Consider the following 68,605-nt stretch of genomic DNA (forward strand, 5'->3'; position numbering starts at 1 on the left):
GGAGAGCTGAGCTGACCGTGGTGGGTGTGCTGACCTGCCAGAGCTGGGCAGCCTGAGGGGTGAGTAGGAGGGAAGGAGGATGAAGAAGAGAGACCACCAGTGTGAGCAGCAGCGAGACCTTGGGTCAGCTCAGCCTGAAATTCCCCTCCCAACTTACATTTGCAGTGCTATTTAATTGGAATTTTAAATCCAATCAAGGGGCCTTCACCCAGACACAGAGCTGTCCCCAAGGACACAGAGCTGTCCCCAGGTCACAGAGCTGTGCCTGGGTCACAGAGCTGTCCCAAGGACACAGAGCTGTCCCCGGGTCACAGAGCTGTCCCCAGGACACGGAGCTGTGCCCAGGACACAGAGCTGTCCCCAGGTCACAGAGCTGTCCCCGGGTCACAGAGCTGTGCCCAGGTCACAAAGCTGTGCCTAGGTCACAAAGCTGTCCCCAAGGACACAGAGCTGTCCCCGGGTCACAGAGCTGTCCAAGGACACAGAGCTGTCCCCAGGACACGGAGCTGTGCCCAGGACACAGAGCTGTCCCCAGGTCACAGAGCTGTCCCCAGGACACAGAGCTGTGCCCAGGTCACAGAGTTGTGCCCAGGTCACAAAGCTGTCCCCAGGACACAGAGCTGTCCCCGGGTCACAGAGCTATCCCCGGGTCACAGAGCTGTCCCCGGGTCACAGAGCTGTCCCAAGGACACAGAGCTGTCCCCGGGTCACAGAGCTGTCCCCGTGTCACAGAGCTGTCCCCGGGTCACAGAGCTGTCCCTGGGTCACAGAGCTGTCCCAAGGACACAGAGCTGTCCCCGGGTCACAGAGCTGTCCCTGGGTCACAGAGCTATCCCCGGGTCACAGAGCTGTCTAATGACACAGAGCTGTGCCCAGGTCACAGAGCTGTCCCCGGGTCACAGAGCTGTCCCTGGGTCACAGAGCTGTGCCCAGGACACAGAGCTGTCCCCGTGTCACAGAGCTGTCCCCAGGACACAGAGCTGTGCCCAGGTCACAGAGCTGTCCCCAGGTCACAGAGCTGTCCCAAGGACACAGAGCTGTCCCCGGGTCACAGAGCTGTCCCCGTGTCACAGAGCTGTCCCCGGCAGGCAGGAGGTGGCAGCATTGCCTAGCCCAGCAGATCCTGCTCCTCTCCACACCCAGGCATGGGGCTCTTTCCAGGGCCAGGAGGTCCAGACCTGTTTTTCCAGCTCCTCCAAGCATACGTGACTCGAGCCAAACGCCTCCCAGGTGCTCAGATCCCATCCAGAGCAAGCATTAAACACAGCCCCAAAGGGCTACAGGGGCACATCAGCCCTGAGCCATCTGCAAATCACAGGGGGCACCTGAGGACACGGGGCTCTGCTTTCGGGAATGGGTGTGATGTTCAAAGGTACCTCATTTGCCCTTGAAGCTCCAGCCCCCTGAAGGAGTGTGTGATGCATCCCAGATCCCCCACACGAGATCCACAATCCCTGTGAGTGACAGGAGTGCGGATATTCTTGCCTGCACAAATGCTCCCTGACAGAGCCGAGGTGGGAATGAGTTGGAGGCCAGCTCGTTCTCGGAGCATCGTTTTCCTTCTGGTGCATCTGGCTGATTTTGAGTCACTTGCATTTCAATTTTTTTTTTTCATCAGAGACGCAGAGAGAGCTGTAGTAAAACCTTGGATTTAAGCTCCCCGAACCACAAGGGGAACTCTGAGATGATATTTGCCATGCAGGGCGTTGCTGAGTGCCAATCTTCCCTCTCCAATAATCCTCCCGGTCTCTCACTGTGGAGTCATCTGGAGCTCACTGAGTCCACCACAGGAAGGAAAACTCAGGAAAATCACAGATTTCCCTTCCTGCCTCACAGCCAGATGGACACAAGCCAGGGCTCTTTTGCACTTGTGAAGGCAGAAAGAGTTTTTACCAAGCTAGAAAGCAACGTGGTGAGCTCAAGAAGAGCTTCTTCCACTGTGTGGATACTGCTCTTTGAGAGAACCCTGCCACCTTCATATCCTGCTAATATGTCCTAACCTGGACCTCTCAATCTTACTTTTCTCCAAAGCAGTCAGCTATTTAAAAAAAAAAAAAAAAATTGCATCCATGCATAGACAGGTCTTAAAATCCATTTTTATAATTTCCATGGCTTTGGGTGTACCAGGCAAGCTGGGAAGCAGATTCTGCCTGCCTGCCTTCAAAGCAGACACCCGGAGTAAGCTTTCCTTCTACTTCCATGAGCTACATTACTGGAGGAGCTTTCTCTCTCCTGCAGACTGATTCATTTCCCAAATGCAGCCTCGCACGGCAGAAGATGCCACTGTGACAGCGAGTGCTGATGAGTCACCGGGATTTCACAGTTTGGTGTTCCTGCGAAGGGAAAACTCACAGCGAGCGAGCGAGAGAGAGCCGGGGGGCAACGCAGGAGATTTCGCCTCAGACAGACAGCGAGGAGCAGCCCCTGGAGCACGAGCTGCTGGGGCAGCGTGACCCTGGCCAGGGGACAGCCGGCTGTAGGGCCCACGGGAAGTGGAGGCTGCAGGGACGAGGGATGTGGCCGTGATCAGTGGTTCTGCAGGCGATGTCCTTGTCAGGGGGTCACGGGCTGCTCCTGGCTCCTCACCTGGAGCTCACACAGCACCTGCATTGCAGCAGGTGAGGGGCTGAGGGCGGACTGTGGAGCTGGGAAGGGTGATGGAGCACGGCGTGTGCGCTCAGGAGCGTGAGCAGCTCTGCCTCATGATACGGGCTGGGGAAGGGAAAGGAAAGGAGGTTGTGGATTGCAGAGAATCACAGATTTGTTAGGGTTGGAAAGGACCTCTGGAGCTGGTCCTGGAACAGGGGTCATGGGAATGCGTCCAGGTGGGTTTGGGATGTCTCCAGAGTGAGACTCCACAGCACTCCCAGGCAGCTGTTGCAGGGCTTTGCCACAGCTGTGGAAAGAATCACAACGTGCCAGGAAATGGGGCATGGTTGGGGTTGGAAAAGATCTCCCAGATCATTGATCTCGACCTGTGAGCGATCCCCACCTTGTGACGCAGACCAAAGCACTGAGTGCCCCATCCAGCCTTTCCTTACACACCTCCAAGGAACGAAGCTGTGCATTTATTTATCCACAAACCAGCCTGTTAACACACACACAAGTTTGGGCCCGGGACTCTGAGAACAGCCTGGGAACAGCACCATATATGCGGTGGCATCTCAGTGGTGGCTGACCCAGCTCCTGTCCCTGTCGCGGACCTCCGGTGCCTCAGAGCCCAGGGCTGTGTGGGCAGCGCGGACACCGCGAAGAAACCCCCACCCAACCCCCGGCCTTCTGCCTCCTCCTGCCCCTTTAAGAGCGCGTGAGGGCACGTCCGCTTCCTCCGCCCTCTTCCGCCCGGACTGGCGGAACGGCGCTGCACGCACGCACACGCCCGCAGAGCACCCAATCACCGCCCCCGGCCGGAGGGCGGGGCGCCGAGCGGGGACGGTGATTGGCGCCACGCCGCGAGAGGCGTGGCCTGCGCGGCGGCGCCCCTCCCAGCTCCCAGCGCCCCCCGCGCGGTGAAGAAGCGGCGGCCGCGCGCCGGGGGCATTTTGTGTCGGCGGCGGCGGCTCAGCCACAAGATGGCGGCGGCGGCCGAGTGAGCGGCCGGCGGCCGCCGCGACCCCGCGAGTTCCCCCCCTCCCCCGCCCCCTTTCCCCTCCCTGCTCTCACAAGCACCTCGGGGGTCGCTTCTCCTGTTTCTGGAGCGCGCCGAGAGCCGGGGAGCGGCGCAGAGCCGCGCAGGGGGGGGCGCCCGCCCGAGGGCCCCGGCTGGAGCTGAGCGCGGGGACCGTCCTTGGCTGCGCCGCTCTTCCCCCTCCAGCCCTTTTCCCCTCCTCGGGGGCGGCCGTAGAGCTCTCGTTGTCCCGCCGAGCCGGTCGGGAGGGCCCGAGAGCCGCCCCTCGCCATGGCGAGCAGCAGCGGCTCCAAGGCCGAGTTCATTGTCGGAGGCAAATACAAGCTGGTGCGGAAGATCGGGTCGGGCTCCTTCGGGGACATCTATTTGGCGATCAACATCACCAACGGGGAGGTAAGGGCCGCTCGCACTCTCCCCTCAGCTCCCCGGGGTGAGCCGGGCACCAGCCATCGCCACTCCGAGCCCCACCTGCCCCGGGCTGTGCCCTCCGTGTCCCCAGGGAGGGGTGTTCCTTCCCCCCGAGGGTCTTCCTTTCCTTCTCTTTCCCCTCCACGAAGGGGCTTCATTCTTCCCCTTTCCCCCGAGGGTCTTCATCCCTCCCTCCCCACCGTGGGTCTTCCTCGCTGCCCCTTCCACAGCAGAGCCCTGCTGTCGTGGGCTCCCCCACCCAGCACTTGGGAGAAGAGAGGAGAAAAGAGGCGAAAACCATTGTGGGGAAACGTATTTAAACATATTTGTGTTTTGTGAGCGGCCAAAGTCGTCGTCCCTCGCCCGCCATTCATCTCCTCCTCTGCCTCAGCTGGGGAACACTTTGTATCTCGTTTCATCAACACTAATAGAAACAAAGAAGATCCCCCTGTTTTTCCAGCTTTTCCTTTGGGTTTTGGTTGTTTTTTTTTTCTTCTTCTTTTCTTCCTCCCCCTCACGGCTCTGAGCTGTAAAGAAGAAACACCCACGTATGTTCTTCCTCACTTAAGTGGTTCTGAAGACTCCACATCTCTAGCTCAAAATGCGTGACCCGGGATGGATATTTACGTACAAATCACCGCGGTGTGGATTTTATTGGGAGATGCGACAAAAATGCAGCACGTCGAGCTGGGAAATAAATAAATATATACCCGAAAGCGTTTGCATCGGGGGTGTGTGTGGGGGATGTGGAAGTGCTGTGCCCCTTAAAGCTCGGTGGACGCTCTGCCCTGACTCCTTGTTCCCTCTCACTGCAGGAAGTTGCTGTGAAGTTGGAGTCTCAGAAGGCTCGGCACCCCCAGCTGCTCTATGAAAGCAAACTCTACAAGATCCTGCAGGGAGGAGTTGGCATCCCACATATACGGTAGGAATCAGCCGTGTGTGTGCCAGTGGCATTTCTCTGCGCTTGGCATGACTTTCTAGTCATGCTTATTGCTACGTATTGGTAGTTGTTTTATACTTTTTTTGTAGCGTGAGGCAGGGCACCACTGTGAAAAGGAGTTTATCCGTGCAGGATTGGGGCTGATCAGCGGCGGAGATGCTCCATTCCAGGCTCTCCAACTCGCTGGGTTCCTCTGGCAGGCCTGCTGTCTTTATAGAGAGCGAGACACCCAGCGAGAAATTCTTGTGGCCATTAGAACAAAGTGCGAGGAGGCTGTTTCTCCGAGAGGCAGAGAGTTGGGAGCTGGCCCTAGAAATGGCTGCTTTCTTTTGTTGCCTCTCTCTCTCTTTTTTTTTTTTTTTTTTTTTTTCCCCAACATGTCTTCCTGCTCCGCTCAGAAAATGGCGGCTGGACGTGATTAACCCTCCCCCTTCTCCTGGTGGGACAAGGGACGTGCTCGGGCTTGTGCCTTTTTCCTTTCATAGTTATGAGCCGGCAGCCTTGAGACTGCGGAGAACCTGGAGCAGGAATGAAATGGCAGCAGCTCCCTTCTGCTGCCCGCAACAGATGCGTCACCAGGCTTTCTGTACGGGATTAATCCCTCCCAGTTTCCTCATTATGTGGCTCCTTGCTTCTTATTCCAGCTGAAACTTTCGGAAGCTTTCAGGATTTCTTGGTCCGGAAGGAAAACGCTGGTGCAGGGCTCCTGGAGGGGTTATTCCTCATGGGATTATCGAGGTGTTGCCCTGGGGTAGTGCCCAACTCCGGAATCTGGGCATCAAAGAGTTACATAAAACTTCATTTTTCTCCTTGGAGACTTTTTACAAGTTGTTCCTTTTTTTGAAACTTTGTTAATAATTGTTTTTAAAGTTAGGGTTTTTTGTTTTTTTTTTTTTTCCTTGACACAGTGGCATAAAGGATTTTTGTTCTTTGAGCTGCGCAGACTATTTCAGTTTAGGTTCTGTGTGAAACTGTGGATTCCATTTAATTTAACCCTTTGTGACTTTGTACAGGATCGATAGTGACATTTAGGGTCTGTTTTAAAGTTCTCACGATGACGTAGCCGAGATTCTGGCTTAATTTAGACAAAACCGAGTACAAATCTGCATTTCTGAGTTTAATAGCTCCCTCCTCCTTCCCCCCAAACACAACTGGCTCTGATCCTGAATGTGAGCTGGAGGAGACAGCGTTGTCCTGGCCATCTGTCCTCATTCACTCCAGCCTTTTGCAGGGATACAATCAGCATACCTGAATTAAAGAGTTGCAGCTTCAGCAGAGTTGCTGGTGTGAAAACAGATGCAGTCTTTCTTTGAGAATGCAGTTTCCTTCTTTTCCCAAATGTGCCTGCCTTTATTTCACAACTGAAAGAATAGGAATTGCATTTTGGAAAGCTTTCACGGTATAGTTGCATGCTAAAACAGGGATAACTGGGAAAACAGCCAGAGCAAGCAGATATCAGGTGTTTCATCACAGAACTGGAAAAGCAGGCATTCTTCAACTACTTTTTTAAAAGTAAATGAGTGAGTGGTGCTATAATGAGGCCCAAGTTGCAAATTTTTGGCTTTTCCACTGAGACACTGTTTAATTTCTTGTATTTGGTTAAAATGCCCTGGGAAATACTGATGATAACCTTGTATGTTGAGAAACTTGCTTTTAGCTTCAACTGCAACTTTCCTCTGTATTTGATGTTCTTATACCCCCTAAAAATAATACAAAGTTGCAAAAAAAGCTGAGAAGAGATAAATGAGGCAACACTAAACACATTGATTCATAGACTCATTGAGTAAAGGGGTGTGATTATTGGAGAATGTCAGTCAGACCTTTCAGGTTCTCACAATGTTAATCTTTGTAGCATTTTTGTAGAAAAGTGTCTTTTTGCAAATGCTCCTTTCCTTTCAGAAGGAGCATTTATTGTAAAACTGTTTTTATGTGCCAGACGCTCCTTGAGAGCTCTGGGATGTTGGTATTGGTTTGGTGATGCTTGAGAAAATCTAAACCAGCATTCTTAGATTTATTTTTTCTTTTAAGAGGAAGCTGAGTAGAGGACCAGCACAGTTCTTGTAACAGATATTAAAATGTTCTGTGTTTAGTAGAAGCAGAATCCATGGTGCTCTGAATCCAAGTCAATACTTAGGTCACTTTGCATGTGTCATTGACAATCCATGTGCCACCATTGTGTTATAATAATATGCTGTCACATTGGAATAAGCTGTTCCTGGCTCAGTGTATTCACAAGGATGAATCAAGCTGAAGGAAAGTCAATACATTTGGTAAAATTTCTGTAATGTGACACCTTGAAACGACAGCAGCACAAGAGTTTGATAGGAAGTGAAGGAATCATTCCAAGATTTCCCCATTGCTGTGCTTTATGAAACTCAGTCCACATCTTGGACAAATCAACACAAAAATTTGTGTTCCTCATACGAGAGTCAGGGACTTTTCCTCCATTTTTCACCTACTTAAGTGATGCAGTGGCCAAGATCAACTTCCTGGAAGTTGCATGATGTGACTTTGCCTCACTCAAGTGGTCTCTGCTGTGGTTCTGTGACTCACAGAGCTGAGATAATAAGTGAGGGCTGGATTGCTCATTCACTGGGCTCTCCTTTCTGAAGCTGAGTTTTGCCTTCAGATGTGATTGCGACTTCAAATTACAAGAACATGTGTCTAGAGTGTCACTGAAGTTCTCTAGAACCCAGCAATTCTTTTTACAGCCTTTAAAGTTGATTTGGAGGATTTTTCTTGTTCATTGCAAGAAACTAATGAGCAAAAATCTCGGTTTTGGGGTTAAGAGTTTAGTGTTTCTGTGGGGTGAACAGTGAGCCTTTACCTGTTGTGGAGGTTGAACCAGGGGCCTTGGTGATTAATTCCACTGTAACAGAACATGTTTGCACAGAAAACAGCAAAAAATGAGATTGGTGTGAATGAGCTGGAAATTCTATACTCTGAATATTCTAAACTTTTTTAGATCTTTAAATTCACTGCTTATTGTTTCCTGGAAGAGCAGCAAAGTTTCTGAAATTACCCCAAAGTTTCAAAAATCCTTCAGTAATACTCCAAAAAAAAATTTAAGCTGTGTTTTCTTCTTAATGTCCAAATTTTGCTTAATTATTACCTAAATTTTTCCCAAAAGGCACTTGAACCAAGCTTAACATTGTGACAGTCTGCTGTGCCTTTAGGACACAATGGCCAAGCCCCAGCATTCTGCTGGGCTTATTCTCATTGTTCTCCCTCATCAGCTGCCCTTTGCTTTTTTTCTCCTTTCTTTTTCAGTGACAAAGCATTTTGAGCTGTAATCTTGTTAACTGGGCACTGATCCTATTAGTTGGGGACTATCCACCTTTATTCCCCAATTGCTGGTGCTGCCTTGGAGCAGTGCAGCAGGGTGTGTTTGATTTTCGGGTGTTTGTCCACAGTGTAACTCTGGTAAAGCTTTAGTCACAAAAGTAATTATTCAAATTATCTGGGACAGCCCCTCTTGATTTTTTTTTTCCCCATTTTTGGTGTTAATCATCTATTGGTTGTACCCTTGATGAAGATCAGCTATTTCAAAGTTTAAAACCAAATAGTTACTTAGTGTTTTTTGAGGTTGTTTTAATTGCAAACTGAATAAGTCAACCTCTACATTTCTGTAATGTTCAATGCAGTACTTGCAAATATTTTGATGCTGAGAAATTGGGAGAGAAATTCTCAACTGAGTTGAGTTTTCTGGAAAAAAAATAAAGTTGTCTACAATATTTGTGCTTCTGGTTGATTACTGCCATGTTGCTGGATAATTATTAACAACAGAGTCTGCCCTTATAAATCTTCATTAAATCACCTGTAATGGAAAAATGTGGTCAGGGTTGGTAATCTAAGAGCTGGCACAACCGAATTTGCCTTAAGCACTTAAAATGTTGATTAGTTCTTTAGCAGTGCTTAAAAAGTTGTCAACACACACCTCTCAAACCCCTTATTTTTAACTGTTTTCTGAGAAACTTCCTGCAGCATCAACCCCCCCAACCAACTACAAAAGAAACCCAAACCACCATGAGAAAAACAGAAACCACTCACTAAACCCACAAGAAGGCCCAGTCCTCCCTCAAAAAAAAAAAAAAAAATCTATCAATAAATCCAACTATTAATTAACTTTGTTATTAGTTAGTCTGCATATTGAAGGGTAGAACCATCTGATAGGTACACCAGAAGCCTCTTCTTGTGCCTCTAAATAAAATGGAAGATAATCTTTTAAATGAACACCTATGCTTCCTTCATTAAGAAAGTAAATATATTGAAATAACATTTATTTCCTGTTTTTCACCAATCTAAACTCTTGTTTTAATCGGTCTTTGTGGACTCTGTCAAAACATCCAAGAGAGACCACAGTTTGAATTTTTTTTCTCCCTGCCTTAACTCAGTTTTTGGAGTTTGAGGTCAGTGTTACTCTGTTTGAAACCAATGAGCAGAGATAATATTAAAATACTCTTTTCCTCGGTGATGTTTGCCATCCCCACTGTGGACTGATGTCTGGACTGATGGTTCACCTTCTCGCTGACTTTTGCAGGGGAAACTCAACTCCTGACTTCCTCCCAGGTGTTAATGAAGTTTATTAAAGAGCTCAGCAGAACAGGGAGTCAGCTGCGTGTTTGCAACATCACACTGGACAGCTGAAACCACCTCCTTGCCGAGGGGATGAGTTGTGCTGGCATCCTTCGTGTATTGCTCTCAGAACTGTACAAAAAGTGATCCAGAATTTTATTTATAGAGTGGAGCCAGCTCCATAGCGTAGGGTGTTCATGGCTGTTTCTTTATTTAGTGCTTGGGTGGCCTAATTCATGCTCTCCATGGCAACTAACGTTAGGTGACATCTGCTAAATATTGCACTTCAGGATTTCAGTCATGCCACATTATGTGAAGTTCATTTATATTACTCCTAGCTGGCTAACAGTTAAGTGCTTTTCCACATTCAGGGGAGATAAAGCAGAAATATATAATGTGTGTCAATTTAGAAATGAATCTGTGATGGGTTTACCTTTCTCTTATGTGTTACTTCAGTGTCTGTAAGACTCGGTGCATTTTTTACAGGCATAATTCACTTTGCAATTTGTTTGCACTGTCATTATTTGTCAGGAGATGTCTGTGCTGAGAACATGGGAGCAGGAGGCTCTGAATCAGTCAGGTGCAACGTCACAACTTTCTCGGCCAGCAGGGCAGTGCTTGTGATTGTGTTGTTGGACAGAGAGAGCCAGAGAGCTTCTGTGCCTAAATATGATGCTTGTACCCACAGGCATTCAACTGCCAGTTATTTTTTCTCTGATTTTTGTTAATAACCTTTTCCCCTTTTCACTTCCTCCTGTACGTATTACAAATACTTCCGTAACTCCATAACTGCCTTGCGTAGCTGTTTGAGTAAGTGATTGCAGAGGTCACCATCCTCCCATCTCTCTTGAGGTCTCTTTTCTGCCCTTGGTGGGATTTGGGTTCCCTTTCCTCAGTCGGTGACAGGGCTTGCAGCAGTGATCCCAGTTCACAGGTTCTGTGTGGAACAGCTGCACTTCTCCTGGTTAGGATATCTCGGTATTTTTCAGGGATATCAGAGCTGTGTCATTACAGGGAGGTAGGTCAGTGTTTTCTCTTTATTCCCGTCATCTGACTCATGCCCAGTTCAGAGACTTTTGTGTAAATGACTTAGGGCTGGCAGGATTGGAGTACAGTTCCAGAGTGTCACCAGGTCAGTGCCATTTGGATTTCTGTGTGCTGTCTGAATCCTTTGTGTCCATGAAGCCTTCCACACTTGCATATTCCCCCTCATGTGCCTGCTGACTTGTCAAATGTATTATTAGGTGGTCTCAGGTAATTCTGTTAGCAGGTTCTTTCCAGCTTGCTTTTTCACCTCATGTTTTTGTTCTAACAGCTTTTTTATCCACCTTAGTTCTTCTGAAAATCTCCGTTTCTGTCAGGAGAACTCTTTTCACTTGTTGCCTGAAAACCCAAGTGCTGGAAACTTAATTACACGGGATTACACAAAGTAATCATAGGCTCACACACCATAATTTATGCAAGTGGCAAAAGTTTATGTAATGTCAAAGAAGTCAGAATCACCCTTTTTGTAATGGGTGTATGTATAAATGTTTCTGGAAATGTTAAGATTTGAGTTTAAATATTCCAGTGTTGGAAGAACCGTCCTTCCCTGCAGTGAGGCACCAGGAGATGTTTTATGTCTGACAAAAGCACAGCCTCCTGTAGCTCTCTTTGTAATTCCAGGTTGCCAGAGCCGCTGGGGAATAGTCAGTGATGGAGCTGACAGAAGCCTTTAGTGGAGGATGGGTTACCTGGCAAAGCAGGTGGTGATTGAGGAGAGCTTTTATTGAGTTGGAACAAAATGGTCTTGTCATGGTTTGTCTGTGGTGGGAACAGTTCCTTGTGACATTGAGCTCACGTTCTGGTTTTTTGTATAAGCTGTAGGCAAAGCGAGGTGCCTTTATTGCCTCCATGTCTTCAGAATTTTGGGATTTGGGGTTTCTTTACCAGTGGTTTACCGCTCTCATTTACTAATTCACTAATTTCCTTCATCTTGATGTGATTTTTTTTTTTTTTTTTTTTTTTTTAATGTGAATATTCTGAATTCTTTTATTTATTTCTCACACATTTTGGATATTTGTGCTGGGTTTGTTACCTCGTTGTAATTATTATAAATGCCAGTGTAGTGAATGAAACTGCTGGTTATTGACTGGAATTGTGGGAGTGATACAGTAGTGTGAAACTGGGCTGGAATTTCATGGCCTGTGTGTGATTCTGTTCGCCCTTCACCCCCTTTCTCTGCTAGTTAGCCTAATTCTGTTTGACCCTTTCAAAGGAAGATGTGAAAAAATACTATTAAATAACCAAATGAAATGTTTTCTTAGGTAAAACAAAAAATGCAAACAAAACAAACCAAGCTATTAACAAACACTTCCTCAAACATTTCTTTTGTCCTTGACATTATTTATAAAACATGCAGTTGCTGGGATAGAAATGATTGATTTTTTTGAAAGACGCAGCTCTGAGAAGGCAAAAGGATTTTAAGTTTGGGTAGAGCTGACTACAGTGTTTGCCTCCAAGTACTAGATATGCATCAAGATTTCACTTCCTTGTCTCAAGGTTGGTCAAGAGAATTTAAAAACACATCCCATGTCAGTTCCAGTAAACACCCACTTGTCATGTGACCTGACATCATACCTGCTTCGTTGTGTATTATTTAGAAACCAAACACTTTCAAACCCCTCTGTGGTGTGACTTAGATGTTCTCACAGAGCTCAGATACTGAAATCCAAGAGGGCAGAAAATTTCAGCTTTGTGTTTATGCTGGAGTTATAGACGAGGCTCTCAAACCACATGATTTGGAAACTTTGTGACGTGGCCGGTCTTGGTCTTTCACAGACAAGTCCCTGAAGTCAAATTAAGGTCACTGTGCTCAGCCTTTAACCATGCTCTGATAGAAAGCTTCATAAAAGAGCTTTACTGTATCCTGACTAATTGGAATAGTTTGATGATGTAGCTTAAAACAGATGAGGGAGGGGAGAATGATGAAGCATTTTCCTGCCTGGGAGCTTGAAGTTTAAGTAGGTTCGTGACATCTGTATCAGATGTTTGTGTGACACTGCCTGTTCAAGGGTAAACTCAACTATTCCTCATGATTCTGTCCTGTTAATGTTTTGTGTAAGGAGGCAAAGCACACTAAGAATCAATTAGAGAAACACTAGGAGAATTTTCTCTGGTAAATTAGTTTCTCTTCTTGAAATAATACACTGTATGTAACTAAAACTGAAATAATACATTGTATGAAACTCATCACCCAAAATGGCTCTCAAATAGAACAATCTCTTGCTCCCCCTTCTCACTCCCCTCCAAAACCCTCCCTTACTTAAACCGTGTTGCTTCCTCAATTTTATTGTGAGGGAAAGGAGTTCAGGTGTGCTGAAGTCCATGGATTTCTCAGACTTGTGGACACACTTATATTCTGAGATGCCAGTGTCACCTAATAGTTGCCCAGGGCTTTGTGTGGATCATTCCCTCATATTAGTAGATAATTCCAAGTTTCTCTGCTGATGCAGTGTTAGAACTTGTGAAGACCTTTTTTTGGGACACCAGCTTTTATATGTCCTAATATCCCAGTTTTCCTAAGAAAAACCAAGACTTCTAATGTTCTTTCATTCAGAGCTGCCAGTAGTAGCTGCTCCTACACCTTGAATGGACATGATGTTGCTTTACTTCTTAATCCCATTTTCCCTTGGAAATGTTCCAAGGGAAATGAAAACTTACTTGGAGTGTTAGCAAAGTAAATAAAACACTCTGATACCTTGGAAGAAGTTCCAGTTGCCAGTAGTGAAATGAATAGGTGTCACAATCTTCAGTGAGAAATTACAGGCAGGTAAACGTGAGAATGAAATATTAAGAGGTTCTGCCTTTTTTTTCTTTGTCTTGGAGAATTGAATGTGCATTCCACCAGTGCACAATGGTCAGGAGATGAGAATTTTCCTGTTCATACATAGAAATAGGCCGAACAGGGGTTGTGCAATCACCCTGAATTGCTGCACTTACTCAGCAGACAGATCCCTGGGGAGGAACAAAAAGGTTTTTTAAATGTACCTTCCAGGGTGGGCTTCCTTTGCATCAGCTTCACCTTGCCTGCGAGGCTGTGACTAAATTTTCTTAGCTCCAGTGAAGGCTGATCTTTGATCCTTTTCCCTTCCCCTGCATCTCTTGGGCACTGAACCATTGCTGTGCTGAACAATTGCACTCAGCATCTCAATTAGAATTCTATCCCTTGAAGAAAATAGTACTTTATCTAGATCTTGATTTACTCCTTAGTATTCTTCATTTCAGCCCATCACTCTAAAGTTTTGGGTTTTTTTTCCACAACAAACCTAAATTTCATAGGACAGGCTACCTGGGCAGGTTATTTGCTCCAATTTTCATTACTTAAGGTAACCATGATGTTTCATTTTCACCTGTGACTGCTGGGGTTGTTTACAGAGCTGTTCTGTTGACATTTCCTCTGAATGATTGCTTTCAAAATACATATTTTCTGCATCCCATTTTGATGCAGGGAGTGAATAAAGGTCTTAGACTGATCTGTAAATCGAGGAGTATGAACCACAGCTCATAAATAACTTCTGTCAGATTTATAACGATGCAGGAATGAAGGGCATGATTTCTCCTAGAATCCACACAGTGGGAAGGTACAGGCCAGTAGTTCCTGAAACAAATCCAAATATAGAATCTTTTCTCTCTGGCTTTGTAAACATTTTATTTTACTATCCCAGCTAAGCTAAGCTTGGAATCCTGCGAGTACCTAGGAATTTGTTGACTTTATCAGTGGTAACTGTTTTCCAGACAGCCATGCATTGGTGTGCTGGAGTCATTGCCTAAAGTGGAAATACAGTGTCTGCACAGATAGAGATATTTAAGCCCCAGCTGCTACTTTAGCTGAATCTTGAGGGTTTTTTGTTTTGTTTTGTTTTTTTAATCTACATGCTCTTCTTACGAGGCACATCCTTGGGGTACCTTGTCTATGCTGCTGTTGTTGGGAAATTGAGGGAAATTCTCCCTGGACTACTGACAGCAGGTCCTTGATGTAAGGACCGGGAGCTTAGGAAAGGCAAAATTGCAGCCTTCTGATCAAACAGGTGTCATGTCAGCTTCAAAACAGCTTTTCACACACAGCTGTCACTTGACTCTAGTTATCTGGAACGTGCAGAAGGACTGGAGTGGAGAATATTCCAGCCCTGCCTTTCAAGTGTGGAGATTGACAGCTGAGATGTGCAGGAGTCCAGGCTGTGACTCCAGGTCTGCTCAGGAGCTCTGGGTGGGAGATACCACCCCAGTTACAGTTGCAGGAAAGCAGGGCTATGATGGAAATATCCATGGAAGGATTTCTGCTTGTCCTCACAGCAATTGTTAGCCTTTATTTTTGCCCAGAATCGATGTATTAGGTGCTTAAAGGTTACTATCACAGTATAGCTGCAATTAATATTTTGTTATGTTTCTACTTTTACTTTTCTGACACTTAAGTGCTTCTTTCTCTAGGACATTAAAAACCCCATAAAGAGCCTTTATATTTGACTTAATTGGAGAATAGGACTTGATTGGCATTTTTTAAATTGAGAAATAAATTGAAATGTATATGAGTGAACTGCTTTAGTCTGGTGCAGAGAAGTCAGAGCTGAAAACAAAACCTGAAGCATGTCAAGATGGTTTTGTGAAGTGAAATAATGCAGGAACCATGAGAGTAAAGTGTCCTGCAGAGGAATTTCTGTCCAGGTGTGGTACACACCCCCCAGTATAAGGACACTGCTGCTTTGGTTGCATTTTCATTCTGGTGTTCGTATTTTGGTTGTTGAAGTGGAGTAGTATTTTCTCTTCAGGGAAAATTGCCAACTTGTGTGTTCTGGTTTGTGCTCAAACTTTTGTTTCCAGGAAAAAGAAGATATTACGAACATTAATTAGCTTTCAGATGGAACATTAGTCGACAGCGTGCCCTTGCAGCTGAGAGCACTGAGGGTATCCTGAGCTGCATCAGGATTGCTGCTAATGCTGGATCATTTCCTTTCTTGCAGGTGGTATGGTCAAGAAAAGGACTACAATGTTCTAGTCATGGATCTTCTCGGGCCCAGCCTGGAAGACCTCTTCAACTTCTGTTCTCGCAGGTTTACGATGAAAACAGTACTTATGCTAGCAGACCAGGTACGTGCACACCTCGGTGGGAGCAGCCTTAGAGCCCTGAGGGATTCTCTGCAGAGTGGGTTAAATAATTGATGCAGTGTTTTATACACTAAGTGAACACTTGACCTAAATAAGGACAAAGTAATGGTGGTTTCTGTGTGCTCTGCCCTGCAAAATGCACCGAGTGGGAGGGCACTGCAGCTGCCAGCTCCTTTGTGCTGCTGCTTTAAGGGCAACTTCATTAAAATATTGGGACTAATTTGGCTGGATTCACTGCCAGTATCACTGTGAGGTTGTGGCAGAGGGGCTGGAACAGTCTGCAGTTGTGGGTGATCTGATTTAATGGGACCTGTGGTGACAACGTGCGAGTCTGTCCCTGTGCTCTCACACCCTGCTGTAGCCTCTAGGACCAGACAGTGAGCTAATAATGAATAACTGCCTTGCTTGTTTGGTCCTCACAGACACTTCTTAAAGCTGTTAGTGGAGATGCCACTTTATCTCCAACATAATCGAGGCCTCTAAAACTCTCTGAAGTCTTTTTTTTATAGCAGTTGATATTTTTCCAACTTGGTCATGAGAATCCAGCGTTTGAAATGAGCAGCCATATTTATTTCTTGCTGCTTAATAAATGGCTTGATTGTGCTGCCTTCAGCTCCTTGAAAAGCAGCGAGGGTTTTTCAAGTTGAATTTTTCAATGGTAGCTGAAATTTCATCTAATATTACGTAATTGATATCAGTACCAAGTTGTCACTTAGCCAGATGCTCGTAGAATCCCAGGCTCTTGGCCAAGGAAGCTCAAGGCATTTGTCTGGAGACAAGGTCAGCTGTCCCTGTTCTCAGCTGCCCTAAGAGGGTGATGTGCTTGCTTTACAGAGCCATTTGTCTGCTCACTTAGCCGGAGTCTGGGTGTGACAGCGTCTCCAGGGAGTCCACAAGGGGTTTGTGCAGTATTCCTTTGGATGATAAACATTAATTAGCTGTCAGCTGAGCAACAGGCAGAAATTAGGGGATATCAGTGCTCAAAAGTGGCTTTTAGGGCACAGTCCAGCAAACAACTGTCAGGGATGTGATGTACCAATCTCGACTCAAGCCTGCAAGAGGAGCGAGTGTTGGGGGAGCTGCAGAGCTGTGCCACATTACCACAGGCTGTGATCTCACCCACAGGAAATGGGTTGGCCCTGTATGATGACACAGATGTGCCAGAGTTCCTCCATGTCTGCAGATATTCTGGGACCAGGGTAGCCCTGATATGACAGGATGGGCCACCATGAACTTGTGACTTGCCCCATGAAAACTGTTACCTGGAAAAGTGATGTTTGATGAATGAATAACCAGATGAATGAGTAACTGGGACAGGGAGAGGGAGTGAGCTTTAAAATTGGTAGCTATAAAACCTTGGAAGTAATGAAAAGAAATTACTTTTTAATAGGATGCCATAGTTAGAAACATGAACTTCAATGGCTGGAAAATATTCAGGTATTTAATCTGCCAGTTTCTGACCAAGATTATGGAGTTTTAACATGGAAAAGATATATTCAGACAGCATTTTAAAAATTTTGTGTTCGTTAAGCAAATGCATAAACTGAAGTTGCAGAGGATGGTAACACTAAAAAAAACATGCCTTCACTGACGGTTTAATGAAATGTCTTGCTCTCTTTGAAATCTTACATGTTGCTGGTTTTTTTTACAGATGATCAGTAGAATTGAATATGTGCACACAAAGAATTTTATACACAGAGACATTAAACCAGATAACTTCCTAATGGGTATTGGGCGTCACTGTAATAAGGTTAGTCCAAAGCTTTTTGTTTCCAAGCTGCAGAGGGAGTGCCTGTGTGATTTGATTCCAGCTGCACAACTTTTGTAAAAGCCATCGCTAAAGCTGCTATTTTGGATGCTAAACCACAGTTCTTGGGTGTGAGAACTTGGTTTTCTTGGTGTCCACTTGTAAATGCTGTGGGTCTCTGACCCACCCTGGGAGATGCGCTTGATTGCAAGATGATTTCCAGACTTGCAACAAGGTTATAAACTAACCCTAGAGAATACTTGACTACTTCTCTCAAGATGTCTGCTGTGAGAGCATTTCATTCCTCTCTGATAAAAGTCAAATCCTATCTTTGGCTTTGGGGCTGACTTCCTAGGATGAAAACAATTTGTGCCAACGTGGGAGCTCCTGGCCTACCAGTCAGCAGGGCATTAAATCTTGCAGTGACAGACTGGAAAAGTCTCTTCAACCATCAGAATTGTGGCTAAGATCAAGAGCCAACAGCCAGATGCCTTTATAAATAAAAGAAATAATGCAATTATGTTGATGGAAAACTGTTAAGCTGTAGAATACCTGCTGTACAACAAGTTTTTTTTCTCAGTTTACTTTGTGGGGCGGGGGGAAAAAAAGCTGGGGGTGGGTGGTGGTGGGCTGAGGTTGTTACACTTTTTGGGAAGGGTAAACATAGTCAGAAGTGCATGTTTCCTGCCTAGAAGGCAACTTTTTCATTTTATTTTTAGTTTCCTTGAGTGAAATATGCTTAATCCTGCAATTTGTATGTCGAGCTCGGGCAGACAGGCAGCATTGGCAATGCATTAAGCATGCTACTGATTAGAAATTAACTTCAGGACAAATGTACGTGATCAAGCTGTTTATTGGAAGCAAGATTCCCACTTATCTTCTCTATATGCCATCCCAGGATGTCTCATCTGGTTAGGCACTACCAGTAATCAAAATGTTTACCTTTGTTTGCCTGTATGAATGCCAACTTCAGGGCCATGAGCATTAGAAGGGGAAAGCTTGGATAATGTGAGATAACAGCTCTTGTCTGAAGAGGTGCAATGCACTGAGTGTTTAGAGACAACCATTGTTGGAAAAGCTTGTAACTCCAGCTGAAAGGCAGTCTTTATGTAATCCTGTTGCTGTTAAACTTTGTTTGTTCCCAAGTTTCATACTTTCACTCTATACAGCTCTATTTTTCTCTGCTGTGTTGAGCAGTTTAGGCTCCTTAATTTTCTGGCATGACTCAAAGTAGAACTTGAAAGCTTTTATTTTGGTTTTTTCCTAGTTTTAGTTTCTGATTTCCAATTGTTCTTTTTGGGCCATTTTTCTATACTTTTGCACAGTCATGCTAGGTTGGCATTGCTGCACTCCAGTTCATCTTGGTGTGGATTAATGGCCTAGAAATTGCTGCTGTGCTTACTTTAGAGGAGGAGCACGTTAGATTTGCATCAGCTGAAATGAAAGACAAAATTGCCTTTAAACCATTTGATTTTTTTCCCCCATTAATTAGGGAGCCATGCAATGCTATGGTGGTAAAACACTCCGTGGGCATGGGCTTCACTTGTGTGTCAGGGGGTTAGGGAGGTAGATCCTGACCCAAGTGCAAATTCGTAGTTTTACATGAACAAAACGTGGAATGGGTTCCTTCAGTTTGGAATCAAGTGCTTTGTTTAGGAAACACTTGCCACCATACAGTATTTAATGTTTCCTTCTGTAACCAAGTGTAGTTTTTGGGGTTTTTAGAGACGACTCTACACAGTTCAAAGAAAAACAAATCACAAAGACTAGAACAGCATGGTAATCTTGTTCCAGTAGCTTCCTGTCAGTTATATTTAAAAAAAAAAAAAAAAAATTAAATTGATTTTTTTTTCCCCAAATTTTAATTTGGTGATTGGGAGAAATTTTGCTCCCACCTTAAAAGAAATTTCCAGCTCTGCTAGAAATAAGCCCTGCATGCTTATGAAAGTAAACTTTAAGGTGACTAAATGCCTTCTACCTCTTCCTTACTGAAGATTTACTTTTTCTAAATGTCTTTTGGGGGAAGGGCAGTTTGTGGAACCAAAGGCTGCTTTTGTAAGCAAAAACTTGAATTTCCTTTTTTAATAGAGCCAAATGTCACCATTGCTATCCCTGGTTAAGGCAGTGCCATTTTGGAGCGGCTCACAGTTGAAATTTACCTTGTCCCATCTGTCAAATTTTCTCCTTGGGAAAAAAAAAAATAATAATACTGCTACTATAAATAATCAAACTATTACTAAAAAAAAAAAAAAAAAATGGAAAGACAACAGTTTTTTTGCAAAGCACAGTGCTTGGTGGAAGAAGGATGGCATTTGGCTACCCTGTTCTTTCTCGAACGCCTCGGTGTTGCCTGTCTGCGCCGGCCAATGTTGCAATGTAAGCAAGACTGTTTGATGCACTGCCACCCTCTATTGTTTGTTCAGTGTTTAGAATCTCCAGTGGGGAAGAGGAAAAGAAGCATGACTGTTAGTACTTCTCAGGACCCATCTTTCTCAGGATTAAACCAGGTCTGAACTGTCTCCTATTCCAACCTCAACCCCAAATTCATGTGCTTTATTTTTGTTTTGGTTAATTTTTATTTTTTTTTCGTTTGGTTTGGTTTCTTATTTATTTTTATTTTTTTTTATTTCGTTTTTCTGGAGAATGTAGACCTTGCAAAAGCACCTCTTATGTTGGCATTATTCAGACATACTTGGCAAACATGTAACATTACTAAGATGTTTCCCTGTGGCGCTTGTTTAAATTGTGGAATTATTTCTAAACTTTGACAGGGCTAAATGTACGTGCTTGATTTCAGGTGCAGGTTTTATTTGTGGCCTTTCCAACTCAGAAAGCAATCTCCTAAAAACATGGTGAAGGATAGGCATGAACAACAGCAGGGCTCCTGCTCGCCTTGCTGAGGCTTCCTGCAGTTCCTGTGGATGCATGTGGAGAAGTTCTGTTATCACTTCAGCCAGACTCCTCCCCGTGCCATTTTTGTTCAAAATCACCCCAAATGTGTAATGAAGACTTAATATTTTCATCCACTGTGCTTAAAAGCTGAAATTATTCCAACGAGCTGTGTCTTGGAGAAGCGGGAGCTTTATCTTGTAGTGTCTAATGTTGTATTTCTGACTCTTGAAGAGAAGATGAATTGCAGAGGGAGGAAGACATTTGCCAGTTGGTAGCAGGACAGCTGGAAATTGCTGAATATGAATCACTGCTCAGGAGCTTGGCCATTGGTCCCTAGCTTTCCACAACAGTCTCCACGGATTAAATCCCGGGCGGATTCCTGCTGTACACAAGCTGACAGGCTTCTGTTGTCTGCTTCTGAAACTTTCTTATCAAAGGCACAGGCTTTGATCTACTTCTCTAGTTGCTCTTGGCAAAAATCGTGCCCTACTTCTCCAGTTTCCTGCTGATAGTGCAACAAACAGAGTGAAGGTGGTGTGAGGTTATCTGGGAATGTGTTCCTGAGGGCTGGCACTGGGACGTTCTGTGCTCATCCAAATTGGGCTGTGTCTCCCAGCTCAATTCTTTCCAGGAGGGACTCACTCCTTTGCCTTCAACCCATCCACGGGGAAATACAGACTGATCCTCAGCTAGGGATCAGAGCAAACTTCCCCAGGGAAGCTGCTGCTCTGAAATAATAACCAGTTACAGGTCTGTGTTGTGGACCAAATCAGAAAATGAGGGATTGCATTCGAGCTCAGGCTTTGCTTCTAGGAAAGCTGCAGCACAGCAATCACGTAAAGCTTTATATTGTCTGCTTTAGGATTCAATATCAAGTATTTCCTGGTGTATCAGAAGATTTCCTGGTAGCTAGGGAACATATCCATGGAGTTGCTGCCTGTAGTGGGTGCAGCACAGCCAAGCCCCACACCTTGCTGAGCTGTCTGAGCAGTGGAGTTGATTTAAAAACTTGGGTTTATGTCCCTTGCTCCAGGCATTCTGGGCTTGCAGGGTGACTTTCACCTGAGAACAGCAAATGTAGCACTGCAGTGCCTCGTGTTTGCATTTAAATCGCGGCATGACTTCAACCCCAGGTTTTCTGCTCTGACACAAGTAGTTTAAGAGGATTTTAGCTTTGCTTTTTCCTGTCTAGGCTGCTGTAGTTGGTGAATCTTCTTGAATCAGAATCCTGAACCATAGCTACTCTGCAGTTCAGAAACTTTCAATGTCTTGGATACTTCATGTAGAGTTGAACTTCCTAGTTCACAGCACTTCGAGTGTGCCAGTGACCCCATATTTCAGCTTTGGTTGTATTTTAGTCATTTGCTTGTAAAGATGCATCTTCAGTTCTGAAATCAGCTTTAAGGTGATAATGAGTTGGTTTTTACTGAGACTTTATCAAACTTTAAATGTCTTCTTTCCATCACCCAAGTTACTTTTGCAGCACTGCTCAGTCTGTAGGGATTGCAATCTTTGATCCTGTAGCATTAATCCAGTGTTGGAATCAGGATTTGTAGCTCGAAGTCTGAGTGCTAGAATTTGAAAGGTTCCTCCTGTACTTCTTTCTGCCTCGGCTGTGTTTGCCTAGTCCTGAAATCTTGCCCAGAAAGGTCCAGCCTGGATGACCCTTTGTAGGTGGGCTGGCTGGCAGCACACTGATTGCCACACGCTAATTTTACCACACACTCAGGTTGCTAAATACCAAATCATTGGGCAAGCTCGGGTTATTAGAAACCCAAATGGGATCCATTCCCTGGCTCCAGCTTCCTGGCTGTGTTAAAACCAGCGAGTTTGTCCTGCTGCTGTGGCAGTGTTCTGGGAGCTTTCAAATGAGCCAAGAACAAGCTGTCTTGTTTGCTGGGGAAGGTTTTGGCCTCGTGCTCTGCAGAATGGCCACTGTTCTTTGAGACAGGAGGTTGCAGGATGTTCCTCGTGCGTTAATTAACTCGGTGTGTGTGACCTGCTCCGATGCCACTGGGGTTTGGGGTGTGCTTTCACCATCTTCCTCCCTCAGCTGTGCACTGCAGTCATCAGACTACAGTAGTGGTAGCAAGTAGTGGTAGAACTAAGCTCCAGAGGCTGAGTAGCACCATCTAATCCATTCCAGGGATTGAGAAAAGGCTTGAACTAATTCACCATTGAGTTTTTAACTGACTAGTTAAAGCTGGTTGCGCCTCCGCACTGTTACTTTGCTTCTTTTAACTGTAGGCTGTTAAATTGTCTGGGTGTCTTAAAACGTAGCTAATGCCTAGTGAAAGAAGTTGGGAGTTTTGGGAATTGGATAGGAATCTAACCTATTTTCATTTCTCTTGAAGTTATTCCTTATTGACTTTGGTTTGGCCAAAAAGTACCGGGACAACAGGACAAGGCAACACATACCATACAGAGAAGACAAAAATCTCACTGGCACAGCTCGATATGCCAGCATCAATGCACACCTTGGCATTGAGCAGAGGTGAGTGTGACGTTCTGGAGGGTGCAGGGTGATCTTTGGAAGCTTCTGAGCTCATTGTATATGAAATGTGTATCCATCCCTTTGCAAGTGTTCTTCCTTTTGGCTGCTTGTGCAAGGATAGGGGGAAAAATCCCAGCACCTAATTTGCGTCTTGAAGAGACTGTGTGTCTTGCAGACATCAGGCGGATGCTCTGCATATTATTTTGGCTTTTTAAAGGCTAAGCCATACTTTGATGTGGGTCTGTCAGAGGCCCTTCACACATAAAATGGTGCACTTTGCTGGTGTGTTGGTACCTGTTGGCACCGCTGCTGACTGGCTTGAGAGGCCTTGCTGTAAGCAGAAGGGGTGTTCTAAAGCTGGTGTCTGGCCTGTTTTCTCACTCTCTTCAAGTCAGTAAACCATTATTTCTGCTTTTGCCTGCAGGCAAGACTTAAATACTTTCAGTCACACTGGATTTTAGTTTCTGGTGTAGTCATGTCTGTAGGTATGTACACATGTGTGTGCATATATTTATATATCTGAGCTTTGCTTAATCAACAAACACATTTTTATCTTCTGGATCAAAGGCATTTTGTTCCTGCAGAATCCTAGCATTTTCCAGTGGAGAGAGCACTGCAGGTTGTTTGGGAATGTTAGGTACTCATGGGCTATCAAGGGATGCCTCTCTTCCTTACATCTGTGCCTAAATATTGTAATGGATAACTGAAGATTGTGGCTTTACCTCTCTTGGATAGTTAAAGCTTCCAGGAATGTCTGTGCCTCTGACATTTGTGTTAACCAAGATAGGAATGACAGAATTTCTTGTGGTCAACTTCAACAGAACATGTAACCCACAAATGATTCTTTAAAATACTCCATGTTTCCTTTTTTTACTTTCATTTCCTTAAGGTTCCTTCAGGGTATTTTATTGTCTGTCAGTGTCATTATTTAAGCCAGCTTGGCATGCGTGGCTCAGGGAGGAAAATGACAGGTGTCACTTCTGAAGTAAATGCATTTCATAGATCCCAAGCAGCTCTGGTAAGGGAATATTTGTGCTTGCACCTCAGAGTGAAGGAGGGATCTGCAAAGGATGTTGCTTTTGAATTTAGTTGGACACCAAAAATTGAATTTAGTTGGATTTTACACCGTATCTGCTGGTAATGGGAATTCTGTTATAATTATAATTAGGAATGTAGGTTGGTGCTTGCTAAAAGCTGCTAAACTGTCTAGGTCAAGCCATCAGTGAGGCAAAGAATTAATGCATTCCTGTAATCAAGAGAAACCAGTTCTGGAGCTTATGGCAGAATATTTCAGCCTCTAGTCCTGTACTTTTAACTGTTACAGAACATGTTTTCCTACAGGTAATGACAGCTGTGCTCAAGGAGCTGTTTGCAATGTTACTTATTTTAATAATGGAGAGGATTGTCCTGTTTTCCAAATCCTGAAAACTGCTTCTATCAATATATTGTAATAATGTACTCATTACAGATTTACAGAACTAAATGTTTCCTACTACAAGATCATGACATTAAACATTAAAACAATGAGCTGGGTGGGCGATGGATATTCTTAATCCCTTTATTGCTTCTGAATTTATCACTGCCTTCTCAGAAAACATAATTTTCTGTCATGGCCCTGTACAGGTTCACTGAGTGCTGCTGGTGATTAAAATCTGCAGTTGTAATAGAATTAGCAAGTTTTGCAGGCTGGAATTTGTGGGCTCAGTATCATTTTTCAGCCCTTTGTCTGTGGTTTCATGTTGCAGCTGAGATGATCTCAGAGGTAGCTGCTGCTGAGGGGAGGGAACCAATCCTCTCCTCCCTGGGCACGGCAGAGCTTTTCTGGCCTTGTGCTAAAAGCTTTAGTGAGCCAAGCTGATTTTCCCCTGGGATAGCTTTTCCTTTGTTCCCCAAAGGGTCACAGAGCTGAGGGGGTGCCAGGCTGTTCTGGATATATTGGCTGGGCTAGAACACAAAACATCTCCAACTTCTTTCTTCTGTACCAAGATCTGCAGAGAGATCAGGTTACAGCCCGTTCCCACTTCTGGGGAGTCATTTTCCCCTCACCTTTGTGTGTAATCCTGTTTGCAATACCACCCTCAGCCTTTTGATCCCTTCTTGGGGTAGGAGTAGAGTCAGTCCTGCCACCCTTTAAATCCTTCTCTGGGTGGCAGAGCAGCAGCAGAACCCACCAGGCTGTTCCCATAAGGGAGCAGGGAGGACAAAAAGAAGTTCTTTTCCTGCCTCATATTAAATAGATGTCAGCTGCACAAGGGCAGTCAGGAAAAATCTGATTTTACCACAGCTGGGAAGAGGCAACTTTGCCAAGAGGGAAAAAAGAATCCTGGGCTGTGTTTTCCACTCCAGTGAACTGCGCTGGTCTTAGTTCTCAGGAAAGCTGTGAGCAAAGAGCAGTGGTGTTCATGTGGCCGGGGTGGGGATGTGGAACATGTGCAGGGCAGAAAGCATTTGAAGCCTTTTGCGTGAGACTTTGGGCAAGTTCTCAGTGAAGTCTGTGGCTGGATCACTTTGGAGTTCTCCACTGCCTTGGAACAGACTTTTGTGGGAAGAAGGCACCTCTCAGATTGATTCATGCACCTTTATAAATATTGTTGCTTTTTAAAATCAGGGGCGGCTCAGGGGGTTTTGGCAAAAGAGAAGGAGGAAAAGAGCAAAGCCCTTTAGGGGCCAGGTGGTCAGGATTGATCCCAGACTGAGCCAACGTTCAGGGAAAAATTTTACTGACATGATGTTACAGCTTTATTGACCTCGTTAAATTCATTCTCTCTTACAATGCATTCCATGGTTCCTACAGGAAAATCTTCAGTTTATACCCCAACTACTTAATAAGGCAGAAAAGACATTTCATGCTGCTTTTTTTTTTTTTTTTCTTTTCATTTTCCAAAGTTTATGTCTCAGTGTAACTGCAGATGGAATCTTAAAACGTGCAATACCTACAGAATATTCTTTGTTTAAAAAAATAAATAGTATCTCATCCTGTCTTAGGGTTCTCTTAGGGTTTATTCCTGAATTATTTTTGAATTATTTTTTTAATTTAAATTTTTGAATGCTAGCACTGTTCAATAAGGTAAGGAATGCCAGAATTTGTAATTCTTTGTGTTTTTCCTCCTGCAGTCGTCGGGATGACATGGAGTCTCTAGGCTATGTATTGATGTACTTTAACAGAACCAGTCTGCCTTGGCAAGGATTAAAGGTAGGTTATGATGCCTTTTTTTTTTTACTCCCTCCCCCACCCTTTTAATTTTTTTTTTTTTTTTTCATGTTTGGGTTTCATGCTTCTCCCTGTCAGGTGGGTTTATATAATGTTTAGCCTCAGTTGTACAAAGCAGCTTTTCCCAAAGCTTGGTATTTATAGACTGTGGATTCTGCCTCTTACGCAGCAGGCAAAATGTGCATTGTTGGACTGTCTTAAAATTTATGCTAAACAATAGCTGACATCATCTCTGCCAGTTATTGTCCTGTTGCAGGCTGAAGCCCCTTTGGGAAATAGAAAATAACATCGTTAGTGGCTTTTTTGAATTGCTGGAGAGAGCATGGAAATAATCTCTTGCCTGGCAAGTTCAGCCTCAGTGGTATCTTCAGTCCAGGTTATGGCACAACTGAATAATTATTAACTGCAGCAGGCTTGTTCAGGATTTCCATGTATGGGAGCCAGCTATGAACGTGGCAGACATTTCTTATTACACTTATTTAGACTCCAGTGATTGGTTTTCGTGTTTAAATTGTTTTTCTTCCTCCGTGTGAGAGTTGTGTAATTCCAATGTGTTGCAGCTGCACGGTTTCTAAAAAGGCAGCAGCTTGTGGGCCACTGGAACTCTCCAGCTGCAAATGAATGTAAGGGGTGCTGAGGCAGCCCTGAATGGGGCACTGAGTGGGAATTAATACAACTTTGGCAAATGTAGCTGCAAGTCTGGTGTGGTTAATGGACAAAAGCAGCAGCTAGAGCTACACGAGCTGTGCCATGTGATGGAAGCATTAGACTGCGACAAATGGTATTAAACTGTGGCCAAATCTTAATACCAGATTGACCTTCATTCTCTTTGCAATAAGTGTGTGGGACTTGGAGATTTCACATAAAATACTTACGGTTGACCAAAGGATTTTTGTCATTTTTTTTTTCTACTGCTGTCCTTGTTAATCCAGTGTTGCACAATATCTCTTATATTGTGACCTACATGTTCCACAGGCTGCAACAAAGAAGCAAAAGTATGAAAAGATTAGTGAAAAGAAAATGTCCACTCCTGTTGAGGTTTTGTGTAAGGTAAGAGTTTCCAAATGATGTCACACTGTGAAATGGAAATTCCTTTCTTGTTTGGTTTGTTGTTTGTTGGTTGTTTTTTGGTTTTTTTTTCCCTAAACTTGAGCCAATATATTAAATAGCCTCACATGGCATTTGCTGCTGAATAATACTGCTTTGGCAGGCACTGGGTGCCTTGTGTGTGGCCACCCAGCAAGACTGGGAATTGTGTGTACAGGGCAGCATTTGCTGCTGTTCCTTGGCAAAGTTCATGTCCCCATCATTCAGGCCTCGCTGACTGTTGGCTGTGCAAGCTCCCAGCTCTCTCACGTGGGGCTGGGTCGGCTCTTCAACGTTTACAGCGCAAGTTTGACGTCAGAAGTCAATAAGTAACCAAGGTGGAGCAGTCTGGCTTGCCCACATGCGCTTCCTGCCTCTCCAGGAGGGTTCATATTGTCTGCCCCAACTCAGGTAGTGGCTGCAGTGGAATTGGATGCAAGCGATCTTTGTTTTTCCGAGGTTTTCCTTTGAGTCTTAAGATTCCTCTCACACTCTGGGCATCCAAGTGCTTCTTAACAAAGATCCTTGAGAACACAGCAGGGTTTGTGCGCCTCAGACAGCAGCAGCAAGGATTGCACTCCCTAGCCTTACACATCTCTGTCCTCAGAGTCTGGCAGCATCTCCCAAGCTGCTGAACTGTTCATGGAATGATTTGGGTTGGAAGAGACCTTAAAAATCATCCAGTTCCAAACCCCTGCTGGGGACAGGGACGCCCTCCACTAGTCCAGGTTGCTCAGAGTTCCATCCAGCGTGGCTCTGAACTTCCAGGGACGTTACACCCTGTGATTTTTTTACAGCACTGTTCTGTGTGCTGTTACCTATTACAGGTAGCCTTTCATCCAGCCATAAGTGTCTAAAAATGTAAAGCAGAAAATCTTTGAAAGAGGTTTTCATAATTTAAGTTTTCACACTTAATGCTTGTTAACTGACCTTGTCTTTAGTATGTTCAAGCAGATTATCAAGGAAACAAGAGTGAATCTCTTACCAGATAATTATCATTATTTTAGAGACTTAGTTAATAAGAACGAGTTTGAATTAGGATGAACAATGTGCTTTATAAAGAAGTTAAATGTCGAAGGAATGTGTACAGGAGCACTTCCACATGCTGAAATACAGAACAAATGAACAACTTAGGGGCAAAGTGGAATTAATTCATACATCTTCAACCCATTCTCTGCTGTTAAGAGACAGAAGTACGTCTTTTTGCCTTGGTTAGAAGGTTTTTGCTGCAAGCCATGGCTTGATTAACGCTGTTGATTTACAGGGGTTCCCTGCAGAATTTGCCATGTATCTGAACTACTGTCGTGGCCTGCGCTTTGAAGAGGCACCAGATTACATGTATCTGAGGCAATTATTCCGTATTCTTTTCAGGTCAGTCTCCAAGTGGAAAAGTACAGAAACTTCTCAGGGATCCAGTTGGGAGCTGCTCTGTGGGGCTGGCACTGCAGAGAGCAGCTCCTGTGTGTGTGGTGTAGGGAGTTCTTCTGGGACTTCCTTTCATTCCAGAGCTTCAAAAGCTGCTTAAAGGACCTGAAAATTATTGTTCAATGTTAAATACAAAGGGAAAAGATTCTCTTGTTTTTTGCACTGTGTGATGTGACCACAGGGTTGGGCCCATGCTTCAGGTTCTGTTGTTGCAAGTACCTTATGAAATTGACCCCTTGGTGTAGAAGTCTTTGAAGCTTTTTATGTTTGGAAATTGGTGCTGGGCCTGACAGTGGTTCCCAGGAGAGAAATTTCAGTGAAGGGGAAGAGTGCTGCTTCATTGAGCTCGTTAGAGCAACTGGAACATAAATTCCACCTTGTGCAGTGAACAGCACCTGTCAAAAGAAGGGCTGGTACTGATCTCTCGAGTCTCCCCCCAGGTTTCTGGAATCCAAAGAATTCCTATTCAGTGACGTACAATACTATAATCTCTCCTTGAAATTATATTATTATTAAAAAAAAAAAGCTCAGAGGCTCAGTGGGTGAGCTGGGCTGGGAGGAAGTGCTGCTTCCACGAGTGCAGACCTTTGTGTAAGCAGCGAGTAAAGGCTGCTGGCTGGCATTTGGGCTTGCTGCAAGAATCCCTTTAAGTTAGTAATACTTAGCATCTCTACACCATGCATAATCTCTAAAGCAGCTTAGAGAAGGAGCTATCCCCCAGTTCTGGGATTTCAGGCAGGGCTTGCGTGTTAGCTGTGACGTGTTACAGCAGAGCATTTCCCTCTTTTGCAGGACCTTGAACCACCAGTATGACTACACATTCGACTGGACAATGTTAAAGCAGAAAGCAGCACAGCAGGCAGCCTCTTCCAGTGGGCAGGGGCAGCAGGCCCAAACCCCCACAGGCAAGCAAACTGACAAATCCAAGAGTAACATGAAAGGTTAGTAGCCAAGAACCAAGTGACGTTACAGGAAAAACAAAAATTCCACGAATTTGGACAACGGCGGCAATTCCAAGTGTTAGATCGAGGAGGTGGTTTAAAAGCTACATTTGGCTCTCAAATTCAAAAGCAAAACCAAAAGACGTCCTTGGAGAATTTGACTACTAACTTTATACCAAAATGTCCTTGTTATTCATATCATTTCTTCTGGGGATGTTGGGTCATTTTTAACCACTGCATCTTTTGCTCCCGCATTAACCACTTTCCAAAAAAACAAGGAACTGACTCGGTTTTGGGAATGTGACATTTTTATTTATTTTGATTTATATATATACATATATATGTCCTTATATATGTATAAATATATAATGCAATCCAAAATCCTAGACCTAACACTTCTTAAGGGCTCATTCTCATCGACTAGGCAAGGATCTAGAGACTTTGGGTTCTGCTCTGTGGCAGCTGGTATAGTGCTGTGGGTTTGCTTCGGTTCTGTATGCCTCAAACACTGGGAACAGAAAATTGTGACTGCTCTGGCTTCCTCCAGTGGGTTTACATTGAGACATTTGGTCCAGAGTTCAAGGAGGGGACCAGTGAGCTCAAAATGCTTTGTCTAAATCAAGCAGTAACCCCGAACTGCTGTGGATCGCCAACTCACAATTTTCTGAAGTATCTGGGTGCTCTGGGGTGGGGCTTCAGGTTTCTTGATTTTTTTTTTTTTTTTAATGTTTGTAGGTTATGGTTTCAAAGGGAAATGTTGTGACATGTTCAAATGTGATTGTGTAATAACTGAAAACTGAGTTCTGAAAAGACACATCAATTTTTTTCCACATGGTCTAGAAGCTTTTAAAATACTTTTTATTTTGTGATGTAAATGTGCTGGTGTGAGTCTGGTAAGTCCCTAGGATGAAACTGCCACATCTGTGTGTTTTTGAGCCAGTCTTGCCTTGAAACCAATTCCTCCAGCTGAGCTGAGGATAGGATTGAAACTAATGAGATTGTGTGACTGAGAATAGAGAAGCAAGGTTTAAATTCTGTACTGAGGCATTGCTGCTCTTCAGTACTTGTTGTCTGTCATTTTTATATGGATAAAGTTATATACTTAGCTAACATGACAATCCTGGAAATCAAAGATATGCCAGAAGTGTTTACAATAAATGTAAACATTGTTCTTCACATACTGTGGCAGCATTCAAATCTTACCAGGTGTCTGTAGTCAAAATAGCTATCAAAAACCCACGTTTCATCCAGAATAAATGAAGTAGTGAAATACCTGCTGCTTTTCCCAAGATTGAAGTGGTTCTTGGAAAAAAACCCCAAATTCATAGATGCCGTTAAACATCAGATTTTTGGTATAAAGAGTGGCTGGATCTGACAGAGGCTGCAAACCAGTTCCTTCAGCTGCAACACCAGTGGCAGACTGGGTGATTAAGCACCTGGGCTTGGACTCCTTCCTGAAACAGAGAAACTCTGACTGAAATTCAGAACCCAGCCCAGTTTAGGGTGTGGAGAGCTTGGCAGTTGGAGCAGGAGAAGATAATTTGAGTGAAAATGCACATTCCTCACAAGAGCTCATGCTCAAAGTGAAGGACGTGATGATGTGCGAGTGGAACCTGCCCTGAAGATCGAGTTGTGAGCTGGTCAAACACGGTTTTGCTGAAGTGTTCTGAGGTTTAATGTGCTGCTCTCTTGGCTCAGACAGTCTCTGCCCAAGTGCTGTGTGTGAAGAAGGAAAAGGTCATTAAAGTGATTATCTGCCTCCACCTTGAAGTGATGCTTCAGTGCCAGAGAGCAGAGCTGAGCTCACTGCCAGGCACGAGGAGCAGGGCAGCTTTGCCATGGAGCCTTGGACCATTTCTGTTCACTGATTTACATTCCTTATCACACTGTCCTTTGATAGGGACACCTTGCTACAGCTAAGATGAAATTCCTGGTGTTTTAGCACAATTTCATTGGATTTTTGGGGAATGAGTCTCCTCTTCCCTCCCCATCACCAAGAAAGGCTGGTGACCTTTGGATCGGTCAAGCTGTAATGTAGCTGAGCACTAAAGCATTGCTTGGCAAACATCTGAAGACTTGAGAGACTTCATCTCTTCATCAAAATAAAGATTTCCGGTTTCCTAAAATCCGACATGTCTTTTTGTGGGGAATTCTGCCTATTAATGAAGATTTTTTTGAACCCAGCTAAGCTGAAGGAGGAAGCTTTATGGCTTGGATGCTCTCTCACATCGGAGAGGATGAAATACCTGGTTATTTTTTCTGGAGTTCAGTTAAATTCTCTTGTAGTTGCTGTAGCAAAGCCTGTGTGGAAGTGGCTTAAAAGCCTCCCTGGTATCAAATGTTACCCCTGTGGTAACCTTATCCATTAAACTGGAGCCCTGCAAATAGCAGTGTACAGGTGCAGTTATTTATAAAGTGCTGTTGAAGATGTGCCTCTGAGCAGGATGGGCCAGAGAAGTACAGACTCAGATTGTTTGTCCAGTGTGCTCATTTCCAGATATTCCTGACTTCCTTAACTCAGATCCATGTTAAATCATCAATGAATCCTAGAGTTTATCCAGGCTAAATATTCTGCTCGGTTCCAGAATAACCTGTTCTGCCCGTGGCCTTTTTTTCCTCTTCAGTTTTTTTTTTTCCCTGCCCCTCTCTGGAACTCTGTGCAGTGTCTTTTGTAACAGCCAGATCAGCTGGTTTGGAACTTGGGAGAGGTGAACTGTTCCAGCAGGCAGAGCTCTGCTGACTCGGGGAAGCTGGGCTGGCTCTCTTTTGCCAGTGCAGCAGTTGTTCAGGTGTAATTTGTAACTGTGCTTACACTCAGCTTCCCTCAGTCATAAAAGTGACTCAAGCAGTCAATCTGCAGGATAAAGTCTACCAGTTCCACTTGGGAGAGGTGTTTTTAATTCCTGGCAGTGGAGATTCTGCAGGTCCATTAATATTTGCGTGTGGTGGTGGCAGGATTGCTCAGGACAGAATGAGGCTTCTTTGTTTGAGAATTAGAATTATTCACGACTGAGTACTTCTCACTTGCTTGTCTGGGGAAATGGGGAATACACAAAGTTTGGGCATTTCAAATTGGGGAAGATTTTAGGGGATTACACCACAGTTTGCTGCTCCCCTGTCAATCAGATCTTCAGCCATGGAAATAATAAAGCAATTTGAGGATCCCTCACATAGCACAGAGATTTTCAGAGGTTTGGGCAGCACCTCAGAGGGACAAGGAGTGATGATTTGGCCCTTTATGGAGTGAAGATCTGTGGAAGAGATGCCACCATGAGCTCTCCAGCACGTTCCTCATGCCAGCAGTGCTCTGTGTGCTCTGAGTATCTCCATCTCATCTGACAGCTGTGGCTGGGCTGTGTCTTAACAGGACTTCCAAGGGACATTCTGAGTTGAATTCAGTTCCCTGTTGCTCTCTGCAGCTGGACATTCTCCTGCCCACATTACCTTGGGTTTGGGGAGTTCTAATAGCAGCAGATCATTTGGTAGGATGTCCTTTGTCCTCAGGTTCAGGCTCCCATTTCTTGTGAAACCTTCAGGCTTCTGAAGCAATGAGTTGATCTATTTCTTTCCACACTCTTCCTTTGTTGACTTTGTTTTGGCTGCTTTGATGGAGAAAGTGGTTCAAAAGATGAATCAGTGTTCTCTGCTCAACACACTCAATGGAAAAACAGCATAATTTTTGGTTGTGTGCATCAAGTAAGGATTAGGGAATTCGGGAGTCACTGGGCTTTCTGTGGGAATGGCTGTCTTGATTCTGGTGCAGGATTTGGTTTCTTTGTTATGACCAGTGCTGGATAAAGAGAATTGTCCTTCAGTACATTAAAACTGAGTTTGAAACAAGTCATTGAACCTCTTTGAAATGACCTGTAGGCAGTTCTGGAAGAGCTAAAGCCGTTTTCTGGGTGCTCTCCAGATACATTTTGGACAGAATGTCAGACTAGCAAGACTTGTTTGCACTTGCTTCTCTCTGGATGACAGCACAAGCTATGGCTGAGGTCAGCTCTGTCTGTGTTTCACTGAGAAGAGATTTCTGTTGCAAAAACTCGGAGCTGTTGCTGTGATGAACTCACCCGTGGCCGGAGCCATCCTGTCTGGAGGGCATCCAGAACGGAAACTCGCTTGGCAAAGCCATCTTTGGTCGAGGCTCCTGTTCCTCTGTGAAGCACAGCCCTGCCACCTGAGTCACCAGAAAGGAGCAGGCAGGGAGGACTGGCTTAGCTTGCAGTAACTGGTTCTTGGAGATCTCTGTGTATTCCTGTCCTCTCCCTATCCCCCAATGCCGTTTGGAATACCGAACATGAAAAGAACTGCTGCGTGTGCAGCGCCTGCCCTGTCATGTGAGTCAGCACTCGTCCTTCCAAAGGTGTGCTGCTTCCCCAGCCCCTGTCACAGGCTCTGCCTTGTGTTGTGGCTGCCCAGAGCGTGCTGCTGTGGCTTTGTGGTGACACCAGTTACTGTAAGGTGACTTCTCCCCCGCCTGTCCGTGTGACACTGCCGTACTGCGTCTCTGGAGAGCGCCCCGCAGTCAGATGACAGCTTGACATTCAGGGATATAAACATGAGCCACTGCAGACAAGTAAAAAACAATCCTATGAAATTACATCCTGTTTCCTAGTGGCAATAACACAGCTTGTTTTCAAACTGCTGGGCTGAATTCCTGCTGGAGGAATGTGGCATCCAGCTGGTGCGTTTAGCCTGTTTCCCAGCGCAGCGCTAGGTGTGTGAGTGAGAGGTGTGTGAGCTCCAGAGTTGTGGCAAATGCTGGTTACCTTTGGAAATGGACACCAGGAACTCTGCAATTCCCAGATGGAGCAGCATTTTCCCCTTTGAATGACCATAACTGCTGGTTAATTCTCCTCCTGTGAAGGCTGTTGCTCGTTTCCATCCCGTATCAGTAAGTTTCCCCTTGTGTTTATCTTGCAGGTTTCTGAGCATGACGAGGATGGGACAAAGCAGAGCAGATCGGAGCAGGACTTGTCACTCCCCAAATCCTAGAAATTTTAGTTCATACACTTGCCAGTGGCTGTGGGCAACCATTTCCTTGGTGTAAAGAACTTAATATCAGTATAAACTGGCTCTGGGCAGTGTCAGTGATGCTGCACTTTGAGTTGTAGCAGCTGTAATTGTGAATATTACTGAGATAGTGAAACATGGTGTCCAGTTTTCTATTGCATTTTTTTCAAGTGGAAAAGTTAACTAATGGTTGACACACAAGTGGAGAAAATTGTGCATATGCCAATTTTTGTTACCTTTTTACTTTGAACTACACTGCTTATGAGATCTCATTGTTTTGGAAGAATGGCATGAACAGTCTTCGGCAACAGTTGTGATAATTGTAAATGCTCACAATTGTGCACTCTTTTCTGGTTATTCCTCCCTGGGTTTTGAGAGTTGTACACTTAAAACATTCTTAAAGTTGTTGGCTTCTATGTGCAACATACCAAGCCAGCTGACATGGTAGTAACCAAAGATTCCAGTTTTTAAGCATATGAAAGACTCTGCCTGCTTACCTGTGCTAGAAATAACAGCATCTAAAGTGAAGACTTAAGAGAAACTTAGCGACTACTAGATAATCTTTAGGACTCTGCATTAACTCTATAATGTTCTTGGTATAAAAGGAAAAACAGCATATTTGTCACGAAATTTAGTTAACATCTTACAACTGAACCTGTATGTAAGTTGCTTAGATAAATGTAATCACTGTAAACATCTATATGATCTGGGATTTTGTTTTTATTTTGAAGCGGGAGCTTTTTTGTTTACAAGTTCATTAAAAACTAAAAACTGTTTCTGTAAGGAAATGAGATTTTTTTTTTTTTTTAATTTGCCTTGTTAATTCAGTTTAAGAAATTTACATTACCCTGTTTTTAAACCAAGTTTTAAGGCCATTTGTTAAGCAAAAGGAGTCATATTTCTTTCTAAATCATTTTAGATTTAGTGTTGTAACTCTTCCTCATTTTGTTTTTAAATAAATTTTGTATTTTTTCCTCGAGGGGGGAAGGGGCAGTCTTGCATTTTTATAACCTGTTGTTTGAGACCAGCCCTCTCTAATAAGATTGGAATTTTTTTAAAATGAAATGGCATCTTTTGCAGACCCGGGATCGGCAGCCTCCGAGCAATGCCACGTCCTGCCTCGGCTGGACTGACTTGTGATTGCTGCTTTGGAGAGAAAAAAAAAAATTGGAATGGTTTGGAAAAAAAAAATTTGGATGGTTTGAAACCAAGGCATTTTCTTTCAAGTTCTTGTGAAGTGGATATGACCAGATTTCCTCTTGTTCTTGGGGGCAGCCTCGCACCATGCAGAGTTCACATTGGTTACTGCCCCAGGCTGTCTTCCTTCTCACTCCTATTCTAGCCCAGCTGAAAGAAAGAAATACTTTTATTGCTGGTAATTCTTTAACAGTGTAATTTATTCCTTTATAGCATGTCAGAATAAATTAAAAAAAAAAAATGTCTGAAAATGCTGCCAGATGCCTATTGTGTAAATGTTGTCTGTATGTTTGCTGTTCAGACAGTTTTCGTGCATGGAGCAGAGTTCTTGCTCACAGTTCGTCCTTTTTACCGTTGGAAAAAGATCTTGCTTTCCTTTAGAAAACCATTTCTTCGGGATCATAAGACACTCCTGCACTCTTGGAATGGTGATGATGTGGATCAAGGCTCCCCTGTACTCTGTCCAAGAAACATCTGCCCTGAGATGTTAAGCTTTAGGTGGAGAACGCCGTGTGCTAGTAATAATAAACAATAAACCCTGGGGTGATAATCTGGGAGTGCAGGGAGGCTGCTGGGCTGCAGAGATAGCAGAGCACATGGGGAGGGAACTCCTGAGGCACCTGCGGGGTGCAAGAAGAAACGGAGCTCGTTCTGGCCAGGATGGTTTTCCAAACCCCCGAGTGTTGCCCCGTCCAAATAAGGATGGTTTTCAAGCCGTGCCTCCTATGAAAACCAGTCTGTTTGTAAGAGCTGGTATCTAGAGCACTCTGAGCTGTCCTTATCCATGATTTCTGCTGTCTAGGCAACGAGTCTGACAACACATGTTGGCAGGAGGGGAAGAAGCATCAATGAAATGCCTTCTTGGCAGCTGTTCTTGGAGAGGCCGCTCGGAATTGTTGTGGCATCGCTTTTCATGCTCTGACACGAGGTACTTGCTGAAAAGTTGGAGAAAATAATTTGGTTTTGGGAGAATAAATTATTTTCTCTGTTGGTTAAATCTGCTCATGACTTCGAGGGGGTTTTTAGAAACAGAGCTGCTCTTGATGAGCTCTGTAAGGGAGAGTAAACACATTTAAGGTGTCAAAATGCATTGGTTTGTAGTTTGGGGAGCTGCAAGTGCTGTGGAGGAGCCTGGAGCTCAGTCAGATGTGTGGGAACAGACTTTATTTCTGCACAGGAGCACGGGCCAAGTGTTTTGCATCAACAGCCTGTGCCAGATGTGCTGGCCGGGGCATGAGATGCCCACCTTCCTTAAACAGGCACCAAACTCCCGTTTGCTGGGAGTTCTGCTCGGTTTGGAACAAAGACTTGAGCCTGAAGGATGAAAACCCCGTGGATCCTGACTTCTGCTTGCACCTCTGCAAACGTTTTGTGCTGAGAGAGATTCACCTGCAAAGTCCAAACTTCTGCAAGCGGTCCCAGCCCCGTGACGAGGACTCATCGTTTGGACAGGAGGCTGTAAAGCTCAAGACGTGCAGCCTCGTGCTCCCTGGAAAGTGCCAGAACTCGGGTAATGACATTAGGCTGTGACAACAGCTCCTTAGTCATCTCACTAAGCTGCGCCCAGGGTTTCAAAGCAATTTATTAACCTCCTTACAACGACTCTGAGAGGCTTCCTAAGGCCACCTTTTAAAGGATTGCTTAATTGGGAGCACGGGGTACTCATGTGCAGGGTGCTGCTTCATTATTTTTAACCTATTTAAGCCATTCCTTGTTCGAAGCAGTTGAGAGCCTTTTTTTTTCCTCTTCTCCCATAAAAGCTCTGAAAAGAGACAGCTCTGGCTCCCAGTTATTGCCAGCGTCACTGCTTGGCTGCTCCTCCGTGTGGTGTTGGTAACAAGTGACAAACACAACCCCTGGCTGTGTTAAAAACACTCCGTGTGTCTGCTAGGTCTGGAGCCCGTCCAGCATGTGCCACACGGGTTTTGTGTTGTTGGTGTTTTTGTTTTTTTTTTTTTTTCTGATTTCTATGCAATTCTGTCTTTCTTGGGGGTTATTTTTCAAGCCTCGCTGTTGCAGTGTTGTGCCTGTTCTCTCTTGGTTTTTTCAGGTGTTTTTTTTGTTGTTGGGAACCTGTCCCTGCTTTGTGCTGGGGTTTTCCTGAGCTGAGCTGCTTCAGTCCATCCCCACTGCTCTGACCAGCAGCTTGGGCTGGCTGCCTCCCTTCCAATCCTTCCCGTGTGGAATTCTTCTCCCATCCCAAGCTGCCTTTTTGCACGAGCCTTTAATTTCTCTTGACAGCGTTCTCCAATTTAGAAGATTCGTTGCTTAGCCAGCTCCATCAGCCCCATCTGCTCCCGCCTTAATTGCAGTGAGCTCATCGTGATTTCATATCAGCTTGATGTCACAGCACCCGTGGGTGAGCACGGCGGGCTGCAGGCGGAGAGGAGAAGTGTCCTGGGAGGAAGAGCTGCTGCCCCGAGCTCTGGTGCCTCTGGAAGTGTGACACAGAGGAAGCACCCGCCCTCCTAATGGGGCCCGAGTGGAAGGACTGCGTCCCTGACTTTCTGATGTGGGAATGGCTCTTTAATGTGATGCTCCTTAGCCAGGGCCCGGCAGGACTGGGAGCAGCGCCGTGTGAGGAATTCACAGCTGCAGTAATGAACCCTTCCAAACACACCCGGGTCTCTGTCCCTCTTTGCGTGTACCGCAGTGAGCTCAGCTGCTTCGCAAAGCTCGGTACTGAAGGTGTAAAATCCAGTGCTTTGAGGTGCTAATGTGACTTTTTCACATTATGTGAGATGGGACTGGGGGTAGTGCTGGATTTTGGTAGCTGGAAATCGGGAGGAGCCAGGGAATATTCTCACCCCAGCCTCGAGTTGATTGGGTTTTCAGGTGTTTTTGTTCATAAATTACAGAATGTTGATGCAGCTCCTTTCTCAGAGGAGAGCTTGGTGTTTTGGTTTCAGGGATTTCTCCTGGAAGTACCTGGGCCCGCTCAGCCCTCCCCGTTCTGCCTTCCCTCCCCAGGAGCCCTTTGTTCCCGTTGATAATGTGGGTTGTTTTTTGTCAACACAGCTGGTTAACTGCGTTTCTTTCCCCCAGTCTGAGGCTGTAGGAAGGCATCCACGTTCCTGTCTGGAGGAGAAGCTTCCAGAGCTGTGTGTGCACCGCTCGTGTGCCAAGATCTCCGAGGCTCCCTGTGCTGCTCCCTGTCCCCACCCCTGCAATAACACCCAATAACACCCAATAACACCCAGCCTTGGGCTGTTTTGCAGGTGGCAGACTTTGAACTCCTTTTGAACGGAAGCAGTTTGGGCTGGTCGGGAAGCTTTGAAGGAGCGTTGATGTTGTCCTACAGGGTGGACTGGCTTGTGAGCTTCCCTGCCGCTCTCAGAGCCCCTGCCTGCATGATAAATTCACGCCTTCGCTTTACAGCCCTGTAAATGCCCAGGGCAGGAGCCTGTGCCTGGCAGAGGTGGGGCAGGGAACTCGTGTGACTCAGCTTTGTGGGACTTCGTGAGCCACCGGAGCAGGGGCACGAGGACCAAACCCTCCCTCGTCCCTTCCTCGTACCTCGGGTGAGTCCCTCGTGCTGCTGTGGCCAAAGCAGCGCACCGGGACTTTTCCAAAATGAGACCATGGTGTGCTTAACTGGGAATCTGCAGGGCTGGGCCCTGGGCAGAGCTTGCCCTGATGTCTCTGATTCCCCTGAGCTGCTGCACTTCCTTCTCGTGCGTTTTTTAACTTCTGCTCAGCTCTGTGGGTGAATTAAAGATCCTCGAGCCTGTCTCTGGTGACTGCAAGGGTTTCACAAATCCAAGTGGGCATGGTGGGGACCAGGAGCGGCCTGGGGCTGGCAGCTGGCTCTGGTGTGGAGCAGCCACGCCAAGCTGGGTGGCCGTGGGCAGGACTTTGCCCAGATGGGGCAGAGAGGAGCGGGGAGCGATCTCCTGCCTTGGCAGCTACAGTCAGGCACCGGAGGAGGAGAGCAGAGAGGTAAAGCCAGAAACTGGTGCAAGTCCTCTGAGCTGAGAAAAACCACTTAGGCAGCAAATAGAATCATTCTCGTGTGCCGACAGCTTCCCCCCGGCACAGCCCTGCCTCGTGCGCAGCTCCGGGTTCCTCCTCCTCCTCCTCCTCCTCCTCCTCCTCCTCTCCAGCTGGAGTTGCGCCAGGGCTGTTTGTGCCACTGGCTCGGGGTCACCTGGGAGGGCAGAGCCTGTGGACAGCTCCAGGGTGGGCACGGAGGGTGGGGGTGTTAATGCCCCTGCAGGGCTGGCATTCGTGGTGCCACTCAACCCTGGAGCAGCAGAAACAGCCACAAATCCCTGCTGTCACACCCTGGCAGCGCCTGCCTCCCTTCCCAGGCCCCCTTTCTTTGGGGAGGGAAGGTGAGGAACAGGCTGCGGCCATTCTTCCCCTCCCAAGCCCCCTTTCTTCGGGGAGAAGCGAAGACCCTGGCTGTGGCCATTCCTCCCTCGTGCTGCCCAGGGGGTGTTTGCTGCTGGCTTTTACTCGGTGGGTTTGTGCAGTTTGCTCCCGGGGAGCTGGGGAGCGTCGATTGGAAGGGGACGGAGAGTTGGAGCTGTGCTGACGCCGTTCCCAGCCGGCCTGAAGCTGCTCACAAATCCCATAAACTGATTATGGGTGTTAAGTCCCTGCTCAGTGACCCTTCTCCCTCTCACTGACAGCTTTTAACGTGGTGCCCCTCCCCGAGGTGCTGGGGGGGCTCGGGGGCAGCGGGGTGGGTCTGAGGCGGGCGTGGAGCTGCTTTGCGTGCCAGCCCTGCCAGCCACTTCCCGGGAGACGCAGCCCGGCCTTGGCAGCTTGATGCTGATTGCGGGCGGCTTGTTTTCGCTTCCCAACCTGCAAACAGCTCGTGGGGGCCGGGCTGGCTGTGCTCAGCCCTCCCCGGTGAAAAGCTGCTGCTGGGGGTTGTCGGCTGTCCCCGGTCCCATCGTGTCTCCCCAGATCCCGGCTCCTGGCAGGGCAGGGGTGGGATGATGGCACTGGGCAGGCTCAGCTGTGGCTGGCAGCTCTGCCTGGGCTGGCTGTTCCATGGGGGAGCTGATCCTGCATGACAGGGAGCTCCTGGGTGTCCGTGGGGCATGGGGGGTGTTCCTGTGTTCCCATGTGTTCTCATGTTTCCATGTGTTCCCATGTGTATTTCCATGTATTTCCATGTGTTCCCATGTGTATTTCTATGTATTTCTACGTGTTTCCATGTGTATTTCCATGTGTTCCCATGTGTATTTCCATGTGTATTTCCATGTGTTTCCCTGTGTTCCCATGTGTATTTCCATGTGTATTTCCATGTGTTTCCCTGTGTTCTCATGTGTATTTCCATGTATTTCTATGTGTTCCTATGTATTCCCATGTGTTCCCATGTGTGTGTTCCTGTATGTTTCCATGTATTTCCATCTGTTCATGTATTCCCATGTATTTCCACGTGTTCCTGTGTATGTATTTCCATGTGTTTCCCAGTGTTTACGGCCTCCCCAGGGGCAGGGAGCAGTTGCTCCCACACAAGCCCCATCCCAGAGCCAGGATGGTGCAGGCCTCTCCCTGTCCCTCTTTCCTGGAGCGTTCTGGTCTGTGTCCCCCTTGGAGCTGCCTCGTCCCTGTCCCCTGCTGGGGTGAGCTCTGGCAGCCCTGCGCTGCAGATCCCGGGGTTTGGGCTGTGACAGCAGAGCCAGCGCTGTTCCCCTGTCCCTGTCCCCTGCTCAGCAGGTTGCTGGGTGACAGATAAACACAGCAAAGGCAGCACCAGCGGGGCTGGGTGCCCTTCACCCCTGCCTGGAACCAGGGCACAGCTGCGCCCAGCAGAGCTCAGGTGGCACCCAGGGACCCCCCCTGCCCCAATTTGGGACACGCTGCCGACCCTCCGTGTGCCCCTGCCCACCCCAGGGAGCTGTGGCAGGTGAAGGTGGCTTCTTTCTGACCCCAGCCTTCATTTTGGCTGCTGGGGCGGCTCTGAGGCTCCCCGGGGCTGGCCAGAGGGTCCCAGGGCTGCAGCATCCCCGTGACCACGGTGCCCCTCAAACACCCCGTTCCTGCGGCTTCCTTCTAGCCTCTAGGAAGAAGTGTAAATTCAGGATACTGCAGCACAAAGCAGGGCACAGAACTCCTGTCTGGCTGCTCCTCAGCCTCCTCTGGGCTTGTCTGGGGAGAGGTGGGGAGCCTGTAGGATCTGGTGTGTGTGTGTGGGGAGCAGCGGGAGCGTTCCCCCAGCGCTGGCCGGGTCTCTGGCGGGTTATGGGCCAGGAAAGCAGCGCTGGGAGCAATCCTGGTGCTGTAAATAACTTCCCAGCTGCTGATGCTTGTTAACGTGGCCGAGCCGCGGTCCTGCAGGAATGTGAGGTACTCCCGGATCGGTGTCGCAAGGGGAGCTCTGCGGGACGGGGAAGGAATCCCAAATGCCAGGATACACTTTCCAGGAAAGAAGTGTTTATGCCCAAATCCCCTGTCTGGAAGGTCAGGGCAGCCTCCTCTGTGGCTCTCTGGCTGCTTTTATTTTTGCTGTGGTGACAGAGCTGAGGTTGGAGCCCTGCTCGGAGCCTTTCTGGGAGCTGAGGGCTGACCCAGCTCCCCCACAGCAGCCCTGCAGCTGCACTGGAGCTCACTGCAGGGTGTGCCCTGCTCCGGACTCCTGCGTGTCTGCTCTGGAGAGAGTTCAGAAGTGCTGGCAGCGCCCAGAGCTCAGTCCCACCTGCACCCTGCTCCCCCTGCCCGGCCTGGGCCCTCACCTTGCTGTGGAGGTGGCACTGGAGCCAGTGACAGCTCTGTCTGCTCCCAGCCTGCCCAGGAGCGTGGGAGAGCTGGGGACAGCTCACCGTGACCCTGCAGCTGTGTGCCAGCACCTCTGGGAAAAGCCCTGATTGTGCTAAACCTCACCGGGGATGATCTCAGGTGAACACAAAGCACCTTGGGGTCACCCTGGGCCCGTGGCAGCCCAGGGAGGGTGCCCCAAGCTGCTGAGGAACCTGTCAGAGCTTTTTCCCCCCATGGAAAAGGTTCTCTGGGGTGCTTTGGGTGCAGAGGGGGTTTGGAGGGGCAGCTGTGCCAGGCTGGAGCGGTGCTGGAGCTGCTGCAGGGACTCCAGAGCTCCTGGCAGGACCAGGTCAGGGCTTGCATCCTCCTGGAGCGGCCAGGTGAGCTGAGGGGCTGCCTGCAGAACCTGTGGCCGCACTTTGGGCTGCAGCCCTGTTCCTGTGGCGCTCTGCACATCGGTTTAAAGTGAAGTGTTGGAGGTGTTTCACACCTGCTGGGTAACACAGCTCATCTTGGCCGCCCTCTCCACCCCACCCACCCAGTTCCTGGGTCCCCCAGCGCCCAGCTCCAGAAATAACAGCGCTTTCCTTTCAGCTGGGGAGGGAGTGAGCCGCCCCTTCCTTCAGCTGCCGTCGGGAGGAGCGCGATAAATCCGCAGCGCCTGGTCTGGCTGTGCCCGATGGCTGGAGCACGGGGGTGTTGCTGATGGGAAGCGCTCCTGGCTCCAAACGTGCCCAGCTCCTTCCTGCGGAGGCTGCAGGTGCAGCGTCAGCCCCTGCCGGGGTTGGGCAGGGACAGGCGGCTTTCCCAGGCTCGGGAGAGGGGAGGGAGGCTGCCAGCTCCGGGCGGCAGAGCTCTGGAGGCGCAGATACGCCTCTGACTCGCACGTCCTGCCAGATAAGCGCTTCTCCTCTCAACGTGCTCCCCGGGCACGGCCAACGCCTGCTTGCCAAAGCCGCCCCGGAGCGGAGGCACCGCTGCTGCCGTCAGCAGGATTTCATCAGGAGAAACGCTGATGCTCCGGGCTCTTCTGCCGCCCCCCGATCAGCCGAGAGCCCTGGCAGAGGGAGAGGGGCTGGGAGCGCCGCTGGCTCCCTCCTGCTCCCTCCACCTGCCCCGGGAATGTCGCCTGCTGCTGGGCTTGGGAAGGAGCGTGCAGCCCGAGGGTCTTTCCAGGCTGGGCTTCTCTTTCCCAGCGCTAAGAACTTTCAGGGCAGTTTTTCAAACGCTCTGAGCTGTCTTCTCTGTCCCGAGCGACTCTGGAGCTGCCGGGCTCGGGCTGTTTTCGTGCCACCCTCAAGCACCCGGCTCCGGCTCCTCCATCACACTCAGCCCAGATTCTCCTCTAAATTAGGTCACTCGTTAATTGAGGGCGAGTACAAAGTTGTTGTGTGTTTCTCCTTGTTCTGCGAGGCTGGACAGGGGCAGGAGCTGCCAGACCTGCGGCAAGGCTGGGTGCTGCAATCCTCGTGGGCTGCGGGGGTTGCTGGGGTGCGGAGCCGTGCAGGGCACGTCGGGGCTGGCACTCCCTCCAAGGCCGTGTGAAAGCCCAGCCCCGGCTCGTTTGCAGGAGGAGAGGCCGCTAAAGTCCGGGTTGCGGCTGCTGGGAGGGAGGGAGCAGTCCCGGCGTGGCGGGGTGGGTTTGTCTCCTCCGTGGTGGAGGGGAACCAAGCCCTGTGCGTGTTGCTGCCCCGAGAACTGCTCGGGGCCGCTGCTGGTGCCAGCCCCGGTGCTGGGGAGGTGACTGCGGGCTGCAGAGCCCAGCAGGGACTCAGCGCTGGGGCCAGGGGACAGTGTGAGCTCCGCTGTCCCCCCGTGTCTGTGCAGACCCCGGCGGTGTCCCCGCTGTGAGGGGATCGCTCAGGACCCATCCCTGCCCCTGCTCCGTGCTGCCTCTCTCCCAGCTCTGGGGCTGGGCGTGTTGAGCTCGCCCTGCTGGTTTCCACGCACAAGTGTGGATGGAGGGAGCCAGCCGCAGCCTCTGCTTCCCAGGAGCACGGAGCAAAGTCCAGCCGGGAGCGCAGGCACTGCCAGCTGGGGTCCTTCTGCTGCCCAGCGAGGGTCTGGTGGAGCAGGACAAGGTGTGGCTCTGGGTCCCACCACCTTGGCCATGGCACTGCCCTGCTCTGCACGGTCCTTTGCTGGTTCACCCTGCGCAGGAGCTGATCCCCAGCCCCGGGGTGGGGTTAATCCAACCTCGGGACCCGGTGGAAGGACTTGGGCCGCTCCCCGGGGGCAGGAGGAGATAACGCCGGAGCCAGGCCCGTGGCGCCGAGGTGGAGCTGTGCCTTGAGTCAATATTGGCTGATGACAGCCCGTGGGCGCTGGTGACAGGGCAGCGGGGCCCTCAGCTGTGCCCCTCTGGGCTCAGCTGCGCCTCAGCTGCGTCCCTCCCAAGGCAGGGCCGGCCCCAGCAGGATCCAAACCCGTCCCGATCCCGGGCCCCAGGGGCTGAGGGAAGGGGGAGCGCGGTGGGAAAGCGCCCTGTGCTTCCCGGGGCAGGTTCTGCTTCCCAGGGAGCGGGGCCGGGAGAGCAGGTTTGGGGCTGGGAGCTGCTGACAGAGGGCTTTTGGGAGGGGGTGAGCAGGCAGGGATGGGCTGGGCACGGCTCTGGGCACGGCTCTGCGCACCCCGGGGCTCTGCTGGGGGCTCCCACTGCCACCCCCCGTGCCGGGTACTGGCGAGGGGGTGCTGGCAGTACCCAGAACTCCTCTGCAGTGCTCAGCCAGGCCGGGTTTGGCAGCGGGTTTGGCACCGCGGGCGTTGGGGCGCGCCGGGCAGGCCCGGCTGGGACACGACCTGCTATTGCTGACTCAGCAGGGTGGTGGCTGCCAGCCCCAGCCTGGGCGGCTGCGGGCGCTGGGCAGGCTCAGCCCCTGGGCGCGGACAGCTCTGCCACGCTGCTCCCGCCTCCTGGGCTGCTGGGGGCCACGGCTGCCCCCTGCCTCTCCCCGTGCAGCTTCCCACACCCACCCCATCCCATGGAACCCATCCCATCCCATGAATCCCGTCCCGTCCCATCCCATCCCATCCCATGGATCCCATCCCATGGATCCCATCCCATCCCATCCCATCCCATCCCATGGATCCCATCCCATCCCATCCCATCCCATCCCATCCCATCCCATCCCATCCCATCCCATCCCATCCCATCCCATCCCATCCCATCCCATGGATCCCATCCCATCCCATGGATCCCATCCCATCCCATCCCATCCCATCCCATCCCATCCCATCCCATCCCATCCCATCCCATCCCATCCCATCCCATCCCATCCCATCCCATCCCATCCCATCCCATCCCATGGATCCCACCCCATCCCAGGGTTCCCACCCCATCCCATCCCCTGGAGCAGCAGGAGCAGCTCGTCCCTGCCGGGCTGGGTTTGAGCTCAGTTTGAGCTCAGTTTGAGCTCAGTTTGAGCTCAGCTGGTCCCTGGGGTGCTGTGAGACCCCCAGGGCCTGAAGCCCACTGTGCTGGAGCTGCCCAAGCCCCATTCCCGTGTTCCCAGCAGGGCTCAGGGAGCCAGGGCCGGGTGTGGCTTTCCCTGGAGGGGCTGTGGGGAGCAGGGAGGAGCAGGGACCCTCGGGAAAGCCCTGTGTGTGTCCGTGTGTGTGTCCATGTGTCCGTGTGTGTCTGTGTCTGTGTGTGTGTCTGTCTGTGTGTGTCTGTGTGTCCGTGTGTCCGTGTGTCTGTGTGTGTGTGTGTCTGTGTGTGTGTCCGTGTGTCCGTGTGTCTGTGTGTCTGTGTGTGTGTCTGTGTGTCTGTGTGTCCATGTGTCTGTCCGTGTGTCTGTGTGTCCGTGTGTCTGTGTGTGTCTGTGTGTCCGTGTGTCCGTGTGTGTCTGTCTGTGTGTGTCTGTGTGTCTGTCTGTGTGTGTGTGTGTCCGTGTGTCCGTGTGTGTCTGTCTGTGTGTGTCTGTGTGTCCGTGTGTCCGTGTGTCCGTGTGTCCGTGTGTGTCTGTCCGTGTGTCCGTGTGTCTGTGTGTCTGTGTGTGTGTCTGTGTGTCTGTGTGTCCATGTGTCTGTGTGTGTCTGTGTGTCCGTGTGTCCGTGTGTCTGTGTGTGTCTGTCTGTGTGTCCGTGTGTCCGTGTGTCCGTGTGTCTGTGTGTGTCTGTCTGTGTGTCCGTGTGTCCGTGTGTCCGTGTGTCTGTGTGTGTCTGTGCCTGTGTGTGTGTGTGTGTCTGTGTGTCCATGTGTCCGTGTGTCCGTGTGTGTGCACTCTGTGCTCCCGGCCCTGCTGAGCCCCTGGCAAACCCGCGTGTGCAGAACCCCCCAATCCAGGAGCCTTTTCCCAGCCCAGGGGTGCCCTGGCCCCGAACTGGGGTGCTCCAAACCCCCGTGGGGCGCAGCGCGGTGACGCCCACGGTGCCGAGCGTGCCGGGCACTCGGGGCTGGCAGCTCGGAGCAGGGGAGCAGCAGCGCTGCTGTGAGCACACGAGGGTGCCGGTGCCGTGCAGAGGAGTTAAAACGCCCTGCGGGCCGTGGCGGGGCCAGCGCAGGACATGGTCGGGGATTATTTTTAAGCCGATTGCTGCTGAGGTACTCGGCTGTGGGCCGTGGGTCACGGGGGGAGCGTGGCCACCGTGGGGCAGGGGGAGGTTTTGCCCCTTCCCCGATCCCTTTGGGTTTGCCAAACGCAGCCCTGAGGGCTCCTAGGAGTGAGGGGAGCCATCCTCTGCCCTGGCACCCGGAGCCTCCTGCCCGTCTCCCTCCTGCCTGGCACAGGGATTGCTGTGGGCTCCCAGAGACATTTTTTTTTCCTAAGAGATATTTCTTCTAAGAGACGAAGTTTTGGAGGGATGTGGCCCGCAGGAGATGGAGAGAGGGCGGGGAAGCACCAGCAGGCAGTCCCGGGGACAGAGGAGGATTTAGGGCCACTGAATTTCTGCAAAATCCGGGGTGGCTTGAGAGCGCCGAAGGCCTCCAGCCACACCAGCACCCACCACCCCTTTGTTAAAATCCCAGAGTTTCCTGGCAGAACCTCGGGGAGCCCTGAGTGCAGGGCCAGCCCGGGACGCTTATAGAGGAAAATCCTCCCCAAAAAGGGAGCGTGGCAGCTTGGCCTCCCCTCCTGGTGCTTTGCAGAGAGCAGGGAACATGCGGAGCTCACCCTGCCGGGAGCAGGGAGGGGAAGAACGAGCAGGGAATCGGCCGCGCTCCTCCACCGCTGCCACCTCCCTGCTGCGTGCCCGGGGCTGTGCCAGCGGCTGCTGCTGCTCCCAGGTGGTGCCGGCTTTGCCAGCTGAGTCAGGACAACTCCCTTCCCTTCCCTTCCCTTCCCTTCCCTTCCCTTCCCTTCCCTTCCCTTCCCTTCCCTTCCCTTCCCTTCCCTTCCCTTCCCTTCCCTTCCCTTCCCTTCCCTTCCCTTCCCTTCCCTTCCCTTCCCTTCCCTTCCCTGGCACTGGGGGTGACCCCCGAGCTGGGCTGTGCTGGGTCCCTCAGCATCCCCCAGAGATCCTGTGCCAACAGCGGGGAAACTGAGGCAGGCAGAGCGGGGTGCCTGTGATGAGTACCAGGGCATCCTCTTGCCCAGGGCATCCTCTTGCCCAGGGCATCCTCAGCCACCCCGTCCTGGGGCGGAGCAGAGCCCTGGCTGCGTTGTTCTGGAGGCAGGGCCGCTGTGCGTGCCTCAGTTTCCCCGGCAGGTGCCTGGATCAGCGCTCCTGGAGCTTGGAGCTTGGGATAACCCCCGAGCTTGGAGCTGGGGATGCACCTGGAAAATCCCGAGGGATTTTTCTGAACCCCAGCCCTGCTTTGGTGGCTGGAACCAGACTGGAACATCCCAGCGGAGGCTGGGGCAGCTGGTTCACAGGCGAGCTCGGGGCAGTCAGGAATTCTCCAGCTAAAGAGACTTTTCTGGCCCGAAATTACTGATATTGTCCAAACCTAAATCTCTCTCAGGGACAGGGTGAACCTTGATGAATTTTCTGGCTGGAGAAAAAAAAATAAATGGGGGGGGAAAAAAGAAGGAAACAATCAAAGCTCTCTGAGCTGGCTTTTCCTGAACTAAGTGCCGTATTTTTTTAATTTGGGTGTGTGAGAGCCGTGGCTTTCCCTCCTGCCCCCGGCGTGTCCTGCAAGCCCCTGACAACCAAAATCAAAACAAATGCTTGGAAAATGCTGAGACAGAGAGGTTGGAGCCACGGCAAACCAACAGTGCTGTCACGGGGAGCAGAGGGGAGGATTTCAGCTTCCGTTTCCAGAGAGATTTCGTGATTTCCACCTTTCCCTCTCGTGTGGGGCAGGAAGGGTTTTCCCCATCGCTGCCTTCCCTTGGCTGGCTTTGGGGTGTTCTCCTGGGGGTCTCCTTGCCCATCTCGGGCACCCCAAACCCCACCGTGTGCCCATTCCCTCTCCCATAATGAGGTTCCAGGCCCTGCGTGGGGCGTGTGGGGGGTGCTGGCCCCACGTCACTGTCACCCCGACAGCTGCTGCTGGCCTGGGGACAGGGGTACAGTGCTTCTGCTGCTGGTCTGGGGACATGGGGACAGCTCTGCTGCTGGCCTGGGGACATGGGGACAGCTCTGCTGCTGGTCTGGGGACAGGGGGACAGCTCTGCTGCTGGTCTGGGGACAGGGGGACAGCTCTAGAACCCCTGGGGGAACCCTCATGGGGCAGCCGGAGGCTCCATGGTGGGAACTGGGGAGTGTGGCATGGACTGGGATGGGGTGGGATGAGATCCATGGGATGGGATGGGATGGGATGGGATGGGATGGGATTGGGGTGGGATGGGATGGGGTAGGATGTGATTGGGGTTGGATGGGATTGGGGTGGGATGGGATTGGGATTGGGGTTGGATGGGATTGGGGTGGGATGGGATGGGATGGGATGGGATGGGATGGGATGGGATGGGATTGGGGTGGGATGGGGTGGGATGGGATCCATGGGATCCGTGGGATCCGTGGGATCGGGATGGGCGGGGCTGGCCCTGCCCGCTCCCATTGACGCAGCAGCGCCACCTGCCGGCCCGCGCCGCCCGCTGCCTGCCGGCCCAGGGGAGGCTCAGCTCGGACAGCAGCAGGAATTTCCCCATGGAAAGGGAGCTCAGGCACTGGAAGTGCCCAGGGAGGTTTGGATCCCCATCCCTGGAGCGTCCCAGGAAGGGCTGGAGGTGGCACTCAGTGCTCTGGGCTGGGGACAAGGTGGGGGTCGGGCAGAGCTTGGATTCAAGGGGCTGGGAGGGCTTTTCCAACCAAAATGGTTCTGGAATTCTTCTGTCGCCGTCCAGTGCCTGCCCATGCCCACCCTGGTGCAGGCAGGGATCAATGTTGGATGCTGACAGGGATCAGTACCAGGTGCCTGGGGAGCTGCAGGGACAGCCCCCAGCCCATCCCCAGGCAGCTGCAGCCTGGGATGCTCTCGGTGCCCCACAGGATCATGTCCAGCGTCCCTTCTCAGCAGGGCTGGGCATGGGGGGACGTGGTGGGGCCAGCAGCCCCCAGGGCTGTGCTCCCCAGCGTTCCTGTCCCTCCTTTGTGCCCCACGCTGTGCTGCCACCACCCCCTCGGCTCCCACGCTGCTCCCAGCCCCAAAGCGCCGGCAGGGACAGAGTCACTGTGGAGTGGAGACCTTTATTGAGCCTGGGTGGCCCGGGCAGGGCAGGAGCGGTGTGAGGCCACCTGCCCATGAGCCGCCTGCCCTGGCAGCGAGCGGTGACCCGCAGGGACATCCATCACTCCCCGTGGGGGATCTCCAGGGGCTCCTCCTCCCTCTCCCACCCCTCCCCTGGCCCTGTACCTCCTCTCCCGGCTCCTCCGCAGGCTGTGGCTCCCTCGGGAAGGGCCGCCGAGCCGTGGCCCCAAGAACAGTATTTCCAGGAATCCCCAACCTAGTGCCTAAGGGATTCCTGGGAAAACTGGACCCTGAGGACACGGCAAGCCAGGCTCTGTGCCAGCCCCCGCGCGTCCTCGCCGCTGTCCAGGCTCCGTGTGTGGCTGTGCCCCTGCTGTGTCCCCACCCCTCCCATCCCTGTGGGACCCTTCCCACTGGTGCCCAGCACCGGGCTGGGGGTCCTGAGTGGACACAGGGGTCCCTCTGCTGCAAGGAAAAACCTCCCCAGCCTCCTGTGCCTCCTCGGGAGCTTTGGGCTGAGCCCTTCCCCTGAAGCCGGGGCTGAGCTCTCCTTGTGTCACCTGTCCCAGCGGGTGGGGGGTCCCCTGGGTGCGCAGTTCCTCCCTTCCCGAGCTACAGTGCTTCATCTCAGACTCCCAATTGACCAGAGATGCAGCACTGCACCTTGGGCTGGGAGACAGGGCCGTGTCCGTGGTCCCCTCGCTGCGTGGCCGTGGCTGGGAGCACGGCCAGGCTGTGGCTGGGTGCTGGCAGAGAGGTGTCCCCAGCCTCCTTGTCCGCAGCGTGATGGCAGGACAGGCCAGGCCTGGGCTGGGGAGCTCAGCCTGGCCCCAGCTCTGCAGGGACAGACAGGGACAGGGGATGGGAACGTGCTGGGGCTGCCGCTGAATCCCAAATGTGTCTTCCCAAAGAGCTGGTGCAGAGCTGGGTGAGAGGATGAGGGTGATGGGGGTGTGGGTGCCACGCAGCACATCCCTCCCTGCCCCTGCCCCACCCTGGGGACGAGGAGTGTGTGACAGCTCCTGCTGTCCCTCCCCAGCCCTGTCCCCGTCCCCAGGAGAGCCTGCAGCTGGTCAGCACCTCGGCTTTCGCAGGCTCAGACCTCGTCCTGATCCATTCCCAGGCTGGCAGAGCCGAGCCCAGCCCTTCCCGTGGGCAGGAACCAGGCGCCGTGGGACAGGAGCTCCCTGGATCTCCTCCCTTGTGTCTGGACAGGCTTCAGCCCACCTGGCCTGGAGAGCGAAGATCCGGGGGGAAGCAGGAGGCGAGGGAGGATGGAGGGAGCGGCCGAGCCCAAAAATATCTTTCTCAGGCGAACACTAACATCCTGAGCAGGGCTGAACCTGATAAACAGACCATCTATCACAGCCCCAGCAGCCCCAGCAGCCTGATGAGAAGCAGATGCTGCATCTCTGCTGCGAGCCCCTGCATCCGGCCCGGCCCCCCCGGCCACGCGCGCCCAGCTGGGACCCGGGGCAGGAACCACCCCAGCACCGGGCTGGGCTCCCCCGCTGCTGGCCCTCGCTCTTTGGGGGGACAGAGCCCTGTGGAGCCCCGAGATTGCAGCATCCGTTGCTCAGGAACGAGGGTTTGGAGCAGCCTTGGCCAGCACGGGGTTGTCTCTGTACCAGCCACGGCCAGGCCAGCCCTGAGCCCTGGCCAAGTGTGACAACAGCCACAGGCATACAGAAACAGGGGAGGAGCTGCGGGGACCCTGCTGCCTGTGCAGAGCCTCTGCCAGGGCCCCTGCACGTCCCCAGGAGGAGGCTGCTGTGCGTTCTGCAGGAGGGGTGTGCGGCACTGCAGAGTGCCCTGGCATCCGTGTACTGCGATCCTGCCCCTGGGATCCTGCCCCTGGGATCCAGCCCCTGGGATCCTGCCCCTGGGATCCAGCCCCTGGGATCCATCCTTTGGGATCCATCCCTTGGGATCCATCCTTTGGGATCCAGCCTCTGGGATCCATCCCCAGAGATCCAACCTCTGGGATCCTGCCCCTGGGATCCAACCTCTGGGCTCCATCCCCTGGGCTCCATCCCCTGGGATCCTGCCCCTGGGCTCCATCCCCTGGGCTCCAGTCCCCCTTGCATGACTGGGCAGAGGAAAACGAGCCCCTGGCCCGTCCCTGCCTGTGCCCGGGACAGGGCCCGCCGTGGTGCCCGTGTGGCAGCGTGGTGGCACATCAGCTCTGCCCATCTCCCTTGGTGACCATCTCGGGGGGCTGTGCCATCCTCTCGTGCGCTCAGCAGCTTCAAAACCCCAGGGGCAGCCACAGCTGAGCCTGCAAAACACAGAGGACGGGAGTCAGCAGAGCGGTGAAGAGCCGAGTGTGGAGCCACGAGCTCTTGGGTCCTGTCCTGGGCTGCTGCTGTGGGGCTCCTTTGGGTGCTCAGCACCCCCCGGGCCTGAGGACAGCAGCGCCAATGGCTCTGTGCACGTAACAAACCCTACAACAGTCACTCAAAATCCTCCCTTTGCTGCTCCGAGCCCCGTGTGCCCAAAGCCCACAGGTGTGGAACACGTCTCCTCTCCTAGGAGTGGCTTCCAGGTCCCCCAGGTTTGTGGGGAGCCCCGCACCTGGGGATGGCCCTGTCCTGCCCCTGCCAGCGTCCCCCGGCGGGAAAAGGCAGGACAAAGCCTCGTCTGCCGGTGGTGCGGGGCTGGGAGAGCTCAGCTGCCGTCCCCGGGGAGGTGCTGGCGGGGGAAGAAACGCCGAGAAAATGGGGAGGAATGCACCGGGCTGCGCATCCCGCCGGGATGGAGGCAAAACACCCGCACAGCTCACCCAGCCCTGCCCGAGAGGGGCTCCCAGGGCAGACAGACACCCCAGTTCTGCCTTCAGTGTCCCCAAAACGGGGCAGAAACCCAGCGCTGCCGGGCCTGCCCTGGCCCCCTTGGTTCCGCTGGCGGCTTTCTCCCAAATCCCTAAGGAAAGGCGACCGCCACCAGCGCGCCACCGGCCACCACACTCACGCTGCTGCTGGGCCACCAGTGTCCCCTGAGCCAGGACAGCCACAGCCCCGACAGCACAGCTCGCTCGAGCGGGTGCGAGTGCGCCACGTGGGCTCGGAAGGATCCGGAATGAGGAACGGCTGGATCGTGGTCCTGCCGACGCTGGGGATCCACCAGCCGCTGCCACATCCCCGTGTCCACGGGGGACGGCCAGGACGGTCCCCTGGCACCTTCCACGGCCGCAGCAGCTCTGCCGGCGCTGCCCGCGCCCCGACCCCCTGCTCACCTCCAGCCTCGCCCGTCCCAAGCCGTGTCCCTGTGTGTCCCTGTGTGTCCCCCGCTGCTGCTGGCCATGCCAGAGGAGGAGGAGGAGGAGTGGGCGAGTGCTCCGAGAGCTCCGTGGCCACCCCGAGCCGCTGCCGGCAGCGCTGGGCTGAGTCAGAGCCCGGCCCTCCCCGCGGTTACAACACAGCGCCCTTTCCCCTCTCCAGGCAGGCCTCTGCTGCAGGAAATGTCCTTTTTTAATAGCACTTGGGATTTGTTCCTCCTTGAAATTCCCCAGCCCTGCGAGGCCAGGCTGGGGCTCCTCAGGGATGCCTGAGACCCCGGCCTGGAGGGTTCTGCTGTGAGCAGCTCCTCGCTCTCTGGAGGGTGGAAGGTGCTGGGTGATGCTCCATCCCTTTCCCCTCCTCCTGGCCCCCAAAATCCTGATCTCCACCAGCCATCAGAAGCCCATCCCTGCCCCGTGGGCTTTAATCCATCAGCCTCCCGAGCAGCCCTGATGCCACCACCAAGGTGGCACAAGGTAAATCCCGCCCAAGAACCCCCTCAGGTGCCTCTCCTGGGTGCTGGGGACTGGGATCATGTCGGAGAACATGCTTTTGCTGGAAGGACTCCCTCAACTCCAGGAACTGAAGGGGCTGACCCCAGGGCAGGGATGGATGCCAGCTGGGTCGCTGCAGGCAGCGATCCCACGGGGATGCTGCTCCCTGGCACTCTGCAGCACGAGCTGGTGGCAGGACAGCTCCAACGCCCCTTCCCACCGGGCCCTTCCAGCTCTCCCAGAGTCTCCGTCCCGTCCCCCACAGAGCACGGCGGCCTCTGCGGAGGAGAGGTGCCTCCTCTCTGCCTTCCTCCCTCCCTCCCTCGCCAGCGCGGGTATTAAATCAAAGGTTTATGAGAAAATGGAGGGGCCAGGGGAGATCCTAATCTGGTCACAGGCTGATTAACCCCGAGTTCAGGCTGAGGTCCTGATGCTCGGCTATAAATAGCTCTGCCTTCTCTTTCCCATCCTCCTGCCGGGGCTGCGTGCCTGGCCTTTTATGGTCAAAAAGGCAGATTTGGAGCCCGAGCGGCCCCCATCTCCCCCCATCTCCCTTGCTGGGGACGAGCCAAGGGGGCCCAGGGGGATGCTGCTCTTGCTCGCTGGGCTTTGCTGGGATGAATTATAATGCCAAGAACAAAGGAGCAGGTTTGGGGGGCTGCGAGCAGGGGATGGGTGCAGAGGGGAGAGCGCATCTGGTGTGCGGGGCCAGGGCGAGGGAGAAATCACCGTATTTGGTGTCTGTGCAGAGCTGGGGTCCTGCACACTCTGCTCTGCTGGTGGTGGCATGGCATGGAATGGCATGGCATGGCATGGCATGGCATGGCATGGCATGGCATGGCACGGATGGCTGGAGGGAGCCCAGGGACAAACCAGGCCTCTGCCACCTCGCTGTCTGTCACCCCAGGGTGACAAACACTGACCCCACCGTCCCTGCCTGGCCACCACTGTGCGTGTACACTGGTGCCAGCGCTGTGGGGAGGGGCTGAGACCCCCAGCTACAGATCCTGGCTCGGGGGTGAGGAGTCTCCAGAAGGAGACGAGCAGCAGAACAGGACTGGTGGGTGGAAGAAGCCACGGAAGCTTCGGAAGAGCCAGGGCACACGGGAGCCTGGTCACTGCCATTCCCACTGCCTCAGCTCTTCCCCGCTTCTGCCAAGCCTCAGATCATCATCTCCCCATCCCCGGCTGCCTTCCTGCCCCCAGAGCAGCTCCCCGTGCCCAGCCCCGTGCCCTGGAAGGTGTTTTGGGGCGCGGGGATGCCGCTGGGGCCAGGGCTGGCCCTGGGGCGCGCGGAGCGTGGGAGCCCAGCCCGGCACCAGCCTTCCCACTCTGTTTACACGTCACATTCCCGGCCTGCAGGAAGTGGTGCAGGGGTGAAGTCCCAGAGGGGACAGGCCAGCACGTCACCGGCCTGCAGCCCGCTCTGGGAAGGGCCGGTGGGAACCCAGAGCTCCCACGGACGCTGTTCCCAAGCAGCGCGGGGAGGCTGCTCCGGCATCCTCCTCGCTGCCGGGCTCTGCTCCTCACCCCGCTCGTGCAGGGCTCCTGATGGGGCTGCTGAGGGCACGGTGGGCGTGCAGGAGCTCCCCAGAACTTGGAGCTGGAGCAGGCAGGGAGCTGCCTCCTCGGGCGGAGGCGCAGCCATGGCGTGCTCCTTCAGCTGCCGCAATTTCGGCTGCTTCTCCGAGTTGTGTCACCTCATCTCTGCAGGTTGTAATTCACATCCCCCCGCAGCAGGATCCCAGCTTTCCCAGCCCTGCTTGCTGCCCAGCCATCCAAACAATAAAAGGCAGTAAAATAAAGTGTCCTAAATGGCTGAAGTTCCCAGCACTCAGGAGATGGGATATGGAAAAACAGGGAGCACAGAAGTGGTGAAATGGGCATCGTTCCCCTGCAGAGCCTCCGGCAGGAACTCTGGGGCTGGAGGTGGGCAAGAATCAAAATGAAATTTAAAAAATCAGGTGGGAAAGAGAGAGGGGAAAAAACAAAAGACAAATGTGCAATTAAAAGGCCAAGCTGTGAGAGTGACACTGTCCCACGTACCAGCTGGTCCCACAGCGAGGCTGGGGTGACCTGCTGGCCACCATGGAGCCTCTGCCCCACGTGTGGCACGTCAGAGCCCACAGCCCCGTCCCCAGACCCCTGCTGCTGCCATCCCTTGTGCACGGGGAGCTGCTCATCCCGGCAGAGCTCAGCCCAGGGACAGGCAGTGCCGCTGCCACCAAGGCAGGGGTGTCCCTGCAGAGTGGGGACACCTGCTCATGGCAAAGAGCACCCGCCAGCCCCCACGGATCCTGCTGGCCCGGAGTGGGAAACCTCCAGCCCTGCCAGCACATCCCAGTCCCTGCCACCACACCCTGGCACTGCCACAGCACATCCCAACGCAGAGCCAGGGCTGGCAGAGCCCCCCAGCACCCCCTGCACCTTCACCCCCTGCAGCTCCAGCACTGCACACGCCAGGTTTCAGTGACTGTAGTGCAGGGAGGACCCTGCTGCTCAGCAGCTGCTGCCTGGATGTGTCACCTCAAGCAGAGCCCGGGCAGGGTGACACGTCTGTCACCTCCCCGGCTGACAGCCACGCACGCTGGGCACCCAGTGGGGGCACAAGGCTGGCCATGGGCCTGCCAGCCCTCCAGAGCCCCCTCCCCACGGACAGCATGACCATCCTCAGCTTGTCCACCAGTGCCAGGCTGGCAGGGGCTGATGTGGGCACACACTGCCCCAGCTCCCCCAGTATACCCAGAGTGGGCAGGCAGCACATTCCCACGCCCCAGGCATGGAGACAGGGCCGAGATGAGCCCTGTGAGCACACACAGCCCCGGGCAGGCAGAGGGATTTGGGATTCAGGAGCAGTGAGCACCCCCAGCACCCACAGGATGTGAGCTGTGCTTCACCTGCCCCGGCTGGAGCCCTCCCCTGTGCAGGATCTGCTCCCATCGCCTCCTCTCTGCTCCCAGCGAAGGTCAGGGCACCGTGAAACAGCCCCAGAGCTCAGATTTCAGCCTCTTGCCTCATTGCCGAGCTGTCGATGCCTCTGCCCGCACAGGGCTCAGGTGCTGGGGCTGCCCTGGGTGCAGCTGGGTCCCCAGCCTGGCACTGCGCTGCCCATGCTCCTGTCTGCCACAGCACTGCCAGCACCCTGCCAGGGCACGGCACAGCCCCGGCCGGAGCTGTCACTGACCAGGAGAGAGCAGTGCCACAGACAGAGCTGTCAGTGACCAGGGGAGAGCAGTGCCACGGCCAGAGCTGTCAGTGACCAGGGGAGAGCAGTGCCCACAGACAGAGCTGTCACTGCCCCAGGACACCGCAGTGCCACAGCCAGAGCTGTCAGTGACCAGGACACAGCAGTGCCACGGCCAGAGCTGTCAGTGACCAGGACACAGCAGTGCCACAGCCAGAGCTGTCAGTGACCAGGACACAGCAGTGCCATGGCCAGAGCTGTCAGTGACCAGGACACCGCAGTGCCACAGCCAGAGCTGTCAGTGACCAGGACAAAGCAAGTGCCACAGCCAGAGCTGTCAGTGACCAGGACACAGCAGTGCCACAGCCAGAGCTGTCAGTGACCAGGACACAGCGGTGCCACGGCCAGAGCTGTCACTGACCAGGACACAGCAGTGCCACGGCCAGAGCTGTCACTGACCAGGGGAGAGCAGTGCCACAGACAGAGCTGTCACTGCCCAGGGGAGAGCAGTGCCACGGCCAGAGCTGTCAGTGACCAGAACACAGCAGTGCCACAGACAGAGCTGTCAGTGACCAGGACACAGCAGTGCCACAGCCAGAGCTGTCAGTGACCAGGACACAGCAGTGCCACAGCCAGAGCTGTCACTGACCAGGACACAGCAGTGCCACAGCCAGAGCTGTCACTGACCAGGACACAGCAGTGCCACAGCCAGAGCTGTCACTGACCAGGACACAGCAGTGCCACAGCCAGAGCTGTCACTGCCCAGGGCACAGCAGAGCCCTGGGCTGAGGGAGAAGCTCATCCCAGCCCCGCTCTCCAGCAGCCACTGCAGGATGATCCAGCAGGCACGGAGCACTGGCTCTTCCCTCTCAGCCCCAGGAGAGGAGCAGGATGCCGGGGATGAGCAAAGGCAGGTTACCCGGCTCTGTGGAGGAACAAGCCTCGGAAAAGCCTGACTGGGGACAAGGGTGGTTCTTGGGCAGAAAAGGTGACCAATAGGACAAAAAGGGCTGTTAATCATCTGCAGACTCTCTCTTGACAAGTGTGGAGGGAAATGCCACTCTATCCAGCAGCCACCCAGAGCTGCAGCCTGTCTAGACACAGCCTTTCCCGAATTCCTGCTGATAACTGCTTGGGAAATCTTTGGCGGAGGCATCTTGCTTGTGTTTGTTGGACATTGATTTCTCTCCCACCAGCTGGCGGTGGGGAGGCAATTCCATTGTCCTTGGAAGGCTCCCTGGATGGTGCACGGGGTCTGGGGAGCCAGGCTGGGCACAGGCTGGAGTCCCGTGCCAGGGACATTGCCACAGGGACGGGGACACAGCTCATGTCCCGCCAGAGGCTCCCAACCCCATGTGCAGCATCCCAGTGCCAGGATGCTGCAGCTTCCCCAGGAGCAGCCAGTGACAGCAGGAAACTCCTGAGGAACAGCAGAGTGGGGACAGACTGGGACCGTGGTGGCCGTGGCTGCCCTGACTGGCACTGGCACTGGCATTGTCACTGTCACTGTCCCATTGCAGAGGGACACAGAGCCCATACAGAACCTGTACCCCAGGGACGGCACCCTGTCCTTGTGCTGGACCCGAATAACACCTGGCAGTTGTCCCTGCAGGGGAAGGAGGCAGGAGGACATGGCACCTTTGCTGCCACCGGGCACAGTGTCCCCAGGTGACCCACTGGGAGGGGACAGCCGCTGTCGGTGCCTTGGGAGCAGCACAAGAGCACAGAGTCGCCCATAAACCCCACAAAGGCAGCCCTGAGGCACCACCCGGGGAGCGTTTGCAAGGCCGTCAGCCCTGCTGGCCATCACCCTCCCTGTGCCCTCCCCTGCAGCCAGGACAGGGCTCAGCTGCTGACCCCCACAGTGTCACACACTCTGCAGCCACCGCTGCCACTCTGGGCGTTTGAGGATGCAGCCACCGCTCCCCAGGAGGGCGATGGAGCCGGGGAAGCGTCCCCGGCTGGGATAACACCCGCGGGGCCGGTGGGAGCCATTCCCGGAGGATAGAGAGAGGCAGGGCGCAGGCTGGGTGGCCCCGGGGTCCCAAAACCCGCGGGCAGCAGGATGCTCCCAGTCGGTGTGAGTGCGGCAGCTCCAACACCCTGCGAGCCTTGGGCACTGAGCCCCGGCCCCATTGCCTCCCCAGCTCATTTCCCCAAAAAGCGGCAGCAGCACAGGTGGCTGGAGGAGCCAAGCAGCGGTTCCATGTCCCCTCTGTGTGAGCAGCCCACCCACCCGGGCTCAGCTCCGCTTTTTCCACCCCAGACATCCACAGAGCACAAAGCGACTCCTCCTCCGTCCCCACATCCCAAAAGCTGGGCGAGCCCCACCAAGCGCAGCGGCAGGACGGAGCTATAGGGACAGATTTTAGGGACTCCCTTTAGGCCAGGATCCCCTAACCCTGAGGAGGCTTCGGCCACTCCTCGCCAGCTCATTTCCCTGCTCATTTCCCTGCTCGCAGCGGCGCCCCACTCACCTCCCGAGACACAACCCCAGATTTGCTGGGCTGAGCATCCCGGGCCGGGCTGGCAGAGGGGAACGCTGGACGAGCTGCGTTTCCCGCCGCTGGCACGGACAGCGGGCAGAGCCGGAGCTCCGGCACCGCCACGGAACCCCGGCACCGACCTCTCCATCCCCTCCATCCCACACACCCGGCCGTGCCCCCTCCCGCTCCCCTCCATCCGCAGCCACCTACCTGCGACCCCGCAGCGGCCCTGGGGCACCGTGTGGGGACACGGCCACGTGCCCGTCGCCTGCTCCCGGCACGCCGCAGCCCTCCAGCCGCAGCCCGGCCACGCCGCCAGGGCCTCTTTGAAGCGGCCGGCGCGGGAGCCCCGGGTGCAAAAACTCCTCGCGGGCTCCCGAGAAGCTGGAAAAAACCTTTTTCTTTTTACCTTATATGAGCTGGCGGGGGAGGCCAGGCCGCGGCGGGCAGCGCTGTCAGGGGCGCCGCGGGGATCCATTGGCTGGGGGGCCGTCACGTGGGGCCCGCGCCGCCACCGCTGCCGCGAGGCCCAGTGTTGCTTTTACCCCCTAAGGAAGGGCCGCTTGACAATTTTCATATTTCTTCTAAATTTGGAGATTTCAGACAATGCCGGGAGGCTTGGCTCGGGCTGCCAGAGGCCCATGTGGAAGTCATTAAGGCGGAGAGGGGGAGAGGAGGGAAGGAGGGTTGGGGGGAAGCGAAGGGGGAGGAGAGCGGCCAGGGCTGCCAGCGACGCGCCTGGGAACCCGGGCCATCCCGGCCGGAGAAAGTTGTTTGGAATAACTCACTTCCTCCCGGCATCGTGCACGGAGAGGGGGGGACGCACGTCCCACGGCCTGTGGGGAGGGGGTCCAGCGGGGCTGGATGGCCGCGGGGAGCCGGGGCGGTGCTGGAGATGCTCCCTGGCCTGGCCGGAGAGGTCCCGTGACTCCCATGGCTTCGAAAAGCTCCAGCTGGCCTGGGGAAAAAAAAAAAAAAATAAAGGTGTTGCAGCAGCCTTGGGGCTCTGCTGGGAGTCCAGGGTGAGGTCCCTGGGTGTCCCCAGGGTGGGACCACCGTAGGGAGCGGAGCTGGCTGTGTCTGGGCCTTTCCTGGGTTCCGTCACCAGGCCCGGCTCATCCCGGCGCCGTGTGGGCCGTGAGGCCGTGTATGGCCTCCAGCCGGCCCCGGGGACCCCGCCACGAGCAGCAGCTGGCAGCTGGGGTGGGGAACACCTGGCACCGAGCGCCTTCATCCTCTGCTCCATCAGCCCCCGGCATGGCGAGGAAGGAGTTTGTCCCTGCTGCGGACACCGCTGCTCTGCCTGGGTGACACAGGGCTGTGCTGGGCTGTGAATCCAGCACGGAGCTCAGCTCTGGAGCAGCAGGAGCAGCCTCTGCCACATGAAATAACTCAGGGAGAGCCAGGGAGCACGGGGAGACACCGCCAGCTTCAGCTCTGGCTTTCCGAGGTGGTGACAGTCCCTGAGGGGAGCAGAGATGGGTTCTGGGCTCTCATGTCCCTCAGAGGGCCCTGGCTCGTGGGAAGGAGGCTGATCCTGAGCCGTGCACAGGCACAGTGGTTGCCATAACCTTGGTGGGGACAAACGTGGAGTGAGAGTGTGGCAGGGCAGGGCTTCCACCAGAAACACACCCAGGGCGAGCTCCTGCCATCCTCGGATCCCTGAGCCTGCTGGGACAGCCCCAAAGCCATGGCCAAGGCCTCTCTGCCATCATGCCAGGCTTTGCACAGGGATGGTGTGGGGTGCTCGGCATCCCTGAGGCTCCCCTGGACTTAGGCAGCACCTCAGCACCAGAGCCACTGCTGCAGGAGCTGAACATCCCCTCAGATTTCTGTGTGTGTCCCGGGGACATCCCTCATCCCGGGGGGAGCTGCCCTGCCAGCTGCAGGAAGGGAGAAGCAGGGAACCAGCCTGTTCTGGATGAGGCACCAGGAAGGCACCCAGCACCTGCCAGGAGAGCAGGGATGGGAGCAGCGGTGCCTGGATCTGCCAGCAGCATGCCCACACCCGGCAGGGAGAGGAATCTGGTGGCCTCCGAGGAGCCAGAGCCACCAGTGAGGTACCTGACCAGGAAAATGAAGCACTTCCCAGGGGCTGCTTGGGGAAAAAGAACCCAATCCTTTTTGGAATTGCTGCACACACAGAGACGCAGGGCCCTGGCAGCACGAGCCTTGGTTTTGCCAGGCCCCAGGAGCAGCCAGGTCCCAGCAGGTCTGCCCGCTGTCACCGGGGCAGAGATGAGCCTGGACTCACCGAACTGCGGTGGGAATGGCGCAGAGCACAGCCCACAGCACAACATCCCCTTCCCCTGAGCTGGGACAGCACCTGTGGGACGTCCCCGGGACGCGCCGGGGCTCTCCCTGCGCGCAGACCCTCCCTCGCTGCCTCCAATCCCCAATTCAATCCCCATCCCATGCCCTGGGAGCCGGCAGGGAGATCTCCCAGCCCCCTCACTCCCCTCTCCCTCTGCTCTCGGGGGGCTGGCTTGGAGTGAGGCACAGCCGAGGGCTGCCATTAAACAAACACTATAATTAGAAACCAGGTTCCCTAAATGAAGTGAAAAATGTAACGTTAGCCTCTGTTTGTTCGCTGGATGCTGTGCTCTTGTTCCATGACCCAGAGGGGTCGTGCCCTGTGGTTTCTGAGAAGCCTTAATAAGGTAATGTTTAGGAGGTTACTATCTTTACAGCTCTTGTCTTATTACAACTCCATAAGAAAAACATTTGGGGCAAAGCAGGATTCTTTGGCGCGGGTTTGTTTTTGTTACTCCTTCACTAAGATGCTGCCCAGCCATCCTTCCTCACCGCAGATTCAGTTTCAGTATCTCCACGAAAGTGACATCTTCTCCCACCTCCCGGTGACCTCCAGCCTCTCCGGCTGGGTGTGAGGGCAGGGCTCGAGTGGCAGTGACAGCTCTGTCCCAGGCAGGTGGGGTGATGCCACAGGGCAGCGATGGGAAGGGAGCCCCTGGGCTGCTCCCACCTTCCCAAGAGCCTGGGACGCGGTGAGAGAAGCCGTTCTCCTAGGAGCCCTGTTAACATGCAAACACACCAAATTTAGAAGGTTTTCATCTGCTGCCCCACATCAGAGGGGGCTGCTGGAGGGCAGGAGGCCATTTCTCAGCCCGTATTTTATTACAGCCCCGGCCTCCCTCACCCCCTCGCCGGGGCAGGACAGTGATTAATGGGTGAGCTGGGCTGGAGCAGCTCTGAAGGTGACCTTCAGGACCGGCCAGTGCTGCCCAGTAAATCCCTTCCCTCCCTGGACTGCAGCACACAGGAGCAGGGCAGGAGATTTTCTGCTCTGGCTTCAAACCACCAGTTCCCACCTGGCGAGGATTCCCGGCAGTTTGGGGGTCCCTGCACGGGATCCTCGCCCAGGGACACGAAGAGAAGTTTGGTTTGATCACAACCCTCCAGGACAGATGTCAGCACTGCTGCCGAGCTTTCCACTCACCTCCGCCCTTCGCCTTGCCCTGGGAATGGGAACTTGGACTCCAGCCCACGAGAAAAAGCCACCAAAGCCCTACAAACGAGCGGCTTTCTCCTCACAGACCCAGAGGGCACTGCTGCCCCGGCAGCACGTCCCTGGGAGCACCCTCCAGCCCCCTGGCCTTGCAGGGGAGGTGGGGATGGCTCCGTGTGTCCCACACCGGGCTGAAGGACCGGCCCTTCCCACGGCCAGGGGCTGGGGCGCAGAGGGCACCCTGGCAGGGCTGTCTCACCTTCACAATCCAGCACAAAATGAAGCCGTCCCTCCAGAGCACTCAGGGCTTGGTGTCCAGCCGCCTTAGGCCTCAGGGGGAAGCAAAACTGAGTTGTTTGGAAAGCCAGCGTGGCTCACCCGTGCTCTGTGCTGGCGGGCAGGGGGGCACAGCCAGGACAGGCTGAGGGCAGAGCTGGGAAAAGGGCAAAACCAGGGGGCACAGAGAGAGCAGGGCCAGGCAGGATGTGGGGACCCATGGCCACGTAGTGCCTCAGTGGTCCCTGCAGCCTCCCAGCCTGGAGGAGACTGCGGTTCTGTCCCCTTCTGTCCTGTGGGGACCTGAGACTGCCCCGCACAGAGCTCCCAGAGGGGCTCGCTGGGACCAGGCTCTGTCCGTGCCCTGCACTCACAGCGGCCCCTCCATCCCTCCCCAGGGCCCCCATCGGGGACCAGACACGGGGCACCGGGGCAGGGATGGAAGGAAGCGGCTGTTTCCAGCCCGGGGAGCGGCCGAACAGGCTTTTTCCATCAGGTGCTCTGTCTCCAGCAGCAGGAGGCGAAAGAAAACAAAAGGCACGAGACGAGAGGGACGGGAGGAACCTGCGCGTCTGGATCGTGTAAGCAGCGACGTGCTGTAAACGCCGGGCGGGTGATGGATGCGCCGGAGGGGCCGAGCAGGATGTGCCGGACGCACATCTTCCCCAGCCCCGCCCGCCCGGCGCTGCCGGTAGCCGCTGGCCCGATGCCTCCGGTCCTCACGGAGCCTCCTGTCCCGGTGCTGCTGTCCCCTCCCCGGAGCCTCCTGTCCCGGTGCTGCTGTCCCCTCCCGAGCCTCCTGTCCCGGTGCTGCTGTCCCCTCCCCGGAGCCTCCTGTCCCGGTGCTGCTGTCCCCTCCCGAGCCTCCTGTCCCGGTGCTGCTGTCCCCTCCCGAGCCTCCTGTCCCGGTGCTGCTGTCCCCTCCCGAGCCTCCTGTCCCGGGTGCTGCTGTCCCCTCCTGAGCCTCCTGTCCCGGGTGATGCTGTCCCCTCCCGAGCCTCCTGTCCCGGGTGATGCTGTCCCCTCCCCGGAGCCTCCTGTCCCGGTGCCGCTGTCCCCGCAGCCCCAGAGGAGAGCCCGGCTCAGCTCTGCCTCCCGACGCCCAAATCTGGCTGTTACGGGATCCCAAGGGCGTGATTTACAGCCAGCCCCGAGCATCGCCCAGCTCCCCGCCCGGGGAGGCAGAAGGGCCGTCGGGAGAGCTGGATTAGGGCTGGATAAATAATGTGCAGTGATGCAGAGTTCGGGCCAGAGAGACCTCGGGCTCTGCCAGCGTGGTCGCCCCCTCCTCCCTGGCACTACGGCAAGGCAAAACCCCCTTGTCCTGCCAGGATGAGGGCTTTGGGACAACGAGGGCACAGAAGAGGACGGGTTCTTGTCCCACAACAGCTGCTGTGGGGAGAGCACCCGTCCCGCTCGATGCCAGCAGCAAATTCCTGCCTTCCCTGTCCAGCCGTGCCGTGTCTCTGTGTTTATGCAACGGCAGGAGCCGGCAGAACGAAGCGCTTTTTGTTTTTCCCTTTTTTGAGAACGGGGAGCTTTAATTCCCACCAAACAATGTTCTTTTTCCAGCAAGCTTAAAATAAGCCTTTTTGGCTCGGGCGTCTCTGGAGCCGTTGTGCAAATAAGGATGTGAGCTCCGTGCCGTGGCTGGGCCGGCACTACCTGCCAGGGGGGTTTTGGGGGGACACGGGAGGCCTGACCCTCCTCCCACCGCGGCGCAGGGCTGGCTCTGGCCAGGACAGCTCGCCGGAGCTTTCCTTTGATGAGTGGAAAATGTTGCTCACACAGAGATAGGGATGAGGCCGTGCTGGAGCCTCCTGCCAGAGCCGCCTGTCTGGCTGGGTGTGTGCTCAGGTGCGCTGGGGCCTCCCAAACCCCATGAGGAGCCGGATTCTGGAGCCGCCTGGTGCCCGGAGAAGCTGCCGTACCCTGCAGAGTTGCACCGACAGTGCCCAGTGCCCGCTGCAGACGGAGGGGACTGCAGCTCCCACCCCTACAGGGACATCCCTGCTTGTGGGAAACTCCACAAAGCGTTTTTCTGCCAGTTCTGTGGAACTGTGGCCTGGTTTTCCCCCATCCCCTCACCTGCAGGACCCACGGTGTGCTGTTCTGTGCCACACGATCCTGCCCAGCACGTCCCTGCTGCCAGACACGGGCATGGCGTGACACGGGTGCCTCACATCTCCTGGGCTGGGGTGGGCTCCCTGAGGGTTTGCTGGCAAACAAGTGCCTGGGTTTACTCAGGGCAGGTGGAGCTCATCTTCACAGCCTCTCCTGCCCCGTTTGGATCCCTGGTCCCCATCTCCAGGCCCTGCTCTCCACCCAGATTTCCCACGGCAGTGTGGCAAAGCGGTGACAGCAGCCGAGACGAGCACGTACAAAAGCCGAGCGCCTCTCCTGTTTCCAGTGCTCCAACGCCGGCACACCGTGCTCCCTCGGGGGTGTCCCTGCAGCCAGGATGGGCACACGGAGCCCTCCTGTCCCAGCCTGGAGGCAGAGCTGGCCGTGTCCCAGCCTCCCCATCCCAGCGCCTTCCCTCGGGCGAGGCCGATGGGGAAAAGCCTCCCGCGCCCGCCTCCCCCGGCTTATCAAATTTGGCCATGTCTGAAAAGGCCCCGGTTTCCTTTTCACCAAAAAAGATCAAAACTGGGTAATTGGCTGCCGGCACAGATGCCTCTGCGCCTCTCTCATGTGTAAACAGCATTGCCGAGCGCTGACACAACGCAGGCGGCCGCGGCACACGCAGGCGCCCCGGGGCTGCCACCGGCCCTTCTGGGGGTGCCAGAACAGCGCTGGAAGCCGCTGGGTGCAGGCAGGGGTTGGCTCAGCACCCCAAAAAACGCTGGTGGCCAAAGGCCGGGTGCTGCCGTGCACCTGAAGCACGGGCAGGTGTTTGCGGGGTTCCTGCGGCGGGTCCTGAGGTGACAAACGGGACACGCTGTGCTCAGCCAAGGGGACGGCAAAGCCTCCGAGACGCTGTGCTGGGGATGGCAGCGTGCCCTGGGGCGGGTGGCAGCGGCCGGGCTGCTCCCTGCCGCATCCCAGGGCTGGCAGGAGCAGCGGGACAGCGCGAGTTGGCCGTGCAGAGACCTTTACCCTGTTTGTGGGGTTTTCTAGAGGGCCCGGTTCATGGGCTGGGAAAAGGACCTGGAAATTTCCCTCCGCCCTACAAAGCTCAAGGGCCTTCAAATCCCCAGGGATGCCGCAGTGAGGAGGGTGGAGCAGGGAAACAACATCCAGCGCTGCCAGGAAAGGAGCAGGGCAGAGGCTGCTGCCCGGGAGCGTGGGGAGCAGCGCCGGGCATCCTCCGGGGCTGGGGCCGGACGGGAGGAGGGGCGGAGGGATGTACGGAGGGATGGAGAGGAGGAGGGATGCAGGGAGAGATAGAGGGGAGGAGGGATGCAGGGAGGGGCGGGGGGATGCACGCAGGCATGGAGAGGAGGAGGGATACAGACGGGAAGGACGCAGGGCTGGGAGCGGTTGGGTGGCGGACAGCACCATCGCGTGGCACTTGACCGCAGGGACAGCGACAGCCCGCAGCAGGGGGGTAACGCCAGCCGCTGTGCCCCGGACGGGGAATTACAGCCAGCACCCCCCCGTGCCTCAGTTTCCCCCGCCGCAGCACCCTGCAGCGCGGTGCCTGGCCCCGGAAAGCCAGGGCAGCACCCACCCACACCCAGCAGACCCACGGCCGGCTGTGGGCACAGCTGCTGTGTCCCCATGGCAGGAGCTGGAGGACAGCAGAAGGGGAAGGGTTTGGGGACAGACAGGCCAGGGGTGCAGGGAGTGATGGGTGCCACCATCTCACTGCTGGGCAGAAGGGTTTGGGGGCTCCTGGGGACAGCAGAGCTGGTGGTGGTGGCACACAGATGACAGCGGGCCCTCAGCCCCAGGCTTCCTGCTCACCTCGCAGGACACAGCCACCCCTGCTCCTCCTGCGAGCCCCTGCTCCTCCAGCCGTGTCCCTGCGGCCCTGGCAGGGCTGTGACCATGCTGGTGACCCCGAGAGAGCCCAAACCCCTCCCCAGAGCATGTTATTGCCACGAGAGCCCCTCGGGGCCGCCTGGTCCACGGGGGACCCGCCACTGACCACAGCCTCCGCTGCCAGCGGAGCCAGCGCCCGGGGCGGCGACGGGCGGCCGAGTCCCAGACCACGCTGGCCCCCTGCCCTGTCTGCTCCGAGGCTCCCTGGCACCTTGGGGACCGGACACACCTCTGGCAGGGCACAGCCGGGGGCTGGGGCTTTCCTTTTTTAGCTGCCCGGCTTGCAGGGACCGGTCACAGCGCAGGACACCCCTCGGCGGCCATGGAGCGAGCTCCAAACCTGGTAAGGTTCCTTCCCCGGCAGCTCGGGGCTTGCTCCTCGTTCTGCTTCTCTAACAGAATTATTTGCATGCTTGTTTACCTGGGGTTGTTTGCTTTGGAGGTGCCTGCCGTGGCGTGCCAGGGCGAGGATGCAGCAGCCTGGGAGAGCAAAGCCACGCCAGTCCGGCCGGACAGCCCGGCACCGGCCGGGGAGAATGGCGCTGGCCGAGCCCTCCCTGCCCCAGGGCACTGCACACCCACGGGCAGGGGCTGGGGCTGCCTGGGCCACTGCAGGGACACGGCTAACAGGGAGCAGGACTACAGAAAGCAACTTTGTTCCCTGCTGGGCAGCCTGCCGGGCGGTGGGACAGGGCTGCTGGGCCCGGCGAGGCCGGAGGGAGAAGGGAAGGAAAAAAAGCATCTTTTCTCTCTCACTGTGCTCAGAGCACAGAGGGAGGGTTGGGATAAAGATCCCATTCTTGTCTGCCTCATCTCTGTAAGGATCCTTTTAAACCAGAGGCTGCCCAGGTACAGCCTGTGGGTCTCTCCCGACACGCAGCTGCCTCAGGGTGGGCAGGGAGGGGACTGGGCACAGCTCAAGCAGGGGCACTTTGGGCAACACATATTGCCAGCTGCAAGCAGGCTGAGGGGCAGCCACACACACCAGCTCATCGTGGCCTGCACATCTGCCCTCAGGTGTTTCTCACCTGCAGGCCAGCACCGCCTCCGGGCATTGAATGTGCCACCTCAAAGTCAAGGTGGTCCTGCCATCACCTGGTGACCCCTGGCAGGAGGGAGAGCTCCCCTTCCATTCCAGTCCTGCAGCCCAAGCAGCCACTCACCATCCTCCCTCCTTCTTCCTCAGCTTCTCCTCTGCATCTTCACCTTCGCCATGGTGCTGGTTCCCGAAGCCAAGGACCAGAGCAAGGCAGCCAAGGGCAGGAGAAAGGGCCTGGCACGGCCAGCAACAGCCCCCCCTGCCCTGGCCTGGGCCCCGGACGAGCCCTACACCAGCATGGCAGAGTACGAGCACAGCATCCAGGACATGGTGCGCCAGCTGAGGAACGGCTCCGAGCCGGGGGACACCAAGTGCCAGGTGAACCTGAGGCTCTGGAGGTCCAA

General features: G+C 53.1%; 2 protein-coding genes across 6 annotated transcripts in view; both read left to right on the forward strand.

Moving 5' to 3' along the window:
• The first annotated feature begins 3,506 nt into the window (after positions 1-3,506).
• Positions 3,507-35,952, forward strand: CSNK1A1 (casein kinase 1 alpha 1). 5 transcript variants are annotated; one of them, XM_040078577.2, is made up of 11 exons: positions 3,507-4,021; positions 4,852-4,958; positions 15,551-15,677; positions 17,347-17,445; positions 19,866-19,949; positions 22,689-22,828; positions 25,943-26,021; positions 27,015-27,089; positions 28,390-28,496; positions 29,343-29,491; positions 34,415-35,952. In XM_040078577.2, exons 1-11 carry the CDS (start codon positions 3,899-3,901, stop codon positions 34,420-34,422), a joined length of 1,098 nt encoding a protein of 365 aa, XP_039934511.1. In that variant the 5' UTR covers positions 3,507-3,898; the 3' UTR covers positions 34,423-35,952. The 5 variants fall into 5 exon arrangements, with proteins under 5 accessions (XP_039934511.1, XP_039934512.1, XP_039934513.1 ...); XM_040078579.2 differs by having other exon boundaries at positions 3,642-4,021; positions 29,343-29,455; XM_040078578.2 differs by lacking the exon at positions 34,415-35,952 and having other exon boundaries at positions 3,638-4,021; positions 29,343-29,496.
• Positions 35,953-67,484: 31,532 nt separating this feature from the next.
• IL17B (interleukin 17B) overlaps positions 67,485-68,605 on the forward strand; it is a 1,780-nt gene continuing 659 nt past the window's right edge. Inside the window, exons 1-2 of the mRNA XM_040078272.2 lie at positions 67,485-67,505; positions 68,349-68,605. The exon at positions 68,349-68,605 is cut by the window's right edge and continues 30 nt beyond it. Coding sequence (XP_039934206.1) covers positions 67,485-67,505; positions 68,349-68,605 — 278 coding nt within the window. The remainder of the gene's footprint in view (positions 67,506-68,348) is intronic.

Source organism: Hirundo rustica, chromosome 14 (assembly GCF_015227805.2).
Source record: "Hirundo rustica isolate bHirRus1 chromosome 14, bHirRus1.pri.v3, whole genome shotgun sequence".
In the NCBI taxonomy this organism is placed as follows: Eukaryota; Metazoa; Chordata; class Aves; order Passeriformes; family Hirundinidae; genus Hirundo; species Hirundo rustica.

Excerpts from the sequence above, each read along its gene's own strand:
- CSNK1A1 (XM_040078577.2), top strand. The coding sequence starts at position 3,899 with ATGGCGAGCAGCAGCGGCTCCAAGGCCGAGTTCATTGTCGGAGGCAAA. Across the intron at positions 17,446-19,865 it reads TTGGGCGTCACTGTAATAAG|TGTTTAGAATCTCCAGTGGG; the intron begins GTTAGTCCAAAG and ends TTGTTTGTTCAG. Across the intron at positions 22,829-25,942 it reads CACCTTGGCATTGAGCAGAG|TCGTCGGGATGACATGGAGT; the intron begins GTGAGTGTGACG and ends TTCCTCCTGCAG.